At 36.4% G+C, this 72,089-nt stretch overlaps 4 protein-coding genes and 2 pseudogenes across 4 annotated transcripts; 3 read left to right on the forward strand and 3 right to left on the reverse strand.

The window, feature by feature from the left end:
• Positions 1 to 25,723: 25,723 nt before the first annotated feature.
• On the reverse strand, positions 25,724 to 27,401 carry LOC137717393 (protein ECERIFERUM 26-like). The gene is made up of 2 exons (XM_068456758.1): positions 26,979 to 27,401; positions 25,724 to 26,647 (listed from the first exon to the last, which is right to left on the reverse strand). Exons 1-2 carry the CDS (start codon positions 27,399 to 27,401, stop codon positions 25,724 to 25,726), a joined length of 1,347 nt encoding a protein of 448 aa, XP_068312859.1.
• A 1,851-nt stretch (positions 27,402 to 29,252) lies between these two features.
• On the forward strand, positions 29,253 to 31,194 carry LOC137717537 (V-type proton ATPase subunit c''2). The gene is made up of 4 exons (XM_068456933.1): positions 29,253 to 29,569; positions 29,664 to 29,741; positions 30,445 to 30,615; positions 30,716 to 31,194. Exons 1-4 carry the CDS (start codon positions 29,439 to 29,441, stop codon positions 30,879 to 30,881), a joined length of 546 nt encoding a protein of 181 aa, XP_068313034.1. The 5' UTR covers positions 29,253 to 29,438; the 3' UTR covers positions 30,882 to 31,194.
• A 145-nt stretch (positions 31,195 to 31,339) lies between these two features.
• On the reverse strand, positions 31,340 to 34,680 carry LOC137717536 (uncharacterized; annotated as a pseudogene).
• Positions 34,681 to 34,988: 308 nt separating this feature from the next.
• Positions 34,989 to 37,108, forward strand: LOC137717480 (uncharacterized). Its single transcript, XM_068456863.1, has 7 exons — positions 34,989 to 35,246; positions 35,334 to 35,376; positions 35,470 to 35,562; positions 35,676 to 35,738; positions 35,955 to 36,050; positions 36,212 to 36,289; positions 36,725 to 37,108. The coding sequence occupies exons 1-7, from the start codon at positions 35,125 to 35,127 to the stop codon at positions 36,809 to 36,811; spliced, it is 582 nt and encodes a 193-aa protein (XP_068312964.1). The 5' UTR covers positions 34,989 to 35,124; the 3' UTR covers positions 36,812 to 37,108.
• Positions 37,109 to 37,334: 226 nt separating this feature from the next.
• LOC137718452 (uncharacterized) lies at positions 37,335 to 39,193 on the reverse strand. The gene is made up of 3 exons (XM_068458006.1): positions 38,973 to 39,193; positions 37,939 to 38,061; positions 37,335 to 37,723 (listed from the first exon to the last, which is right to left on the reverse strand). Exons 1-3 carry the CDS (start codon positions 39,124 to 39,126, stop codon positions 37,512 to 37,514), a joined length of 489 nt encoding a protein of 162 aa, XP_068314107.1. The 5' UTR covers positions 39,127 to 39,193; the 3' UTR covers positions 37,335 to 37,511.
• A 9,055-nt stretch (positions 39,194 to 48,248) lies between these two features.
• Positions 48,249 to 51,221, forward strand: LOC137716869 (beta-glucosidase 12-like; annotated as a pseudogene).
• The last annotated feature ends 20,868 nt before the right edge of the window (positions 51,222 to 72,089 follow it).

Consider the following 72,089-nt stretch of genomic DNA (forward strand, 5'->3'; position numbering starts at 1 on the left):
AAGTTAGATTCATGAGACCATTCTTTCGTTGACACATCCTAAACGTTCCTGATCATAGGATTGTCAATTGGGCATTGACAGTCCGTTAAGATCAGTACGTGCTATGTCTTCTCTCAGGGAGAGTGACTAGTCTCGAGTCATTGGTGTGTGTGACATCAAGACAAGTACGTAGGTGCTCAATAGAGAATGAGTTCACTGAACACGATCAACGAAGAGTTCTCATATTCATGTCACATGAGAACTCATGGTTGGGATAATGCAAATTAGTCTTTTGACCTGAGGCATCACAGTTGTCTTGTGGTTAGATCCTTAATCTTTGATTATGTCAAAGTCACTCCATCAGGAGGGTGTCCACGGCATCGTTGGGGTTAAGCCACTTAGCCATGGAGGCAAGTGAATGCGCAACAAGGGATCTCTAACCTTCAAACTGTTTGAGGGAGAATACTCTATGATATGATTAAGAATCTTTGGCCAAAGTATGAATGAGATTTAGGAATGTGTTCCAAATCACATTCAAGGTAATCATATAAGCACAAGACTCACATTGGATAGTAGACATGAATAAACTATCAAACCAAACAATGTGGTCAAGAGTATTGTATTAGAGAAAGACCGTATTGCATTTGTAATCCTAAAACTGAATAGGTTCTCCACCTCTTCTGATTAGCTTGGGTAACCATGACATGCTGCTAGGCGTCAACCATGGTTTGTGGAAGCCCTAAAAGTGTATTATCACTAACGGGAGAATTGAAAGTAAGTTTTAATTCACAATCGATTTGAAAGAGTTTGAATCGCCCACTGCCTCACTAAAAGGAACCTAATGGATCGTACACCGTGTAAGGTAGAGATTGAAGATTCAACGAAGATGAGTAAGAATAATTAAATGGTTTAATTATTTATGGCAAGGATTAATTAATCAAACGAATAAGTTCGTTAAAGACCTCGGGATAGTTTTGGACCTTAAGGCCCAATGGGCTTCGAACGTCAAGTCCATTGACTTAAGTTGTATGACAACTTAATGAATAATGATTCACAAAGGCCCAAATAGCCCAATAAATCCCCTTAGGCCGGCCATTTAGAGGAGGGTAGTGAACTTGGCTTAATTGCAAGTTTGCCACTCCATTGTGAGGTGGTATAAAGACATCTTTATAGCCATTTCATCCTAAGGGTTTTCTTAGGAGTAAAGATGAGAACACAAACCTCCCTTTGCTCTCAAAGAGGCCGGCCACCTTGGAGGGATCATCTAGCAATCAAACTCCTCCAAGGTCACTCATTTCTTCTACAATATGCCTTGGTGTGGAGACTTAGAGGTTCTCAATTTTGGGAACTTGGAGAAACCTTTTCATCCATCCAAATCCATGGATCTAAGATGCAAGGAATGAAGGCCCTCTCTTTGGGTGATTAGCCTTTGCTTATGCAAAGAGGAATCTACAAAGGTATTGATTTCTCAACTCACTTTGTTTTGAGTTGAGTCTTGGTTCACCTATCTACTAGGCTTTGAAGTTCATGGGTTAAGTTTTGTTTTTGAGTGCATATAAACATGATTCCGTCTTTTAATTGTTAATTGCATGTTGTTGATGTTGCTCAAATGAACTTGTTTTTCACAAATCTTCCTTCAAGTTTCTCCAAATTTGTAGCCGAATTTTCTCAATTTCAGATCTAAGAAACGGTGACCATGGGTATTCCGGCCAATTTCCGGCGAAGTCTGCCTAAATTAGACCTCAACCAAGAGGTAAAAATGATCCTCTCCTCATGGCTGTTCCCTAGTGTAAGTAATTTCTCAAAATAAAAACTTTCAGTTTTTGGATCGATTCTAGATTTCAAATTTTAATTCCATTTTCTGTATGCATGTCGAAGATTGGGGACAAGGAAGGTGAATCAAGGTAGTTTCCAACCTGGGCCGAGAAGAATGGAAGCCTTGGAAGGTAGTGGGTGAAACTAAGGTGAAGAGGGTTCTTCTAAAAAAATTAAGGTGAACAGGGTGATTTTCTCCTTAACCACAACTATCACATTTTATCTCTTGCTTGGAAATTTTTTTAAAATTCCCAGGATCCGCAGTTGCAATACTTTTGATGGACAAATTAAAAAAGAAGCAACTGCTTTTATAAAGCTTTTGTAGTCTCAAGCACGGTAAATATATTAGCACTAGAAAGTGAGGAAATCCACTTTCTTTGGTCAAGTTGGATTCTCTACTATGACTACCATTCTTATCTCTAAACAAATTTTTAGTGGTATGTATGATATAAAAGGGTAACTTTAACTATTTTGGTTTCATTTTCTCACTCTTTGGTGCCTCGAGTTTTAATTTTTCATAGCTGTGTTGAGTTTTTTCCAGTTACAATTCGGGAGCCATTGGGAACTTCTAGGGGACCAAAATTGTTTTCAAGTCAAAATACAGGAACCAAATTGTAACTAGACTAGGAGATTACATTACCAAAGTAGGAAAGTTCTGTCTTGATTCATAGTTTGGCAACATAATATGTATGTAGGATGTTGTTTTAGAACCGCTTGGTAAGTGTTAAATACATCCTATAACATGACTAACTAACAAGCATGGTCATTCAGATATACATGCAATTGAGATCACTGACTAAATCAGATTTCTTTTATATTGAAGCAAATCTTGCCTATTGGGTGTTTGTGAAAATTCCCCAGAGAGTTAGAAACAAGGATATGATGCAAATCTGAATGTAGGTTGTTTTGGTATGTGTGTGTACGTATAGGGGTGTTATATTGATATGGCATGCTGCGTAATTTATCTATTTTTGGATTGCTAGATCAAAGAAGGAAGTTCAATTTATCAAGGATCAAGGTTTGGACTGCTAGACAGCACGTTGCCTTCGGTTTGAGGTATGGAAGTCTCGTGCTTGCAATCTGGCCGCTTACGTGTTTAAATTTCTGGTTTATCAATATGCTCAGGATTTGGTTAGCAGGTAGTTATGCTAACAAATTAAAGTTCCGTTAAGCATATGGTTGGTAGTCTTGGTGCCCTCCAGATTTGTGTAAAAATCTAGTGCCATCTACATGGTCCTATGCTAATGAGCTGCAAGTAAAACTTCAGTCAATGTGTTTTTGTATTTCTTTCTAGCGATCAGCTCTTTGTGCTTGAAATTTGACGATCAGGACTTGCCTTTGATTTTATTCAGTGCAGCAGAGTTTTGCATCGATTTGTTCATCTTCTTCCAGATTTCTGTTCCATTTTTTTTGTTTTATATTGTTTTGGGATATGTGAATGTAATTTTTTGGGTATTTCTTTGCTTCAATTCTCTCTAATTTTTTGCTGATTAGTTTGAACTCTCATCGCAGCATCAACATCTGCTCTTGCTGCTGCTGCCTTTGACTGGTATTTCCCTATTTGCTGCCCAAACAACAATCCTCTCAGATACTACTTGCTTGGAGTACCATATACCTATATAGTAGTTTGAAAGCTGACCTGGTTTGAAGAAACCCAGCTCAAACATCCCACCTAGAGAGACAATGGTTTGATCGCCAAAGAGAGATTGGCATGACATGATTAAGCTCTTTGGAAACAGAGTGTTCAAACACTTTTCAAAGTTTGAGTCCCAACATTTGTTCAAAATTGTATTAAAGATCAGTTATGCAAATTTGTAGTATATTCTTATATCAAAGATCTTACAATTTGTTTCCTCACCGAAAAAAGAAAAAAGAAAAAGGGAAATATTCCCATTCAAATCTGGGTGCCCATACAGGGCGTCCGTTTTTTTTAATATTATTTTGCAACTTTGCCACCGATGTGAATAAGGTTGGCACTGCAGGAAAGGCACCAATGCAATATTGGTAGCCATTGTTACAATAGAGTCCTCTACATAGGCCACACTCTCTAGTTTAGTGGGTGCTTGGTGGCCATAGAGGTTTGCCACCAATGTGAGTGGCAACAATTGACAATAGCCACCAAATGAAAAGGGTGGCGTATAGCCAAATTTCTAGTAGTGATAGATCATCCTTACAAAAATTCAATTCAATCCAAAACCATTTGTTTATTTAATTATCAAGATAAAATTTCATTGTTTCTTATATAACAAAGTATTCGTTAATTTTTTTTTTAATCAATTAGATGTCTTAAATATTTCTGATTTGGTTAATATTTTGTAAGGATGATCTATGAGGTGCAACTTAAAAAATAAACGGTTCAGATCAATCCCCATTTTTATAAAAAAAAAAATGTCGATCCCTTCCCTTAAAGGCATGTATACACACAAGATATTTAGGGTTTTAGTGTTCCTACATGGCACATTTAAATCATCTTCCTTATGTTTAAACATTTATTATTATCAAATTAGCTGACCGTTCACTTGGTTTTTTATATGATTATAATTTTATAAATATTTTGATAGACTCAAACTTTTTTTTGTTATAAAGTCAACACAAAATATAAATAGTGATTCCAACTAACAGTATACAATTTGATTTCCTTTGGGTGGTTTTTTTTTTTTTTTTGTTCGTCAGATGATAGATTTTGTTAGATTAGATGTTAGATTAGTTCGACTGAGTTCAAATCCATGCCACCATGTAAGGGCTCAACTCCTTTCCACCATTGTGCATTGTAGTAAAAGGCCACTTGCGATACTAGGGCAACGATGTTCGGAGGGTTTTTTATTTTATTTTTTTTTATTTTTATTTTTTTAAACAAGCGATATTATCTACACTAAGAGGGTGGGGGAGTGGGTTAAGCCTCACAATGGGTTAGCAAGAATGTGGTTTAATCTTGTGTTTGGCAAAAATCGAACCTAAGACCTCTTACTTACAAGTGAAGAGGAATACTACTATATCGTAGTACTAAGTGATCACAATGTTTAGAATTCTATTAGTCTAAGTAAAAAGATAAAAGTATTTTGGGGTTGTCATGTGCTTCAAGATTTTATTCATATTTTTGCTTTCATGAATATTGTAGTATAACTGTACTTCAGGCACGAATAGAAAATTGTGATCATGAGATGTAGTAATATTTATTGGTAACCCATTCCTTCAAAATTAGCATGCATGTGAACCGTATTTTACAAATACGAGTAAGGCCAGTTGGTTAGGTAGTTTGTCTATTGTCGCGGTTAGGTAGTCTGTCTATTGTCGCGCACTCAAATTTGAACCTCCTTTCCTGTAAACTAGAGCATTAATGAATTAAAAATACTGTTTTGTCCAAAGAAAAGAAAATGAACGATCTTGTTATATTACAGTTTCTCTCTAGTCGATCAATGTTAGTTTAAAATTATTATTTTAGTGTGCAACCCTAAAAAAGGTTTAGAAAAAACCTTGAAATAAAAAACAAAAAATAAAAAAGATAAAATACCTAAGCTAAACATAAACTTAAAATGACTATATGCAGCTCTTGTTAAAGATCCGACCAAACTCAGCATCAGCTCTTGTTAAAATGACTATATATGCAGCTCTTGTTATTTTCTTTACAGTAAGCATCAAGATTCGTACGTACCATGTGTACAAAATCCCCACACATCCGGATAAGATATGTTGGTCTATATGGTCAACTGTTTACCATTTATTTATTTTGTCTCCTCTTCTTATTAATCTGCATTAATATATGTTATATATAGTAATGATATTTTCATTTAGCAATTTCTTGGTCCATGCACCTAAGTGGAAGATGCGTGAGGCACAAAATTTACTGGTAATAAATTCTTTAGTTTTATTAAACCAACTCAAAATCTCATACCACCTTGTCATCATCTACTCTCTCTCTCTCTCTCTCTCTCTCTCTCTCTCTCTCAGTTGCCAGTCCTCTTCGTGTCATAATCTGCAAGTTATGATCATATATACACTGTTCTTCTCGAATCTTTTCTTGGCATTGTTATTTTAAACCAGTTTAAAACTCATAAGCTGCATAGGAGTTCTCAATTATTTGATCAGTTGTATCTTTTACTTCATATTTGGTGTGAGGATAATGAGAACTAAAAATTGATCTAGTTTCCTGTGTTTATTATGTTATTGAATAGACATAATACATCGTTGCAGAGTTTTACAGCTTAGTTTATTAAATTTTCAATTATTTATGTAGCTAGGCATCTTATATACTGATCTATTTGCTAAGCTTGTTACATAAAATGGATCGTCTTGGGTGGCAGCGATCAAATATTTTTCTTTTATTATCAAATCACAACTTTCATTCCACCGTGAAAGGCCCAATAGAAGATTTGGAAAAAAATAGTAAAGAAGGGTTCTTAGTCGAGCAAATACATGGCACAGATACATCATCAATGTGGCGTATTTTGCCAATTATACAAATGAAATTTAGAGAGAACTTACATATGATATTATATGGTTGGCATGGGATGTCATAATGACAGTGTACCCATTGTGGAGCTAAAAATGATCATAAGGCGACACGTGGATCTTTGGATAAAAATGATAAAAATACCCTTGAAGCATATCGGGATTCCTACGCGCGAGTAGCGGGCAATCATCCCTCAATCAAGTCAAAAGTGTCCAAAATAGGTAACAATTCAAAACCTATTTCATCCATCCTCATCAAATCCTCTCCACAAGGTAACTTCCAAATCTTTCCCTTTTTATTATATTAATTAGCTAATCAATTAGGCAATTATTCTATTAATTGGCTAATTAATTAGTTAATTATTCAATTATACCCAATTAAACAAAAATCAAGAACCTAGCCCACAAAGAGAGCCAAGTGGCCGGTCCTCTCTCACCCAAGGAGGCCAGCCACACCCCTATAAAGGGCCTCACATTCTCTCCAAAACTCACTTGCAATTCTCTTGCTAAAATTTTCTAAATTCTCCAAACATTTTTCCCTCAAAATTTTAACTTTGGCATCGGAGGTTCTTCGGCCAAAGCCCCCCTCCCCCCATTCATCGTGGGCACGTGAGGCTTTTGGCCTTGACCTAGAGTGTTACTTGTTTTGTAGGTGCAATTTTGTCCAAGATCAAGGAGGAAGAAATTTGCACCCACACCCATGTCATGTAAGTCATTTTCTTTCCACATTGAATCAAATGAGTTTCATTATTACATATCCAAAACTAAAACCTTGAGATTTCTCTAAGAATATTGCCATGGTGGTGTGAATCTAATTTAAGTCGCCACTTAGTACTACTATGGTTTAGTGGCATTCTCCGCCTCTTGTAACTTGGTGGTCCTAAGTTCGAATCTCATGCATAACAAATTTCATGTTAAATTGTTATCCCGATTTTATAATTGGTATTCTCTTTTCTCTTGCTCAAATGGTTGGCCATTTATCTTTTAGGAGTCAAGCTCATACATTGACTCAAAATTTTCAACCAATTGTATTTGATATTTCCTATATAAATTGAAAGATATCTTTTAGAGGTTCTTGAGGTTAAGGTACTGGAAGATATTTTATGCCTAGTGGCTAGGAACCAAAAGTGGTGCCAACTGAAAGCCTATGGCTTTACCGTATTCAAACAAAGGGCAGTCTAGCCGAATTGGCATGAAATAAGCCTAGAGCCGTAATTGAAAAACCAAGAGTAGTCCATGTTGATGAGGCTTCATCCCTTCGATGGTGATGTCAAAGAGGCACTAGAAAGAGACAGGTGAAAATAGAAAGGTTGAGAGCCAGTACCTAAGTGCTTGCTAATGCCTCGGCCACTGGCATATTCTCGATCAGACACTTATTGGATTTGGAGCAAAAGATGAATTCGTTGTACCAATAAAAATGGAAGACCTCGTGCTCCCCTAGCCAGATGGGTTCGTTGTCCTAGGCGATAAAGTTGTAGTTGAGGAAATTCTTTGCCAGTTTAGTGATGCCCTCTTTCGAGCAAGCTTTATTGCCATCCTTTAACTTCAAGACCTCTAAGGTTTTCTCGTCGAAGACGGTCTTCAATTCCATGCCATATTTGTACGTTAACAGAGAGACATCAACAGAGAGGCTGGATGAGGACGTTCTAAAGACAACAATGATGTTAAGCATGGTGAGGCCCCTTTGGACTGAGTAGCAGGAACATCATATTGATGGTTGGACACTAGAAGTTTTGGGCCACCACTAATAGCTCTCGATCTATATTTATTTTCATGGTGGAGATCTTGATGGAGTTAAAATGCCCAATCTTCTCCAAACCTTGTCAAATAATGGCTCTATTCAATTTACCTATGAAGCCCCAAGCAATTGGGGTGAAAAGGCAGGCCACTTAGGGTTTGGCAACTCCCCATTTTGACCAGTCACCTCCTTTGAAGAATGGGTAACATATTACTCTTCATCAACGAAAGGATGGAGTCTAGAACGGTGTTCTAAATTTTTTAATTTTAAAACCAAGAAGATCTTCGGAGATACTCTCAATCACGAAGATTTTGTAAACAAGGAGGTTTGGCAGCAAATTTTATGTTGTCCAATAGAAATGACAGTTGACGACTTGGGTTTTGAGAAACCTCATTAAGGTGGGCCGTTTCGACGGCCAGGTTGTTTGGAAGAACGTGTCGTGTGGGAGAATGAACGGTTGAATTTTGAGGGTCTCTATGAAAGCTTGATGCGTGGAAAATTGGATAGAGCCACGAGTAGAAAAAATCATTTGCGCGACAAAACTTCATGAGACCAAGGAAAATTCGTTGCGTAAAATAGGTTAGCGCGAATAATATAACACTCTATCACACAAGTTCGTCAGATAGAATTTAATGGGACAAACAACTTGTGCGACGCCATGTTTCGTCGCGTAAAAACCGTTTGCGTGACGAAAAATGTGCTCCGTCATGCAAAGGTTCATAGAAAAACACGCGGATGCCTGTATTTTGGTGCCAAAAAAAGTACGGCATGCATTACGTTGCGCGAAAAATTATTCGTCGTGCAAAGGTTCCAACACTTATACTGTTAGTTGTTTAGTCAAAGTGTTGAATGCTGTATTTACTGCATGGTTTTGCACAACGAAGCTTTCGTTGCGCAAAGAAGCCAAATTTCCTTTAAATTGACAGTTTCGCTCTCTGACTCAATCTTAAAATCTTCACTTTTACCGAATTATTATTCCAATTTTTGTTTGTTTTCCCGTACGCGATGGCAGACTTTAGTGGTCCTTTGTAAAAAAACTTTCTGGGAAGGGTAATACGTACTAATTTTGTTGGTTGTGTAAATTAATTAAATATTTAAGTAGACTATTATAAGTGTTTATTTTGTTGGTAGTTAAGAAAAAAAAAGAGCTATGACATGTGTTCGATGCACTTATACTGCTAAGAGCCACTACTGAATCACTTATGCAGAATTAGTAGGATATGAGAAGTTAGATATGGTGAAAAAGTTTAGGGGCAATGTCAGGGTATTGGTGCGTGACTGATATGGAGTGAATTGGGAGTCTTGGAGAGACATCTTCGAGGAGATAAAGACGGTCATGATCGGTGCATTAGCAGTGCGTGTTAATTATTAATTATTTTAATAATAATTTAGTTTGTTATATAAAATATATTAGTGATATGTATAATATATTTATTTTTCCATAACAGCCTGATTGCAACATTGACAAAAGTGACGTAAATCTGATCAAGTGCATGGACATCATCTTCAAGTATCGTTTCCAGGAGTTGAAGTTTGATGTTGAACGTGACTCAGAGTTGCATCAAGTTGTTGGACAAGCGAATGATTAGAAAAGTTTTTTTTGTTTATTTATTTATGGTTTATTAAATAATAACACTTAATTATTTTTTGGAATAATAAATTTATATGAACTGTATTTATTTTGTTTCGTCTTGAGAACAGATTTTCAAAATACTAATGAGATTTTCAAAATACTATAATATAGACATTAGTATTTTGAAAAACTATTTTCGAGACAAAATAAAATAACTATGTACAATTCATCGCACAGGACTTTAAGCAACAAAAACTTTGTCGTTGTAACCTTTGCGAGGTGACAGTTCGTCAAGCAAAAAGACTATGAAACGGTCGATCAGTGTTCAAGTCGTCGTATTTACCGTGTTCATTGCGCAAAGAAAGCTTTGTTGCTCAAACCTTTTCAGGATGAGACTTCGTCGCGCAAAGCAATTGTCGGTGGTGTTGGAGTCGTTTCATTTACTATGTATGTACTACGTTTTTACTTCGTACATTGTGCGATGCATGTTTCGTCGTGCAAAGTGTCTAGTCATGAACGCACGACGAAATATTTGTCGCGTAAAGTGCTACATGTTCTTTATAAACACATATTGTTTTGCTGTTTTGTTACATTGTTATCTAGTCCTAATGGTAGATAATAAAGACAGTAGGAGAGCGACGGTCTAGGCTCGAATGGAGGAAAGACATTGTCTGCAAATCATTCCCCCCATGATATGACGAAATTTGTGGAGTTTACGCATTTGATTAAGGTTGCAATGCGGAACAATTGTTCTGCTGCGGAGTGACAGTCTTGGAAATATGTGCCCGAGAACATGAATAAGTCAGTGATTGATGAATTATTAGTAAGTGTGACAAATGTAAAAAATAATTAATTTTGTGAAATAGTTTATTATATGTTGTAATTAATTATTTGCATGTATGTGTAACAGTGTAAGTGTGTAACTATACTATTAATGATCTGAACGAAGAGTTGATGAAGTTGCTGAAGGAGGCGTTGAAAAGGGGTTATAAGCAGTGACGTTCTGACGTGTAGCGGAATGAAGGACTAACGGAGCAGTTGTTTTAAATTTATGTTTTTAAGGACAATAAAAACTAGTAGGATAAGCAGGGTATTGTAAGAGAAAAACAAAGGAGTATGGTGGCAACAAAAACCAACCGACTCCCTTAAATTAGTGGTAGTGGTATTATTATGTAATTGGATTTAATTAGCGTATAATTATTGTTTTGTTGTTTAAATTATTGAATTGATTAATTTAAGTTTTCAATAATAAGAATAAATATTATAATTGAATATTTGTTTGTAATTATGAAGTTTACATAAATATAAATAATAAAGATCTATGTTTACGTAAACTTCATATTATATTCAATTAAGTAAACGTTTGTCGCTAGAAATGTTGCGCGACAAATGTTTAGTAACATTGATTTGGTGTGACAAAGTTTCTTACGCAACAAACCATTCGTCACACAAAGGGGATAAATAACTCAGGTAAATTTGACGCCATATTTCGAACCTGTACTTTTTGTGAGACGACTGTTTTGTTGCGCAGAGTTTTCATCTTTATCATCAGATTCCCCAGGTGCAGAGGAAGTAATTGCAAATTTTAAGGCTTCTGCCTCTGCCATCCGTCCTCACTGCACAGTGCAATGCTGCCTACTACTCTAAAATACATTATCTTCTCATACTCCCTTGATTTCAATCTCCACCCTCACTCGGCAAATCAATCTCTCACGCGGTATTCGGTAAGTGTTTCCATTTTATATTTCAAAATTTTGTTGTGAATTCAAACTAAAGCCATTAACTTTGTTGTGTACAAGGTTGGTGTCCATGATTGTCGCTGGGTGAACGACAAAATTAGAGGTATATTATTTGGTTTTTTTAATAAGGAGTTATTTGAATTCACAACAAATTAGAGGTAAATTGTTTGTAAAATAGAATTGTTAATGAGGGTTGTTAATTTATTTGTTAATTATAGGTCTATTGTTCGTATTTGATTTTTCGATGAAAACCAAAAGTGTATGTCATGTACAAAATTGTTTTGTGTTGTACTGAGTTAATAGTAATTAACTCTGTACACGTATTTTCAATAAAAGCTTAGTCTCCCGTTCGAGGATTAGTTAGATTTCGCACACGGATGCGAAAGCATGACTGCGGTTCAATTGATTCTTGAATTGGCCCATTATTTAGACAGTTTGGGATTGCCCGGTTATAGGGCGTAGTTTATGGTTCAAGAATTAGGTTTCGATTGTGGGAATTTTGATCACATCTCTTTTCATTTTTTGAGTGCCGGATAGGTATTTCAATATCTACGTCGGGCACTTGAAGAACTATAGGGAAATTCTGCCGGAATTTTCATCGAAATCTAATCCGATGGAGCCGCAAACTGTGTCACATAATTGTGCACTCCTGATTGGGATTAGGGCCCTAACTGAAGGCATAAGGTGATAATATCTCGTTGGAGTTGCATATTGATTGGAATTTTATTGTGCTTGCAGACATTATGCACAAACAGTACATAATCCAAACAGAGGTGCACTCAAGTACTTGGATGGAATAAATGAGTTTATAAAGTTCACATCAAAACATAACTCGGGAGCAGTGTAAGAGGTGTACACACCTTAAAGGAGACTTTTGAAAAATGTTCGATTCCACTTATTAGGAAATGGGATGACAAACACATATACGACTTGGAATCATCATGGGGAACAATTAGACTATGCTTCGTCGTCAAACGTGACACAAGTGGAAAATGTTGAACCTAATGTGGATCCTAACAAACAAGTTTTTGATATATAAATGATGCTTTTCCATTTCCCTCAATTAATACCAACAAGGGAGGGGATGATGATGTGCCTGAACCATGGACAATGAAGCTTTCGAACAATACGAAAAACTATTAAAAAGTCCCAACCAAAAGTTATACTTGGAATGCGAAGACTATTCGATGCTCACGGCCATTGTGGAGTTGATGCATGGCAAAATAAAGTATCAAATTCCAAACTAGTGCTTAGACTATTTTTTGGGGGTTTTAAAGAGAATGCTGCCAAAGGATAATAGTTTGCTGAAAGATCATAAAAGTGTGCAGAAGGTTTGAATGGTCTGGGATTGGGTTATGAAAGAATTTATGCTTGCAAAAATAATTGTGTATTGTTCTATAAGGAGAATAAACTGTTGGAAAAATGCCAGGTATGTAACAAGTAGAGGTTCAAAATGACATCGCAGAATAGAGCGATGAAGATTTCATAGAAAGTTATGCATTATTTGCCACTAAAGCTGAGGTTGCAACGATTGTATATGTTAACTCATACTGTAAGCGACATGAAATGACATAAAGAAAGTTGGGTAGATGATGACGTGATGAGGCATCCTGCAGATGAAAAGGCATGGAAAGATTTCGATCGAATGTACCCCGATTTTGCAGCTGTCTCGTAACATTAGGTTGGGACTTGCCACTGACAGATTCAATCCTTTCGAGGTTCTAAATAAATACCACAACACTTAGTCGATATTCTTTTTTTCGTATAATTTGCCGCCTTGGAAAAGCATGAAGAAAGAATATATGATGATTACTTTTTTGATCACTAAGGATCCCAGTAAGGTGATGTTTATTTGCGGCCGTTGGTTGATGAGTTAAAAGATTTATCAGAAAATTCTATTTGTATGTATGATAAGTCTACTGAGAAAATGTTTACAATGCAGGCAATAGTGATGTCGATTGTCAACGATTTTTCGGCATATGCCATGGTTTCCAGGTGAAGCATTAAGGTTATATGGCATGTCCAATTTGCAAGGATGACGTCACATCTGGTTGGCATGCTGGAAAAGTTTGTTATCTTGGTCATTGAATATGGTTGTCTTAGGAGGACGAGTGGCGTGAGAAAGACAAAGAGTTCGACAGCAAAACAGAGCCTTGACTAAGACCCAGAGAGTGGTCTAGTAACCAAATTTTAGAACAACTTAACCATTTGGATATCGGTCCGTTCGAGAAAATTGTAACTAGACCCCGACCCACAACACATCTGAATTAGACCCACAAGTCTATTTTTTTTAAGCTCCCATACTGGTCCAAGCTAAAACTCAGACACCACCTCAATGTTATGCATGTTGAGAAAAATATGTTTGACACATTGGTGTGCTCAATTCTAGATATTGAGGGCAAGATGAAAGACACTATCAAAGCTCATCTCGATTTGGAGCGAATAAGAATACGGCCTCGTTTGTGGATGAATAAGGATGGCGACACAACCAAGAGGTTCCTTGCATTTTTCTTACTCAAACAAAAAGACTAAGGAGAATTTTTGAAGTTTCTATCTTCAATCAAGTTTCCAGATGGGTATGCTTTAAATATTAGGCGTAGAAAACTTTCAAGACTAAAAGTCATGATTGCCATGTCATTTTACAATGCCTATTTCGATTGGTATTCGACACCTATTGCCCAATGATGTCGTGAAGCCAATCATATTGTTGTTTGCATTTTTTTCCCAATTGACTGCAAGGTCGTTGCAAAAATCGGACATTAATCAATTGTGACACGACATTGTCCAGGCCATTTGCTAGTTCAAACAAATATTTCCTCCAGCTTTCTTCATAAGTATGATCCACATTATGGTTCGCTTGCCGAATGAGGCATTGCTTGTTGGACCAATTAATTATCGATGGATGTACCCAATAGAAAGGTATAAACTCGTTATTCAAATGTTTATTCATCGTCATACGATGTGTTTATCTCATTTCTTTGCTAACGGTGTTTGTATTTTTGGAGGTTTCTCGGCAACCTAAAACAAACTGTATGAAATACGGTGAAGCTCAAATGATCTATTATAGACGCTTGGGTCGCATACGAGTCCCTTATATCTTGTGGAATGTATCTAAAAGATGTCTAGACGGCTTTTAATCGTCCTCAGCACAATAATGACAAGAGTGCGAAAAAGAGACTTTATTTTTTTGCCCAAGTCACACGACCCTTTAGGGAGCCTGTTCGAGATGAGTCATTGACCAAAAAGGACATGGAGGTTGCACATTAGTTCATACCCAACAATTGCGATGAGATATTGATTTAACTGGATGAGCATGAACAGATGATGAAGAGGGATTATCCCTCAAATCTATATGCGAAGAAGCACTGTGAATTGTTTCCTCGGTCGTTTCTTGAATATGTAAGTTTTATGCTTTTGTATTGAACATGTTGTACTACTTTCATCAATATATTCGAAGTGGCTAAAAGAAAATGTTAATTTTTGCCATCGTCTCATGTAAATCAGTTAAAAGCATCCAATTTACCTGCTTACACTAAAAAGTTATATAACTTGGCATTCAGTCATATTCGAGCAAAATTGTACTCCGATTGCCATGTTAACGACGTCAAGTTTTTTGGGGGCTGAGTGTGATGACAAGTTGTGCACATAAAACAGCAATGTCCATGTCTTGGGTGGTGGGGAAAGTGCAGACATTGAGTTCTATGGTAAACTATCAAGTGTCGTACAAGTGCTGTACAAAGATCGTTACCAAGTGATCCTTTTTAAATGATGATGGTTTAACACAAACCCACATAGGCAAGGAAGTGTTAAGAGGAACAATGGCTTACTCTCAGTCAACACTACCAAAATTTGGTATGATAACGACCTTTACATGTTGGTAAATACGGCAAAACAGATTTTTTTTTTTTTTAATTTTTTTTTTATGTAGATGACCATAATGCCGGAAGGGGCTAGAAAGTTGTTTAAAGGATTAAGCATAGGAACGTGTATTTTATACTAGATCATAGTGCCTTTAGGGATGACGTCAACGTCGCGGACCAACATCTTGAGTTTTCGATAGAAATTGGTGGGGAAACAGTACGAGATAATAATCTTGTCCAAGAACGATTTTAGATACTAGGAGTTGCTAGAATTGAAATACTGATTGAGTCAATTTCAATTGACCTTGGTGATCTTCCCCAATACAATCCACCAGAGGTTGCAAACAACGACGGTGACATACCCATCGACGAGGAGGAATGGGACACTAAAGATGATGATAGCAATGACAGTGAAAGCTATTATAGTTTGGAGGAGGATTAATATTAATGTAATATAATTTTGAATTGCTTTGTAAATTAAATGCAATTGTATTTATCATGAAATAATTCTAATGAAATATATGTAATTTTATGTATTTATTTAATGCCGGGTTTTCCAAAAAATTTCAATTTTTTTTTTAAATCTAGGCCCTTGCACGACGAAATATATAAGTTCAGACACTCACGCAAGGGTTTTAATTTTATGCGGGGACACCATAACAAATTCATTTTTTTTCCAAAAAATTCAAATTTTTACGAAAAAGTTTGAATTTTTTTAATTAATACACATTCTTGCATTACGAATGCAAATAAATCGTCACGCAAAACCTACTGGTGCGACAAGTATCCCTGTTTCGTCGCATAATATCTAATATTTGGCGCATTGTTAAATTTTTCTTCAAAAGTTTAGATTTCTTCCAAAATTCAAAAAAGCTCGTGACAAATATATGGTTTGCATGACAAAGTTTTGATTCACGTGTAAGGAAAAGCGACGAGTGCGCGACGAAGACTGCGTCGCGCAAAGTTGTTCGTTTTAATTATTTTTTACAACCTTCCTCCTCTCCCCTCACTTTCTTCTTTCTCTCGCCCACTCTCTTCCTTTCTTAAATGCACTCTCACTCCCTCTTAGCCACGGTCCTCCTCTTTCCCAGCCACCACCCCCCTCTCTCATCTGCTCTCTCCCTCTCTCAGGCACACTATTCCTCTCTTTATCTTGCGCAACCCACGCCGTCTATCGCTCCCTCTCTCACCATCTGTCAATCCAGCCGCCGTCCTCCATTCACAGGTATATTCCTTTTATTTTATTTTTAATTTCATTTTAATAACTTATTTAGGCTTATTAGATTAATTAGGGGATTATGGTTTGCCGATTAGGATTTTGATTTGGGGATTAGGGTTTAGAATTTGGGATTAGGGTTCCACATTAGGGTTTCCAGATTTGGGAAATTTATTTAGGGCACATTTTTAATTAGGGGAATGTTATATAATAAGGGTTAATTTATAATTAGGGCTTAATTGTAGTTTTTAATTGGGGGAATTTAATTAGAGAATGTAATTTGGGGAATTTGGGTTAGGGGTAGGCACGGATTAGATTAGGGTTAGGGGAAATTTCTAATTTAGGGGAATGGTATATAATTAAATTATAGCTATATAATTAAAATTACCTTTAGTTTAATTTTCTAAATAATAGTTAGTGAATTTTAATTTTTAAATTAACACTTCTGGTTTTAATTACAGTTAGACAAAAGGAATTGTTATTGACACTTCAAAATTCTCATTTTGCACTCCAAACTTTCTATATTTAGAAAGAAAAATACACTTGTGGGAGTGTAGAATGAGATTGTTAATCTTACTTATTAAATTAAGGTTAGGGTTAGTTTTTGGTGGCCGGATTAGTTTAGGGTTCCAGGTTACGGTTCTAGTGGATTAGTTTCAATTTGTAAAAAATAGTTATGTAATTATTTTGTAATTACACTTTTAGTTTTAAATTTGTTTACCTATACAATTTAATTTTTAAATTATTATTTCAATTTTAATTTTATTTCATTTTTAATTTTGTAGATGTCTCGCCTTATATCTACCCGGAGGGCTACGAGTAGTGGGTCCCCCACACCTCTTCCACCACCTCCTACTGTGCGAAGTGCTCCACCGATAATGGACCTCTAGTTGTTGAGTTAGGAGGACCCAACGTGGCACAGGAGCTGGCATCATCGATGTCTTCGGTGGTGCTTCCACCTAGTGCACATCGTACTCACCAGCTTGCCCGGGCTCCCGACACATCCAAACAAAATGAAGCTTTTTGCTACTTTAACAAAAAAAAAAAAGGAGAAGAAAAATCTGAACCTAACTAAATGACTAGTTAAATATATTTACAAAACTTGATTTTTATCTTAAAAAAATGAGTTTTAGATTATAACCTTGTGTCAGATTTAAATCCAATTTTTGTCCCTTATAAAATTGTTCACAATGTTACTTGTCTGTGCTTTATTGTTTCTTACTGCTTGTAGGTTTAATTTGGGAATTGGTATAAATGTAGGGGAGCTTTTGCCAAAATTTTGTAAATTTTTAATTTTATGTTTAAAGTTTTTTTTTTTTTTTTTTTTTTTCCAGCTAAGAAAAACACCAGGGGACCCTGCCAACAACTGAAGATAGGGCAGGTCACCCAGGTGACAAACGATCGTATCATAACAGGATACGACAAAAGGCATCGGGCTACACCTACAACGAAGTAGCATAGTGCATTGGCGCACAATGTTGAACATGTTGTTAGGACCGAGTGCCCTATGCTGTAGAAATCGTGGCGCGAGATCCCAGTGGAAACGAAGACCCTGGTCCATAACTGTTTATTAGTAAGTTCCTAACTTTGTTTTATGCAATTATGTATCAAGTTCATATATATTTTTTTTCAACTTTAAATTTAATTTTAATTTTGGTTTTTTTATTATTTTACTTTAATACTCGGTAAATCGTAGACAAACTACAATTTTGATGACATAAACGAGTCGATGGACAGCTACCTGTACAGGTTATTTTACAAGTGGTACAAGCAGTGGAAGAACAACCTCCACAGACATTTTGAGTTGTTTGATGATCCTGAGGTCGCTCTAGAGGAAGGTTGCCCGCTGGAGTTGGAGGATCGGCTAGACGAGTGGGCGTGGCTCTGCGGCCATTTTCATGGGCCCGCCTATGTGGTACATTTTTATATATGTGTTAGTTTTTTAATTTTAATTTTTTTTTTAAATTATTCCTGCTTTGGATTATGCATTTGTTTCATTTTCCTTAAATATTACACTAATACGTTTATTTTATGTTCACAGAAGAAGGCGAATGAGATCAACCAGGAGAAGAAGACTCTTCTCCACCATTCTGGTTCGAGACCCTTCTTCTATAGGATGAAGGCGTGACGACAAGTAATGAGTGTTTAATATTCGCGCTTCCAAGTCCTTACAAATTTTTAATTTTATTTTCCTCACTAACATTGTCTTTATGTTTTTTTTTTTCCTTTTTTGTTTTCAGGGGGTTTTTAAATTCCTCAAGATAGACTTCTTTAAGTACATTTATGTTCACCCTAGGGATGAGCTTGTCGAGCAGCTACACATAAGTACAACTTCATTTGAATTACTATTTTATGCTTCCAAATGTTGCAAAATTTAATTTAATATTAATTCTACTTATACACTTCTTGTCTTATTGTCATAGGAGATGATGATGAAGAAGAGCCATACCATACTTCAGGAGTCTGCCTCCCAGTTTCCCCCAGACACTCCTATCAAGTCCGTGGCTCTGCCCGAGGATGTGGGGTTTTAGATCTTGACTGAGACCTTGGATGCGACCCTTGAGCGGAGGCCGGAGAAGTATTGTTGGGGGATAGGGCAGACTTTTTAGCACGCTACTAGGGCCTCATCATCATCGCAACCACGACATCACTGAATTGAAACGTGAGGTGGCCGACCTGAGGAGTAAGCTCACATTGATCACCCTCAGCTCGAATGGCATCCGTCTCCCACCCGACGTTGTTGTCCCCTTCACCTTAGAGCCACAGAACCCATCTACCTTCGAGCATATCCACCATCATTCCCAACACACCGACTCGCTGCCCAACTCGCAACCTATCCAACAGCCTGACTTTCGGACAGACGTCCAGCCTGACCCGTACCTTGACCTGTAGACGACCCCATTTAATGACCAAATAGATTATAGGTTTCTTTTTCCTTAGTTTTAAACTTTTTACTTGAATGTACATTTATCTTTGATATATAAATGTTTTTTTTTTCCTCCATTCATTATAATTGCAATTTTAATTAAAAATTAATTAATTATTATTTAAATAAATTATGTAACCAAAACCAAAAAAATAATAAATGGAAAAAAAATAATTAAAAATTGATCCTTACACGACGAAATTTTCGTCGCATAAAGTAATATCAACAATTTCTTAATATTTTTATGCAATAATTAATTTAAAAAAATTGACCTCACGCAACGAAACTTTCTTCGCGCAAAGTTTACGTCAACTAGTGTCCTATGCCACATGTTCATTGTACAGACTTAATGGCCACAAATGTCAACCGTCCCATGTATTGTATCATGTTGAGCTCACTTTGTTGCATCAGTTTACGCTCAATAAACTATTTTTGTTCCTTTAAATTTTGTCCGATGACGTCTTTTTCGTCGCGCAGGTTCAATAATTCGCGACGAAATTTTTGTTGTCGTCGTGTAAAGTCTGTTTTCACAACGAATTGCCCTTCGTCACGAAATGTGTTAAATGTAGTAGTGAATATGTAGTGTTAGAGTTAGTAGTGTGTATACATGAATCAAGACATTTATTGCATCAATGTGTGGTTGAGGATAATCCACTTTTTCAAAAGCCTCTGGCTAGGTGTTCATGGCCGAGCATTACAGAAAGGAAGGGGTAATGTTAGGCCTAAAATCTGGGATTTGGGCTTAGGTGAAATAAACCAAGAAATAAAGGCTGGGAGCCTTGGCCCAATAATTAATATTTAGTCCAAGTAACAACCTCATCTAGCTATTATACTTTTTACACACCCCTTGTTAATTTCTATCTGTTGATTTTCTTCGATTCATCCGATCCGACTGCCAAAAATTAAAAGGGTGTGTGAAAAGTAAAATGGGATGTGTGAATATCACACCCCTTAACAGAGTCCAAATGGAATTGGGATTGTTAAAGGATCATATTGTGATAATGGTTCGGTCGAGTCATGGTTGGGTTAGGAATGTTGAAGGATCAGAATGGGTTTTGAATAAGAATCGAATTATTGCAAGATCAAAACCTGTTATTTATTAAAGAAGGAAGGAATTAAGCACTTAACGAGGACTAGGATCAAAATCCTAGTTCAAGTCAACGAGGTTGATATCTAGTAGGGATAGACTTTCAGTAGAAAATGGGATTTGATGAGATAATGTAAAGAATATCCAGATGCATGCTTAAGTGTCACAATTATATTGAGACTATACTTCGGTAGACTTGGTTGTCACGAAACTCACCCCTATAAATCTAACTGGTTTTACATCGTAAGGAGACCTTCAACTGAACACATAAACAAACCCTTTATGTGAAACCCTCTCATACTTTGTAAAAATATTAACTGCTTCATTAATTCCTTTGTCAACACATATTCAATTTGGCTAAAAATCACTAGGTTGACAAACTGGTAACATATTCAGTTTGAGTGAACGTCACTGGAACCGTATAATCACTTAGCTTGGAATACCTTCAATTTGGTTAAACAACCTTAGTTCTAGTTTGGTTGGTTATATGTCCCAATTCTCAGCCGGCAAAGAGTCTTCGATTCTTTTGCCGAAAGAGGTCACTTCATTAGCCTCCCCAATTAAGTGAGGTGTTCTATGATCGATTACTCACAAGTTCATTCCAGAGTTCGGCATTTAGATGGCCGAACCACTTTTACTGTAGAGCAACTCATTTCTTTTGAGTATATATGTCCCTTTAGTTTGATTATTGATTAGCGCACTTATAATATTTTCACAAATATAGTTGAAACAGCCAAATTCAGTGCAGAATATTGAACTTCACAACTGAAGGCATAACATTATCTTCAAGTACCAGAATCCTAGGCCGAGAGTATTCCTTCCTCGGCCAAAGTCTCTCGGTGTAGAAGTCAGCATCGCGTCTTATCACCACACTACCACATCTATCTCATTTACCCAACCAAGCTCGAAGGCAAATTGGCACGCCCTCATCAACAACCATCCATAGAAGAACGTAGTGAGCTCGATGGCCAATTTCTTGATAGAGATTTTATCACCTGCAAAAGTAGGGATAAAAACACACAAAAATACTTGCAAGAAAATAAGGTAGTTGTAGTATAAACGGCTCAAGCAATGTCGTTTTCCGCAGCGATTGAATGAATAATTTGTATTTAAACTAATTCTTAATAAACTATTTGAAAACAAAGTTTAGAAGAGGTTGATTTAATGACCTAAAATATTAAAAACGAATTTAATTAAAAACAATTAAATAAATTGATAAAGTAAGGAAAACAAAAGAAAATAGTTTTGAAAACCAAATTTTAAAAGCCTAGGGTTATGCCGTCCCTTAACAATTCTATGTAAATTTACCAATTACTTATGAATTACCCATGCAACTTTGAACGTTAGGTTTTCCTCATGCATATTCTACTCGTGGTATTCAAGCTAGAACGTATATCAAACATGCAATCCGTCTGTGGTATTCAGATCAAATATAAGCATGCACGACTCATTACGCTTTGTGAAAACCCTTTGAAAAACCATGCAACCCTCAAGACGTGGTATTCATCCTAGGTGAAATTACAACTATCAATCACAAGAAGCAATACTCAATTCTTCGATGGTATTCCGATCGAATTGCATCTGATTACTTATCTAAACATCTCAATGGTAACTAAGCAGTAAGATATAGAGACAATTTAAGCATAGTGACTAATAATTCAAAACATGCATACGTAATATCATAAGCACTTAAATAAAGACTACATATTCATGCTAAGGCTCAAGGCATCGCCCTAACAAAAGAAAATTAGTTACGAACAACCATAAAACAAAAGAATTTTATTGAATTAGAAAAATGATAGAAAACACCTAGAAAATAAACTTCAAAAACTCTATAGAGTAGTGCGTGCGTTTCCCCTCACCCTATGTTGCGTTCTCCCCCTTCTTCTAATGGCTAAAAAGTCTTATTTATACTACTAGAAAATAAAACCCTACCTTGAAAAGGTCTTAGAATAAAACTAGCAAACATAATTAAATGATAAAATAGAAAATAAAAGGTTTCCTATTTGAACTAGAATTCGGAGTTGTCAGAAAATTAGTCTTTTGACCGGCCAAATCAACTCCAATTTGGTCCCAAAAGGTCCCTTTTAAAAAGCTTGAGACGTCCCAAACAAATGCTCAGAAAGACGTCCCAAACAAATCCTCAGAAGGACCTCCAAAATACCCAAAACGTCCAGAAATGTCAATCTGAGAAAGTTGCGCGCTGGGCCTTAATTTCATTGCCACGGTCAAACGGCCTGGTAGAAAAATCTGGAATTGTGGTACAATCATCATACACAAACATCCTCCAATTGGAATCACTCCAAAATTCATTTGTTTGAATACTTTTTGCTCCGGAGGAAATCGAATGTCCTACATTGAAAATATATAACAAAGTATCAAAATTCTACCAAAATAATTACCAAATTAATACTAAGATTAGGGTAAAATATGTGGTATAATATTGACTCATCAGAGCCACTCATTTCTTTTGAGTATATATGTTCCTTTAGTTTGATTATTGTTCAGCACACTTAAAATATTTTCACAAATGTAGTTGAAGCGGTCAAATTTAGTGTAGAATATTGAACTTCGCAACCGAAGGCATAATGTTATCTTCAAGTTCCAGAACCCTAGGCCGAGAGTATTCCTTCCTTTACCAAAGTCTCTCAGTGTAGAAGTCAGCATCGCGTCTTATCACCACACTACCACATCCATCTCATTTACCCAACCGAGCTCGATGGCAAATTGGCACGCCCTCATCAACAACTATTCATATAAGAACATAGTTAGCTCATTGATTACTCGGCCTATTCGCCACGTAAGTCTTGTAATTTTTAGAGTCTACACTTGCGTACAGTTCATGCTTCTTCAATTTAAAATTATCGTTAACTACAACTTGTGTGATTAATTTGCTCATTGTATACAGCTGCAAACTTATATACACGACAAACCATGGAATCTTCTTGTCGTGGGAAAGTTAGTTGTTTTACAGAACCTACATTATGCTCATGAGTTATCATGGATGACACAATACTACGGAAATCAAGACTTTAATATAGATATTGAATTCGTTATTCATTAGCCGGACGATAATTTATCATTGTTGTCATAGGCGTGGTCGCTTTGTTCGCGATTAGAGACATTGTTTAAGGTTCAATTAGTGCCTAATTAAGTAAGTTTTCGAATAATATAGAGCTCAATTATTCTTACTGGCTACAGGATTGACCAACTTGATACTCAGCCAGTTGGCTGTTTGTATTACAAACGGAATTTGATTGATTCAATATAACTGCCATTTAATATGAGGTAATCGGGATGATTAAGTGTTCAGTCAAGTTTTGTTAGCAGTAGAAATAGACTGTTCATCACCAGAATGACGTCGCTTCTAAACAAAAGTGGTCACCATTAAACGTTGTTATTGATGGGTACACAGAAAGCAGCTATTAGAGTAATCTACTAGTTACACCTCATCTTATCGCTATGATCATTTAGGTTATTAAACTCTGCAATCGGTGCTCGAAGATGCAGTTGCGTCAGTAGCCCAACGGTTGATGTCATTTTTTCATTTAACATTTGATATATTTTAAATTGCTTACTCTTTGCCAGGCCACTATATGTGGAGCTGGTTGATGAACCCAGAAAATATAACAAATTAGTAAATAAGCAATTTCTTAGCGAGCTGCCGACTAATGACTATACCTTTCTGGTTCATATATAGTTAAAGTTCTTTCAATTAGATTTAGCAAGATGTTTTGATTAAAACAAGAGATTATGTAAAATGTAAGATAAATAAAAAGAGTAATGTCTGCAAATTTGTGTTAGCTAGGTCAAATGAGTTTGTACGCCTTCTATGCACGAGTTTAATGACTCCCTTCATAGATATATTAAAGTAGTTTAAAATATAACTTTCATCCATAGAAATTCAAAGTAAGTGGTCCTAGCTAGTACTCCTGAAGATACGGCTCATCAAGTTTGCGGCTTTAAAGTTTTTCCACCTCTAGTTATATAAATATCATAAGATCAGCCTTCTTTTTTAAACTTTTTTTAGGCCAATATATATAGGTCAGTCTGTTTAACACTTAGCTTCATGTCTTGTTCATTTGTCTTTGGATTTGGAAGGCGTAAATTAAGCTCAGGATTTGGTGAGAAGATGGCATATTCAAAACTCCTAATTTCCAAACAAGTAGATGCTCCTTCAACTGCAACACCAACAAGATTATTTAAGCTGTGTTTGGAGAAGTGGCACATCATAGTTGCAGTTGCAGGTGCTGTCTGCATGTCTCATTCAAAATATTTGTAATTTCAGGAAACTCTGTCTTAATGTGGTATTATATAATCAGTTTTCCTTTTGAATGAGGGGCATTAATTAACTCATAATTAAGTTTAATTCTTTTGTATGGGCTTTTGCTTTCTATGAACTATTCTCTTCTAGTTCTAAAGGTAAATGAGTATGGCCCGATGATTGGTGAACCGAATGCCTCAATACTTAGATTTATTCTTGTTTAATAATATGCGCACATGAGATTTGAACTTTAAACATCCCTTAAAATAGTGGGACTAAATGTTATTAGATTGATTACTTTGACCAAATGATCACAGTCAGTTTAGCATAAGGTATATAGTTTAGTCGCCATACAGAATAAAATAAAGAGAAAAATAAAAACAACTAACAGAAATACTAGAAAACCAGCATTCGAAACCTTTCTTTATAACAAAAAATATAAATAAATACCAGTTTAATTTACAAATACATTGCATGTAGCCTGCTGTGGTAGAAATGTATAACACGTCATGCTGTGGAAATGTGGAATAGAACGATGAATTGTGAGGTGGTATATATTCTAAGGAGAAATTACTCAATATGTTACAAGAAAAATAACGAAATTGGTGGGCGGATTTAATAAAATATTGCATGCTTTCCATTCTACGACTATCCTTTAATTAATTGTGAGGAGCAGGTAAAACAATATATCCCAATTCCACTAATTTAGTAGCAGCATGAAATGTGTCATTTTCATGGGTTAATTTATACTGCTTGTCACAATCTTTATGGTCATAAGCATCTTATGGAGAGGAATTTTTGGGTGGTGTACCTGAAATATAGTCTCTTGGTGTGTATTATACTTCAGTTTTTTTAGTTTGTTTAAATTTATACAAAATTTAAAATAAATAAATAAAAAAGTTTAAAGGTCTGTCACAAATGTGTATTATTTGAGACTCAGATAAATTGTACTGACTACTAAATCAAATTATGACCATGGATTATCATTTTTGCTACATTATGTATTGGGATTCTACTTAAAGATTAGCAATTGTCAATGTTTATTGGGAAACAGTGCGACCCTTGTACTAAACCCACCTAGGGTTTATTCACATCCATCAAGATGGTCGGAGAGAGGCGTAAAATAAGATCGTGTTCACACATTTTTATGGCCTCATCACGTGGAAGCGTAACCATTACCACCCTACTTAGCTCACCATCGCCTGGCTTCGCCGGAAGGATCAAAACTTGCCCTAATGCGGACACCGGCTCAACATAACACGACACACGAATGGGTACTATCACATCTTCAAAAATAATCGAGAATGGGTCTACACCCTCTAAGCTAGCACAAATGAGATCACAACTGTTCATCAAAGACCGAGATCGATCATCCTTACATACAAGCCACTCGATCAAATCCATGATTCCCTCACGGTCCATTTTTGCCACTACTTCACCTATAGAACTTGCAGCTTGTGACAAATTATCTTCTTGGAAACCCTCCAGATGAACCTTATTATAAACCATGCAATTTCCAAAGAAGCCCTTATCTAACCCCAAAACTTTTCTCATATCCATGCGTATAGACATGTCAACAAGCCCATTTCTCATTCCTTTTACCTTGCTAATACAAACCCAAAAGAGCCCAGAAAGGGCCTCAAACGGTGTTGGGCTTGATTTGTCAGTTCCATCAATGGGCTGGGCCATGGCAATGCAAGCCCGAACCATGTCGTCTGAAAAAACGAGAGTAACAGTCGTGTGTTTTGCATCGACGATGTCAATTGACTTGCTGATGGAGGTTTTGTAATGGTTGATCAAGGCAGTGTAGGGCGTTTGGTTCAGCTTTCCGTTTCCTGGCCTCTGCGAAGGCAACGGGTAGAAAAATGGAGGGTGCATCATTTTGCTGAAGACTGTCGTGTCGGCCCAAGCTTTGATGAACATGGTTGCACAAGTTTGATCTGCAAGGAGATGAGTGCAACTCAGCCCAATTGCTAGTCCACCATCCTCAAATTCAGTAAGCTTCACACAAGAAAACACACGAAAAAGAGACAATGCTTCTACATGTTATTATGAAGAAAATGATATATTGTCTGACTATCAATCTGAACACTATGTAGCAAGAAACCAATCCTACTAATGTTCAATTAGACTACATAGCATTTCAAACTATTGACTACGAGAATATTTTTCTGTTACAAGAAGAAAATTTTAAGTGTAATCAATTATACACAACTACGTATCTATCTCATCACGTGATTAATCTACATGCTGAAAGAGAAATACACATAATTGTGTACAAATGGAGATAGAGAAGCAATTCTCAATTGCAAAGGAGTACTAAGATGATTACCTGAACATAAAATGTAGACCAAAAATAAGGCTTATGGTACATTTCCTCCCAATAAACAAGCATAAGCTCCTTCTCCCTATCCACATTTCTTAACCACTCCTCCAAACTCCCTCTGGCCTTAGCCTCAATCATTCTCAAGCCCGCATCATTGCACTTTATCATCCACTGCTCTTCGTCATTCTTCTGCAACCGGCCTGTAATTATCGGATAATTAGTAAGTGTTACTGCAAGGGACTCTCTAAGCTTCGTTGTGATTTCACCAGGCTTTGTTGGCACTCCAGTTGATGGATAGTACAACACCATCCTAAGGTGGTTCTCTTCCATGTGGCGGTCAAGAACGGATAGGGGGTAGGTTTTTCCGGCTTGGACAGGCTTCGTGCTCACCACGGTTCGTTTGCAGATGAATGTGATAAGCTCGGCCATATTGTTAGGATGTAAGATTACAGAAATTGGGATGTTTGATGACGATGAGTACTATTATTTATTGGTTGGTTTTGTGTTACGTGTGTTCCTTGTAGTAAGTAAGAGAAAGGGTGTCCATGTTTACAGGCACCAGAAAAACTAATTCTTGTATATTGAGGAAAATGAAAATCTCATGATCCATTAAATTATTCTTATGGTTTCTACAATCTGTTCGTTTGAAATTGTTTCCCCCTTGATTTACAAGGTTAATAGATTAGGGTTACCTTAGCATAAATAGAAAACTCTTATGCTGCTAAACCTAGCAGCTATTTGTTCTTGAGAGAGATTTCAGTCACTAACTAATGATTAATTTGTCATTCATGTTTAAAAATTAATAGTTTGTCATTAAGTAAACTTGTATTAATGTTCACGAAAATGATGTATTTAGACTTCAGTTAACAAAAGTTAGCTTCTATTGAATGTAGACTTTTTATGACTTCTAAAAAGTACATGAAAATCTTGTGGTATTCAATTATGACACTTTGTAAGTCTACAAAAATGCAAGTGTATCCAAAATTCGGTACTTTATATGATTTTAAAAGTCATGGATTTTGATAGACTTTTAGTGGCTTTATAGTAAGTTTTTTGTCCTAGCAAATCCAATCTCTCCCCAAAATTTTGGTGGATTTCATTTTTTCTAAATTCTCTAATGATACTCCACCATCCAGCGTAATATAATGGTTGTTACTATCACCACTTCTACCACCATGTCACAGCAATCATCACCACCCCCATCCCTACTCTTCCACCACCCCGACACTCACACAATCACCACCCCTAATATTATTGCCGCCACCAAAGACACCATTTTTACTACTACCATCTTGCCAAAAATCACCACGTGACACTTCCACCACCATCATAGCCACACTATCACCTCATAGGACTACTTTGTCATGGTCATGATCACTACTTCAATAATAAAAACTCGAAAAAAAAAATGATATTTACAACAAATGATCATTAAAAATTCCATAAAAATCCACAAAGTTCAAAAAAAATTATCTCTTTAGAGTTCTGCAGAAGTCATTCATTTAACTCGTTTTTACCTTAAAAGTCTATTTATAAAAGTCTACAAAATTTTATAGAGTTTATAATAGTCAATAAAAGCCTACTAAATCCGCGAAAGTGTATGAATTTAATTAAAAACTCAACAAAACTCCATATAAACTTTAACACTCCTATACTTATGCTCCAAAGTGCAAATGCAAAATCGCAATGTTCACTTATGTTTTAAGTGGTCTACGACTACCCTTTAGCTTAAGATATAGGGCAAGGGAAGGGACATAAATTAGCGATAGACTGACACCTAAATGCAGTGGAAGTCATCACTTCGAGCTTGATTATGCTTAATTCAACCTGAGTTTTTGTTAAGTATTGCTATTTAAACACATAAAACTAATCATGCTATAGGAAGTCTCATCTCTATTGAAATTTGTCAGTTAATGTATCGATTTTGTTTGTTTGAACAACGATATTGTTTTCTATTTCTCTTTTCACTTGCTTCCCATTCTTAGTTTTCAATTTGTCTTCTACCCAGGTGAAATATGAATGACTTGTCCTATCAAAACTTTCAAGATTTACATAGATGTTGGTAAGGGATTAGGATTCTTTCTTCCTCTATTGCCATCCCATTTCCTCTGCTCCTCTCATACTCTTCATTTTGTCTTTCTTTATATAAAGAAATTAATACAAAATATTGACGTGATTTAATTGTGACTCTTCAAATAGAAAAAAAGAAATGAGAGAAAAAAAAAGTGGAGAGAATCCTAAACGGTTGGTAGGTCCATTCAGCTAGCAGACCCAGACACCCAAAAATACAGCCCAAAGATAAGCGGCTGGAGAAAACACGCGCGCATCGAGCACTTGCCAAGCAGCAATCTCCATCCTCCACATCTCATCACATCACACGAATCAGATCAGATACCCTCCCGACTCTCTCCTACCCTCCCCAAATCTTCCCCCACAATTTCACGTCTACGATTAGGGTTTCTGAAAATGTCAGGTGCAGCAGTAGTGGTGGGTTACTCGAGCTCCTGGGCACGCGCCCTCGTCCAGATCTCTCCCTACACTTTCTCCGCTATCGGCATCGCCGTCGCCATCGGCGTTTCTGTCCTCGGCGCCGCCTGGTTTTCCCTTTTCCTTGTTTCCTCTCCATTTCTTAATTAAAGTTCTAATGTTTGGATTAATTACTGATGATGAATATAATTGGATGGAAATTAGGGGGATATATATAACTGGGAGCAGTTTGATCGGTGCAGCAATCAAGGCTCCTCGAATCACTTCTAAGAATCTCATTAGGTGATGAAATTTTCGGAATTTACTGCAATTTTGCTTGCATTTTCGTTTAATTTTAGCTTCTGCTAGTAGATTTGGAGTAATATAGCAAACTTATAGTAAATGTGAACCCCGGACAATTAGGATTATCTCGATGGTCTGGAGTAGCATCCCAGTAAATGAAATCGATAGTTGATTAAAAATCTTAATTGAAAAATGGGTCGTGTTTTTATTCGCAAATGCACTTATAACTAGCTTGTTTAATTGATTGATGATGGAGAATTGTGCTATCTACTCGAACACGCCCAAAACTGTTTCTTAACAGTTAACACCAATGTGGGATTTTTGCTTGTCTCAACGATGCACCTTGAATATTTGAACTTTTACGTAACTCTGCTGATTGTGAATTACTTAGTGTGAGATCAAGATGATGATGTTTCGCGACTGACTTGGACTGGATGTATTGGTTGTCTCAGTTTTATCTTTTGTGAACGGAAATTCTTAAAACTAGCTGTGTTAATTGATTGATGGATGGAGAATTATGCTATTTATTTAAACCCTCGTAAAACCTGTTTCTTAACACAAATGTAGGAAATTTGCTTATTGTTAACGATGGACCTTGAATTTCTCTACTTTAATGTAGCACTGCTGGTTGTAAATTTTGAAGTGTGACATTAAGATGATCCAATTTGGGACTGACTTGGAATGGATGCATTTTCTGTCGCAGTGTTATTTTTTGTGAAGCTGTTGCTATATATGGTGTTATTGTTGCAATTATTCTACAAACAAAGTTGGAGAGTGTTCCAACGTCAAAGATATATGCGCCCGAGTCTCTTAGAGCTGGATATGCAATCTTCGCCTCTGGGATTATCGTGGGCTTTGCCAACCTAGTCTGCGGGTTAATATCTTTATCCTTCTCTATCACGTTCCTGTATATGGAGTTTTGAAAATTTTCAATGACTATACAATATGATGATTTTGTTGTGATTTTGTGACAGGTTATGTGTGGGAATTATTGGAAGCAGCTGTGCATTGTCTGATGCCCAAAACTCCTCACTTTTTGTGAAGATCCTTGTGATTGAGATCTTCGGCAGCGCACTTGGATTGTTCGGAGTCATTGTGGGAATCATAATGTCAGCTCAAGCAACATGGCCTTCGAAATGATGATTCCGTTGCTCGGTAAAACTTGGCATCACATTACAACAGTGTTACGTGCATGCGCGAATGAATTCTGTAATTTGTTCTTTTCATCATTAGTGATAGGAATGTTAAAACTGCTTGGAGATACCATCTTGCCCTATTGTATCAATCTTAGGCTGTATTTAATCTGTTGGGAATGAGTTATGGGAGAATGAGTTAGGCATTTCCTCATTCATGGTGGTAAACAATTTTATCTTAGTTTTGAACGAATAACAGAATGATCTTTGTATGCATCGATTAAGGTCGTTTTCTATACAGCTTTGTTTCGAATGCTCAATATTGTGTTCAAATAGTTTCAGGTTCAAACTCTAACACGTGCATATACAAAGATCGAACAATACTCAGAACGGATATCATGCTTTATTGGCTACAGAGCAACGGAATCGGAATCAGGACGATCTGTCTTGACGATTATCCGGTGCATAACATTTGAATTAAAGTAGTATGGATGGAACATCGGTGAAAAAGGGCATGAGTTTCTGCTGAAGCTTGTGACACTCTTCTGGGTTAGCGGTCTCGGGGTTGAAAAGTTGGCGATCAGGAAGAACAAGGCCTTGTTTAATCCGACCCATTCGCTTTGCATGCAAGACTTGTTTACGCACGACTGGTAATCGAATTGATTCATATTCTTCAAGAGCAAATTGCAAATCTTCTGCTCCCCACTTCTTCAAGCAGTGACCTAGCACCACAGCATCTAGCACCGACATGTTCGTGCTTCTTAAGGCATGAGGAGTTGTGGGGTGAGCTGCATCTCCAACTAGTACCACATTGTCCCAGTAAATTTGTTCCAAGGGATCGCTGTCGTATATGGCATTGATGAAAGGCTCTTTTGTTTCTCTGATCACTCTCACAAACTCCGGAAGCCACATTTTCTCTGCTTCTTTGTGCATACTCTGGATCATGTCGCGGCTCGCCTTCATGGTCATCGAGTTAGGCTTCAGACCAGGTTCGGGTTGATGGACGTACCAAATCCAATTCAGCCTTCGGTTTGGAAGCTCATACAGCATAGTGTGAGTCCCAGAACCTAAGCCAAAGTACAAGCATTTTCCAAGCTCAGGGTATTCCCTTCGGATGCCGGTTATGGTTTCTGAATTCTCATTTCCTGCAAAATCAAGCACCCCTCTCCATGTGCAATAACCCGAATACCTAAAGCAGCACACACAAGATCACTACACACCACAAGCTCAAAATATGAAAGTTTTCATGAAAATGGTTGACACTTGACAGTAACAAACCTCAGTTTATGGTCAGGAACAAAACTTTGGCGGATGGAAGAGAGACATCCATCTGCTGCAACGAGCAAATCACTGATGATTTCGATGACTTCATTGGTTTCATGGGATGAAGCCTTCACTATAACTAAAAACTTGTCACTAGATATGGAGAAAGATAGGAAACGGTGACCCCAAAGAAATAGGTTTGGTGGAAATGCATTGTATAGAAGAGCATGTAGGTCACCCCAATGTCCTGCTCAACAGTTCAACTCCTCATCTCTAGTTAGTGTCCATTTCAACTTTTTCTCACCATCTATGGCATCATTCTAGCAATAAAAAATTTCGAGCTTGTTAGAAAACTAACAAATCACAGTTTAACACATGTGAACAAATTTTTTTACTTTTACGAGTTACTTTTGCATAAGTGTCATCAGCATTCAAATTACAGACCAACAAAATAGAATTGAGGAATTGTGTTTTGTACTTGATCAATTGTAAAGGGCAGAGTGGTCTGGCAAAGAAGCTCAAGCCATCTCCAATCGAGGGCCAAAGGGCCAAATGACTCGTTTTAGCCCTATCACAAAAAACCGTCTCCAACCGAGGGCCAAAGGGCTATAGGCTCAAACATAATTTATTATTTAAATTTAAAAACTACAATAACTTAAATTTAAAAATAGCAACTTAAATTTAAAAACTACAACTTATATTTAAAAACTACAAATTAAATTTTAAAACGACAAATTAAATTTTAAAACAACATTAATTTAAATTTAAAAACTACAACTACTTAAATTTAATATCCATAATCAACATCATCTTCATCATCTATCATTATAGGAGTATAGTTAGAGGTAAATAACTGTTGTTGGGTCATAATTTCTTCTTTTTTTCCTATGAAAATAGGCCTGACTCATTAGAGTGTAATTCAAAGTGTTCATTTCCATATTCTTATCATCCATCTCTTCTTGTATTTGTTTGGCCCGTTCTTCATGCCTGCGGTTCCTTTCTTCCGCCTTAAGGGCAGTTTGCTCCACCATTAATCACAATGAGGCCACCACTTCTTGTTAAGCGACGTAATCATCATTTGCTTTGCCCTTTTCCTTCAACTTTCATGCCTTGTTTCGTCCCATAGCCCTAGGTATGGAATCTTCACCCGAAGACGGATTTTCTACCCTTATTTGTTGAATTGTAGGAGATCCATCTTCATCCATATCTACAGCTGAGGATGCAATTCCAAACACCGATGTAGGACTTACTCTATGTTGAGGTGGACCTTCAAATAACACCTACCCTTTACAAATTTCCCACTGTGAAACTGAAGGGGTTCGAGCTACCCTCCATATACAATTCCTCCGCTTGGCGTACCTAGAAAATATAATTACAAAAATTAAAGGAAATTAATTTATGAAATTAAATGTAATATAATTAAATGTATTTACAAAAATTAAAGGAAAGTAATTGATGAAATTAAATGTAATATAATTAAATATTTAAAATAAATTGTGAAAACACTTACTTCGTCGTAGTAGTTAGTGTCGCTTTCATGTCTACTACTGCGGCTGCTAACAGTGCTTGATGCCATTTGTTCAAACTTGGGTGAAGATGTTTCTTCCATCTTGAAGAACAACTCTCATGGTTTCGGACATTCAGTAGAGTAGTGTCTTCATAGAACTCTAAGTATTTTTTGGATACACGAGTCCAAACACCTTCACTTGTTTAAGAACTCCCCCTCACACTATCTTTCGACACCTATCTATAAGCCTTGCAAAGAGCTTCATCTTCTTTTCGGGTCCAAGTCCTACCTTTTATTGCAGATGAGGCCTTTTGCAAATTATTGAAATAATTGAAGGAAATATTTTTGAAAGATGTAAGAAAATATGAGAATTGAAATGGTGTAGGAATGGTGAAAATTTTGTGAGGAATGTGAATGAATGGTTTAGGTATTTATAGGAAAAAAATTAAAATTTTTAAGAATTTGAAAAAAAAAAAAAAAAAAAACAATTGGCCCAAAAACCAAAAATAAAAAAATAAAAAAATAAATTTTGAATCCAACTGTAACTGACATCAGCTAGCAGTTGGATTTCAAAATTTGTTAAAGAATTCCTGTTGGATATAACTGATAGGATTAATAACAATGATGTAAGTTATATCCGACAGCAATTCTTAAATTCCTGGCCCAGCTTGGGGCTGACTCCTTTGGGCTAGCAGATTGGCCCTTTGGCACTTTCAGATTCCGTGGGCTCACGAGTCCTCTGCCCTAACCCTTGGTTAGAGACGGTTTTCGGATTATTTTCGGCCCTCTAACCCTCTGGATCCTTCGATTGGAGATGGCCTCAGGGTCTTGAATCCATGACTGGATGAGTCTGAGAGAGAGAGGGTCAAGGCCAAGTCCTGCCCCAGTTTGGCTTCCTGTTGGGGGAGCATGTGATTTCTCCACCACCAAAACGTTCCACCCTGCTAATACGAGCGTATGGGCGCATGATACCCCTGCGATGCTCCCTCCCACTGTTACTGCCTTGGGTTTTTTCTTCAGACTCATCTCTCTCTCTCTCTCTATAGAGGTGAAGAGAGTTCTCTTTTTTCTTGTTTTGCTTGTGAACTGAAGAAGGATGGGCAGTCAGTAGAAGACGATAAGAGTTTTACAGCACAGAGACATTGAATATCGTTTTGGACTCTTGATTGTGGAGTTATATAAAGTATGAAGACAAATAACGGGTACGCCAGCAAACATTATATTTTTTAATCTGGAATTTTGCTTTAATTTGTCAAATTTAAAAGTATTGTGGTCAATCCAACGGTGGACATCAAATCAGCGGCTGCAAACATCCTACATCCTCATCCTCAGACACTGAATATTCTCCCTCTTCATTGGAGTCTCCAACCTCTCTCCGCTTTCCCAAATTTCCACCATTCTCGTTACTACTGTAGAGATTAGACTCTGAGAGAGAGAGAGAGAGAGAGAGAGAGATAGAGTAGCTATCTCGGCTTAAAGCATGTCGTTTTGCTCCTCCCTGCCATCTCCCCACTCTCTGTTTCTCCTTTCCAAAACCAAATCTCCAAGCTCTCGATTCAGAGCTTGCGCTGCTGACGTTCCTGATTTCCTCTCAGCCGATTGGTTCGCTCTCTCTCTCTCTCTCTCTCTCTCTCTCTCTCTCACTCCTATTGATTGATATATAACTGATGACGATCTTGAAATTTGCAGGCTGGAATCCCGGAAGAAGAGGCCCTTTGGCCCCAGATTAAACGTAATCATCTCACCATATGGAAAAATAAATGATTTCATTCGTTGAAGTTCCTCTCTCTGTTTATGTGATATAATTTGTTGACTTGTGTTCTAGTTTAGCGCAGAAGAAGCTGTTCAGCATCAGCTGGATGCCCTCAAGTACAACGATCAACCCCGCCCCGATTATGGCATCGAGGTCATGTACAGGGTAAACTTTCTCATTTTCTTCTTCTTTTTTGGGTTGGATTTATTTTTGACACGAAGAAATAGGGTTGGCTTTGGATTCTTAATGTTTTGTTTCCTGGTTTCCTCTGTTCATAGTTTGCTGGGTTTGATCCTTTTGAGAGGTCCACCTATTTCGGCCCATTCTTTGATTTGGGGCAGGTTGGTGCAATGCTGTATTTTTCAAATGATTTCCGCACGCCTTTTTTCTCCTTCTGCATAACCCTGTTAATTCTTGCTTCTCCTTGGATTTATTCATTCCAAAGTCCAAGTAAACAGGGGTGTGCATGGGAAGGAAAAATCTGCGGAAATTACTCCCCCTAGTGATATTTGTAGCTCATGGTTTTCTCTTGGTTGGGTGATTCGCTATGTGTGCAGTTTGAACGATTTAGGCGAATTTTTCACCATTCAACATATAGAGTGTTGTTATGTCATAAAGAGAGGAAGATGTTGAGCAGTTTATTTGTGGAGGAGGTATGAGTACGTTGATTGATTCCGCTAACAAACTTATATGTGATGTAACTTTGAGCTAACTTAGAGTTGCCATACTAGACTCGAGTCCTCTGGTGTTGTTACACGTTTAATTGCATTTCTAATTCGATATCTTTGTTGAATGAATTGCGACTGCGAACTAGAACCTATTCAAGCAGCGGGTTTGGATAAGAGGATGTCGGCCAGAGGAAGAAGAAATATTTCAATTCACAATGGTTCAGGTTAGTGAAGATGTTTTCGCTTTGCAAAGTTTCTTAAGGGGAATAGATGAATGATGAACATGTCATATTTACGAGGCAACAAAACATGCATATAAGTTGTGTTGTAAAACCTGTGGACATATTCTGAATACTGGATTTCACACCCCACCAAAACGGAAAAAGTATAGGAATCCACTGGTTGCTGTATCCAACCAAAAAATAATGTCTGCCGTCTGCAATGCTTCACGGCAGGCATGGTCTGTAAAGCGTAATATGGAACTGGATAGTCGGTAGAGTGCTAGTCAAGGAACTATTATTGAATCCGAAAGTACGACTGTGATTTTGATTTTGTAAACTAGGTTACCCTTATATCGATATGGATCATATGCGTTTTATACGATTGAACTATGGAAACTGTAGTTATACCTGTATTGATCTGTAGCTTCTTGTTGGCAGAGGGTTGGAGGGTCATGGGATGGTTATTGGCTGACGGAGAGTGTACTTCACGACGGAGATGCTTTTGCCGGTGGTTTGGCTTATTGAACATTCAAGGCAGCTATCGATCGACGATCACTCTAACAGAGACATTTGCTCACGCACTGCCAACCTTCCAATTTGTACATATGGAAAAATAAGCAAAGTTGTTGTAATGTCTAATACGATGTAGTTCGTATATCAAGTATTGTAAACTCCGGAAGCAGCATGTATCTTTCCTCCTCGTACGTCTGGTCTGCCCCAACTCTTGAGAAATAGTTGGAGGAAAGGAACTTCAGATGATTCATAGTAATACATTGTAACCGAAGAGATTTTACGTTATTCATTCAGTTTCCGTTTCTTCCACCTGTTGTACCGAGTGCGAAAATACAGAGAACAAAGCAGAAAATAAATCATCAAAAGAGTGATGTCCATTCATCCCTGCATGCGTGGTGCCTGCTTACAGAATTGCATTTCCAAAATAACAACACACTTCATAAAGAAAAGCCAGAAAGGGTTTTGTTAACGTGCCGGAAACCCTTACTTGGCCGTGAAATTATGAAATTTTCCATATGATCGTGAGCTAATCCGATAAAAAACCAACAATCATTTCACCGGAAACATCGCAGATGAACCGTTACATAACTCAGCTTCCAATAAATTTTAGCTAGTTCATAACTCTTAACAACTAGACAACATCCAGCATAATTGAGGAATAAAACAGACCAAAATTTAATGGAACAGCACCCCATTTGATGGCTTTGACATGTTATTTCTTTGTCTGAGTAATATACTTGGTGAGCACATAGCAGTCTGGAGGGGTAATGTTCGTGTAATAATTCTGGATGGTTTCCGTGATTTCGAACCCAAATTTCTTATAGAAGTTTATGGCGTCCTCATTGTTTGTCTGAACATGCAAGTAAATTTCGGAAATATTTTGCTTGGCGCACAGATCAAGAGAATGGTTCAACAGTTGTTTACCTGCAAAAATCCCAGAACTTAGATCAGAAAATTTGCACAGTTGTAAATATCCAGATTAAGCCAACATTTACCAGTCGACAGAACCACCACAAAGCAGGAGACTTCTTGACAACTCAAGTTTGTATTCAGAAGGCAAACTTAATCAAAGCATGGATCATGTATTTCGACCACAATGCCACACCAAAGTTATAATATGAAGAACATTGCTTGCTTACCAATGCCTAGTCCACGGTACGGTGCTAAAACTCCCAATGTCATGATGTACACGCGGACAGCTCCATTTTCCTTTTTCTCAAGCCGGCATGCAATTGCACCAACGCATATATCACTGAAATATGCTGTATACAAATAATAGCAGGAATTAAACTTTAAACTTTCATACTGTTTGTCACTTTGGCAAGTAGTCAACTCCAGCATAGTCACGAGTGCTAAAGAAGGAAAAAAAAATCTGAAGGATGATAAATCAAGGGTATAGCTACACAATAAGTTTGTAATCGTGTTTACATATGATTATCAATCTATTTTTAGACCATATATGCAGATTCATTGAGAAATCATAAGAAATGGACTTCGATGGCTCAGCGAATAAGCTTGTTAAATAATAGTCTCAGCACATACAATTCATAACAGGATACCTTCAAAAATGCCCAAGCCACTGTCCCACCCACTTCTTCATTCATAATGACCCTCTTTGCATGCATAATAGAACATAACTCATCAAAGAAGACATATAATTTTGTTGTTGAAGAACTGATAAAAATCCAGGGGATAGCTAATCACTTAAGTACCTCACCGATGCTGCATCCCTGACATACCAATAAGTTTTCATCCTCAATTTACTTGTACAATTGTGTTGTCGACATTCTTCAAAAGTGTATCCAAATCCAAGTGACCAAACCCAGCATTTCCAAATGCAATGAGCTAAAGCCCAATATTTCCCAGCACGACCCGTAAACAAATTCCATTTCGGATGACCCGAAGCAAACAAACAACAAGGAAGACTATGAAATACGCAGAACGAACAGAAACCACGAAATACACAAAGATTTTACAAAATAAGCAAGAACCACAAGACATTTCAGGGAATTTGCATAAAATCTACATTAGTAACACAAAACAAGCAAACCCAGAAAATGTTATGCAAAATTAGACAAAACCCAGAACATGTTATGCAAAATTAAACAAAAACCCTAAACAAAACCCAGAAATATTATGCACAAATAAGGAAGACCCAGAATCGAAGCTTAACCTAGCTTGGTGAAATCGCCGGAAGCAAGGGCATCGGCGTAGTACTTGTCGTTGTAGCGAACTGGGAAGAGGGCAGTGTTGAGCTTCTTCAGCTGCATCACGTTCTTGTCTCTCAGCCCGTCCAGCGAGCTTTGGACCTCGCGCCCGGCCCCCATTTCTCCACCGAGAGTTTTGCTTGCAGGGACGACGAGCAGAGAGAGAGAGAGGGGGGGAAGGGTTGGGATTGTAATTTTGTACCGACCTAGCGTCTTTGGTTTACGCGGGGGGTCGTCGGAACGATTCGGGTCGGGTCATGAAATTAAAAGTGTTGATGGTTTGGCCCAAGCTTGTAAAAGTTTGAGATTAGACCCAGTAATAGTAAATGTCGTTAATTAGAGTGAACTATTAAAACGTTTATAAAGTTCTAGTGGTATTCAACAATTTTTCAGCAATAGGCCGAACCAATTAGTGGTTGAGAAATGGAGGGTCATGATTGAATTGATGAAATGTTATTTTTTTTAACTTGTCAATCTAATAGATAAAAAGTCGGACTACTAATAGTTTAGACTATTGAAGACAAATCCGATATTTAGTTATGATTTTTATAAAATTATTAAAGGGGGTGTTTGATGGATGAGATAGTTTTGTCTTCGACCAATTGCAAGGAGTAGAGCATTGTTTGGTATACAAGTCCACCAATTGAACGACACCCAAAATGTGTTACGCTGCTTTAATGAGGATAAAGCAAAGCTTTTGAGTACTCACATGGTTGTTCGAACTCTGCAAAATGAGACCTATTTTGTTCTAAAGACGAGGATAAAGAGATACTGGAACCTATAGCTCCATACTTATCGGTACTTTATTGTACTTGGCACTTGACCTACACAAGGTGTGTTCTTAAACTGGTTATGTCTGTACCATTGAAGATATTACAATATCTTGAGATCAATCAAATAAGAGTTGATTGCTATGTCTTCAAATAACATTGGTATTCTAGCCCTACATGAAGCATCGCGCAAATATTTTGGTTGAGGGACGTGATTGATCACATAAGAAACACATGTGGCTTTTCTACTATCGTTGACGTTTTATTCATGAAGGCAACGATGCATGTATCGAAAAATTAAAGAAATGATACATCAAAGATGACAACGCCAAACTTATTGCTTTGAAGTTTTTTTTTTTCATTCATCAGCAATAACAAGTTCAGAAGATTGAAGTCAAGCATATCCAGTCCCAGGAATGTTTCCTACCTATTCACAAAGTCACTGCCGAAGTCAACCTTTAGAAGGTTGTTCATGAAATTGGATTCCACAAACTTTTAGATTTGCATCACCGGTATTCTCTTGCGGAGTTTTGCTGAACTCAGGGGGAGTATCCTAATGAATACTCACATGATCTTAACATACTATATCCCTACGATTAGGAGCACTTTCCTAACTGGATTTTTGGTAATTTGCTGAGGTTTTGACGAGACACCTACTATGGGTTGGTTATACCCTTTTGTATGTTAATGATCATCTTGGAGATGTGAAACAATATCGAGATCCTGCATTAACTTAGTTTTCTCCTTAGACTATGGGTTTGTCTCATTGGGTTTACCATAGTCAGGTTTTGTGAGATTTTCTTTTGATATGTGCCACTAATAAGAGACTCTTGTTAGCAACTATTTGTACCTAATGAGAAGTAATGACAACAACCGCCATCTTCTAATCATGAAGACTTGATGCGGCTACTTCTTAAGTTGTACACATTCAAAGAAGAAACTCTAAGAAAAGATTTAGAGTACTTGGATCTAACGGAAGACGTGACACAGAACCGAGCGCAATGGTGTTCTAGGATTCATATTGCCGACCCCACTTAGTGGGAAAAGACTTTGTTGTTGTTGTTGTTGTTGTATCAAGAAGTTTAACTAGAACTAGTGGTTTATGTTGTTTAAATTTAACAAGGAGGTCCTGGGTTCAAATCGCTATAGGTTTATTTACTTTCTAATGTTTACTATTTTTTTTATAAGGGTATAAATTTATAAAATTTGATCAAATGATTAAAAAGTTTAACTAGAAGTGGTGGTTCATTATGTTTGAAATTAACAAAGAGGTCTTAGATTCATAACATTATGTGTGTTTTTTTATTTTCCATTTTTTATGAATTTCTTTTCATAAGAGTATAAAATTTTTAAAATTTTGGAATTTCTTTTCATAAGAGTATAAATTTTTAAAATTTTGGTTAAATGATTAAGAAGTTTAATCAGAAGCAATGATTTTTGTTGTTTAAAATAAACGAAGGGTCTTAAGTTTGAAATGATATGTGCTTTTTTTTTTATTTTTTTTATTTATTGTTATGGTAACGGTAGAACCCTAGGCTTTTACAATTTGATTTTCAAAACGTTTCTTTTTGTTTTCTTTATTTTGCTAATTTCTTTAATTGTTTTAATTTAATAGTATTTTTATTATTTTAAATTCCAAAATCAACATTTTCCCAACTTCGTTTTAGATAATTAATTAAGAGTTGGTTTTAAATACAATTTATTCATTCAATCCTTGTGGAAAATAACCTTGCTTGAGCCGTTTATACTACAATTACCATGTTCTCCTGAAAGTATTTTTAATTGTTTTTATCACTAATTTTGCAAGTGGTAAAAATCCTATCAAGTAATTGGTGTCATTGCGGGTGATTGTTTGGATTAATTTGTGTTTATCATATTCTTAGTTAATTATTTTTGTACATATTTTTTATTTATGTGTTGATTTTATTCTATTTTTTTTTTTTGCAGGTTATAGTTTGTTGATTTTGAAAGCCATCCGTTTTTTAGAGTTAAGCCGAATGGGAAGAAAGAGTTTTTCAACTTGTGGATGAAGAAAGTCGGTGGTACACTGAAGAATGGGCATTAGGTCAGAAACGAAGGACACGATTGAAGCTCACCTCAATTTGGAACAAATGGGCATTAGATCATTCTTATGGATGAAGAGAGTCGGTGGTACATTGAAGAAAGGCCATCCGTTTTTTACAATTAAACCGAATAGGAAGAAAGAGTTTTTCAACTTTGTTTCTTCTATAAAGTTTCTAGATGGGTATGCTTCCAATATCTCGCATTGCGTGAACGTGAAAGGGTGTAAATTTTCTAGAATGAAGAGTCATGATTGTCATGTGATACTCCAAGGCTTTCTTCTGGCCAAGGTTTCGCCCAAAATTTAGATGCACTGCCAAATCTAGTGGAATTGAACATTGATATGAAGTTTAAGCAGTTCATCCCAGGTGGTCATCCTCAATGATAGTGAGCAATCATGTCTCAGACTTTTATGTTCGGAATTGGGATTTGAATCAGACATTAAATTACAAAAGATGTTCAACTTTGGTATTGCCTTTGTTCCCTAAATCTGTATATTGCCTTTGTTTCCTATATCTTCTCTGCAACTGATTGGAGTCTAAGTGAGAAATGGTTCATTTCTTACATTTTATCACATGGTAGCTCATTTAGAAAGGACCAGCTATATATCTTAAACGTATCTAATTATGATAATCCCATTGGCTTTGGCAGCTCATTGGAGTCTGTATATTGCCTTTGGTTCGGTTCATCAACTACTAATCACCGTCAAATGCTCTATGCATAATAGCTAGTATATATTCGTATTTCTTAGTATATATGTGTGGATATATATAAGGAAACTAAATGAACCTAGCTTTCATGGCATGAAACTATACACACGTGTGTATATTTTTATATTTATTGTTTTAGCTAGTTCAAGTAAACATGTGTTTGGAGTTGATAAACCAAAACTACTTTTGAATTAGAATTGTTTCTACTTTTGGGAAATGATATACTATTAGGGGAAGTTTTGCCAAATTTTTTGTAGAAATTTAAGATTAGGGTTTTCACCATTTAAGTTATTTTGGGCAACTAAAAAATACACCAGGGGGCCTAATCGAATGCTGAAGCTGGCACACAATGTACGCGTGTCCAACGAATTGATCAAGATTACGTATGACTCGCAACATCGTGGAGCGGCTACCTCACAGCAGCATAGCAACATCTCTACCAGCTATGGTTTTCTTATTCGGTGGCATTGTCCTATGCAGTGGGAGTCTTGGGCATAAATTCCCAAGAGGACAAAGAAACTAGTGCAGCATGAGTTGTCGGTTAGTGCATTAATTTTTAGCATTTATAATTTTTTAATTTTGTTTACAAATATTATAAACCAAAGTATATTATCTTAATATTATTAAATTTTTTACTATTATTTTACTATTTTCATATTTGTAGGTCAATAATAATCTTGAGGACATATTATGAAATGGGATGATCTGGAGATTGCTCACCTAGAGGGTTGCCCAATCAGGTTGTAGGAGCGGCCGGAGGATTGGGAGTGGCTTTACAAACATTTTACGAACACAAAATTTATGGTATGTACATAATACTTTTAATAATAATTTATTATTGTTTTTGTTATTTTTTTTAAGCTTTTTTAATAATTTCTTTCAAATAGTCACACTAACATGTATATTGTATGTTTAACAAGAGAAAGCTGTTGCTGGCAAGAAAGCTCGAGAGTCAAAGAAACTTCTCCACCTTTCTGGTTCGATACCCTTCTCGTATAGGGTTAAGGTGCGATGTCAGGTAAAAGTATATTAATTTTTTAATTTTATACAATTTATTTTTTATTATTGATTAATAAAATGTTCTTAATGTTTTTTTTTTCTTTAGGAGGGTTCTAAGTTCCTAGAGCTCGACATGTTCAAGGATGTCTACGTTCGACCTGGCGATGAGACCACTGAGTAGCTCCATGTAAGTATATGTAATTGTTATTGTTCTTATATTTATGAGTCATTCAAAAATTAATTACATTTGTTATTAAATCTTAAATAATTTTTCTTTATTATTACAAGTTTCTATGGTGGAGAAGGGCACTACTGTTCTCTAAGAAGCAGCATCGCTGCTTCCCTTGGAGACCCCGACCGAGGACGTCATTGTACTCGAGGATGCAGGTCTTCAGATCCTGACTGAAGTCCTGGATCAGACTTTCAGTTCTTGTCATGGCAAGGTTGTTCGGGGTATGAGGAAGGCGCAGGTTCATGAGACGGGTGCCTCCTCTTTTAGACCGACCACAAGATAGGTCATCGCCCTGACGGAGGAAGTAGAAACCCTAAAAGATAAGATTACGGCTCAAGAAGCAGCTCGGGATGCTCGGGAAGCCCAGATTGCAGCCCAGTTTTTGGCCCAGGACGAGAAGATGAGCATGATTTTATGAGCCTTACAGATGTCGAGCCTCCAAATCCCGATGCCAGCAACTAATCTTGCTCCACCTTCGACCTCCCAGCCACTTCGCCCAACCAATACCTAGTAGCTTGATGCATCAAACCCAGATGACTACTTGTTGTAGTTTTTTCTCTTATGTTCGGAAAGCTTGTATGTACATTTTCATATATATTATAATAATTACTTTTTCTTGGTTTATTAATTATTGTTTATAATTTAATTAAAATATTTATAAACAATTAAATAAAAAAATTTTGTCAAAAAAAAGGAAGAAAAAAGGTTTGCCCGACGACGACAATACCTGCGTCGCGCAAAAGGTCTTTGCGTGATGATAATACCTGCGTCGCACCTATCTTTGCACGGCAACAAGAACAAGATGCATCGCATGAAAACTTTTGCGTGACGCATGTATTGTCGTCAATCAAAGACCTTTTGTGCGATGCTTGTATTTTCGTCGCGCAAAGACCTTTTGTGCAACGCAGGTTTCGCCCTCGTCACGCAAACCTTGCTTTCACGACCTTTGCGCAACGGTTTGCACGTGACAAAGTTGTTTGTTCGAAATTACTTTTATGCCCCATTTTTTTCTTTTCTCACATTTTTTGAGTTTTGTATTAAAGGTCATAATTGTAATTTCGTTGATTTTTGGTTGACAAATTGATTCTATTACTATGTAGTTTAGATCGTTTGTTAAAAAAAATAAAAAAAAATAAAAAAAAAGAGTGAAAGAATGATACTAAAAATTATATATAAATAGATTGTCAAAAGTAAAAATATTTGAAAGAATGATACTGAAATTATATAAAAATATATTATCTCTTATAATTTATATGGGTGATTCTATGTAAACCTAAATTGTAAGAATAAACCTCGAGTATTATTGTAAGCCTATCTTGTGTTCCAAGACGTTTAAATTTCCTTTTAATCCATTATTACTCTAAATTATGTTAAAGGAACGAGAAAAAGTTTAAACCCGGTATGCAGTAGTTTGAACCCAGAAAAAGGTTGTGCTTAATTTCTCTTCCTCTGCCTACTTCTAAATGAAATTGCTTCATCAGGAACAATAATTGCTTCTAGATGAATTTGATCTGAATTAAGGTCATACGAACATCTACATAGATTCACATCAGAGGTTTAATGCTCATGTATAATTAAAAAATACCGCTGAGGCGTGGGAGCTCATATGGATACATTACTTTATTGTTCTATGGAGCATTGTGAGGAGTTGATTTTATACTATATATTTTACTCTATTCTTAGTTATAATTTATTGGTTATTTTTGTGAGAATTTTGATACTTTGATTTATATTCTTAATGTAGGACATTCGATGTCCTCTGGAGCAAAACATGACCAAAGGATGAATTTTAGAGTGATTCTAATTGGAGGATGTTCAGGAGTCTGTTGACTTGTTCGTATCAAAGTTTCATAATTTTCTACCAAGCGGTTTATTTATCACGATGAAATAAAGGAGAAGCGCGCAGTGCTGTCAAAGACACATTTTGGGCTTATGTGGGCTTTTTGGCGTTCAAGATGATGTCTTTTGGGTTTGAGGCCTTTTACAATTATGTTCAGGACATTTTAAGCTTTAATTCAAGTTGTTTTGGCCCTATATTGGAGCCCTGAAGATCCAAAAACGTGGCTGTTTTGAGGTTGTGTAGAGTTTGGGCGAATTTTACTAGTCAATTTAGGATTATGTTTCTTAATTTATTTGGTTTCCTAGTATTATTCTAAGACCTTTTTTAGGTAGGATTTTATTTTCTAGTGGTATAAATAAGGTTTTTTAGCCATTAGGGTTGAAAAGAGGAGAGAGAGGAGGAGAGAACGCATAAAATTTAGGATGCACTACTTTAGAGAGCTTTTGGATTGAAGTTTATTTTGAAGGTGTTTTATAATTGTTTTATAATTGTTCATAACTAGTTTCGTTTGCTAGGGTGAGGCCACGAGCCTTAGTAAGAATGTGTAATTTCTTTTCAATTTGTTTATGATATTATGCATGCAGACTTTGAATTATTAATCACCGGTTTATACTATCTAATTGCCTTAGCAAGAAAAGTAATTTGATGCAATTTTGGTCAGAGGTCGGTCCTGAAATTGATGAAGGCTTCTTGTGGTTAATATGTGCAAGTTCACTTAGGACGAGTATCACGTCTTAAGGGTTGTATGGTTTTTCAAAAGGTTTCACAAAGCTTAATGAGTTATGCAAGTTTAGATTTGATCTGAATACCATAGACGGGATGCAGGTTTGATATACGCTCTAATGCTCATAAGTCTAATGCTCATCCAAGAGTACAAATATACGGTGTATATTGAACAACAAAATAAAAGGAAGAGTGGTAGATTGGATTTTTGAGATACGATGTCTTGGCAGTGTAAAATTGAACAACAAAATAAAACACCGGGAAAGAAAGAGAACACCAGACGATGGAAGAGCAATGGATGCGAAAGCACCATGATTGGCAATTCGTAGTGTTTAGGGTAATAAACTACAACTGAACCATGCTCGGATCAATTATCTTTGTTGAATTTATGCACTTGTTCTTGGCGTTTTGTAATTATCTGGGATAGCTGGTCCTTGTCAAACCATTGGTGTAAAATTACCTTAACCTAAATGAAGTAGCTAGGGCTACAATTCTGGGAACTCCATTAAATCATAATCTTACTTGCAGCAATATTTTGGGTTAAAAAACAAATCCATTGGTTAAAACCTAAAACAAATCACATGCACATTGTCTTCCGTAGGTTGCTAGAGCTTAAGCTTTGTTACTCAACTATATATAGCTTGTAATATTTACTGATTTTGTCAAGTAAAAATAAATTGCTTAAAGAAACTTGAAAACAAATAACGAAAGAATGATACTAAAAATTATATAAAAATGTATTGTCTATTATAATTTATATGGGTGATTCTATGTAAACTTAAGTATTTACACTGTAAGAATATATCTTGTGTTTTATTTGTAAGCCTATCTTGCGTTTCAAAACGTTTAGGGTACCTTCTATTAATCCATTATTACTCTAAATTATTTCAAGAGAACGAGAAAAGGTTTGAACCGGATGCGCAGTAATTTAAACCCAAAATACAAGAGATATTGTGTACTTGCTTATTGAAGGACCAGCTTACAGTGGCTCGATTCATGTTTTAAGAGAAGATTTACAAAACCTACTTCCAGATGAATTAAATGCCTGGTCACGAACAATACCCTATTTCTAGATGGCAATACTTTATCAGCATCAATACTTGCTCCGAGATGAATTTGATGTGAATCAGGTTATATGCAGATTCTCATCATAGCTCTAATGCTCATATAGTTAACATATATATATATATATATATATATATATATTGAACAACAAAATAAGATAAGATATACAGTATATGTAGATTCACATCATAAATCTAATGCTTATGTATAATTAAAATATATGCGGTGTGTATTGGACAAGAAAATAAAATAACCGGTGGTAGATTGGATATTTGAATTACGATGTCTTGATGTAATATTGAACAACAAAATAAAATAGCGGGAATGAAAGAAAACACCAGACGATGGAAGAGCGGTGGATGCGAGCGCACCACGATTGGCAATTCCTAGTGCTTAGAGTAATTAACTACAACCGAACCGCCCTCTTTAATTATCTTTGTTGACTTTTATGCAGTTGTTCTTGGCGTTTTGTAATTACTGGGAGAGCTGGTCCTTGTCAAACCATTGGTGTAAAATTCCCTTGGCCTCAATGAAGTAGCTAGGGCTACAATTCTGGGAACTCCATTAAATCATAACTTAATTGCAGCAATATTGTGGGTTAAAAAGCAAATCCAAAAGTTAAAACCTAAAACAAATCACATGCACACTGTCTTGTGTAGTCGGTTAGGTTGCTAGAGCCAAAGCTTTGTTTTTCAACTATATACAGCTTGTAATATTCACTGACTTTCTCAAGTAATCAGAAGCTATTATTCTTCATCTCTTTCTGTTTATTCTCTTCATTTCTTCTGCATATCAGTTCCTTTAGTTGCTTAGTTTCCTCCGTTCAACCACAGCCATCAACTATGGGATCCCGAACAAACGTGTTTACCACTTTAGTAATTTTATGTGTCATTGCCTCTTTCTCAGCTGAATCATCCACCGTTGATGTAACCAGGTCCGACTTTCCAGCTGATTTTGTTTTTGGAGTCACGACTGATGCTCCGCAGGTTTTTTTTTTGTGAAACTGTAGTTAACTAGCTGCACACTTTTTCCTTGTATATGTATTTTAATTTCTCTTTGCAAAATTTGATAATGTAATAATATGTATACTCCATGATGAGTTGGGTGTAGTACGAAGGAGCAACAGATGTCGCACGTAAAGGACCAAGTGTGTGGGATAACTACAACGAGAAGTTTCCAGGTTCGTCACATATACTCACTATTAGTTTGTTCTAGTTTCTTTGACATACCCTTATTTCTATGTGTCATAGTTTACCACCTATTTATTTTGTGATTTTCCTTCATTTCAGAGAGGATTCAGGACCATTCCAATCTGTCTATTGCCACCGATTCGTATAGGCGATACAAGGTGAGTGAAGACATATTAATCATCAAGTTCTATTCACTACTAGCTCCGAAGAAAAGTTAAAAGTGTTTTTTTCTTCTCTATTTGGCATATAGCTTACAACCAGCAATTGTAACTGTAGGAAGATGTGGTGGCTATGAAGAACCTTGGAGTCGATGCCAACAGATTTTCTACTGCCTGGACCAGGATTCTTCCTAGTAAGAACTTTAACGAAAATAATGGCTTTAAGTTTTAATAGCAAACACGACTATGTACATGTTGATGTGTGCTACTTGAGCTCTAATGCATTTTGTTTGCAATTCTGGACATGTAGACGGAAGCTTGAATGGTGGAATAAATCAAGAGGGCCTTGATCACTACAACAACGTGATCGATGAATTACTGAAGAATGGTAAGACACTTAATTTTACAAAGAACAGTGACAGTATATCTTCATAGTTTGTGTTAATTACCAGTGATATGCCTTCAGTTTTCAATAAGTTTTAGGAAGCCTAAGCTTGAAGAAACAATATTTGATATAATATATATGCTTTGTGGAGAATATACACATGATGAAAGATGTTCATCAAGTTTTCTAGCGCTCTGTAAATTGTAGTTATAACAAAGCAATGATCAATAACTGACCACATGCCATTAGCAATTGTCATTCTCCTATATGTTGATCGTTTGATTAAGTCAATTCTATATTGTAATACAGGCATCCAACCCTTTGTGACCCTCTTGCACTTTGACCCACCACAAGCCTTGACGGACAAGTAAGGAGGAGTCCTGAGCCGCACTTTTGTGTAAGCACCTTTTGATGCTAAATACTTTTCATCTCTCAAAGTTGTGACACTCATGTTTACCATATCACATATTTTCAGGGCTGATTTCAAGGACTACTGCGAGCTATGCTTTAAAACGTACGGTGATAGGGTAAAAAATTGGATCACAATCAACGAGCCACTGATTATGGCCAAGCTGGGTTATGACTTTGGAGTTGGTCCACCAGCCAGGTGCTCGGTTCCTGTGAAAGAACATGCTCCTCCATGTACAGGCGGAAATTCCGGCACTGAGCCATACACTGTGAGCCATAACCTTCTCCTTGCCCATGCTACCGTTGTCAACCTCTACAGAGATAAGTTTCTCGTGAGTCACACTCTGATTCATTTACCGTCAACTTCTGGAATTAACATCAAATCCATGAGACTCTTCTCTTGACTAATGTTTATTTATTATTTTGCTTATTTGAAGGGAGATCAAGGTGGTCAAATCGGAATCAGTCTGGTCGGGCAGTATGTTGAGCCATTTTCTAATTCAATAGAAGACAAGGCAGCGGCAAAGAGACTAATGGACTTTGAAATTGGGTGGTTAGTAAGAAGTAGTATATATTGCTGGAACAAGTACCGCTTCTACAGTGATTCTTGCCTATTGTTTTCTTTTGAAATCAACAAAATGTATTTTCCATAAAATGATTTTGTACTCCTACTTATCAGGTATATGGAACCGTTAGTATACGGAGCCTATCCGAAAATTATGAGACTCTTAGCCAAGCAAAGGATACCGACTTTCACAGTGGAAGAGAAAAAACTTATGAAGGGATCCTTCGATTTCATTGGGGTCAATTACTATACTTCAAGATTTGGTCGCTACCTACCAAGAAAACCTGGTGCACCAATCGCCTACCGCAGTGATACTTTTGCTAGAGCTGTGACTGAAAGTAAGCTTATACATGACCTTATTGCTAAGGCTGGTCTGTATGTGCTTTTGTGCGTCTCTGTGCGTGTGTCCATGTGTTTGTGTGTACATGTATAAATGATCGATAGGTTGAAAGTGGTACTGATATTGTTGCCCATGTTTTTATTGTTGCAGATAAAGATCGAGTCCTTATTGGCCCTAAAGTAAGAAAAGTGAGACTGTCAAAATATATTTCTCTAGTTTACTATTTTGCGGGACTGTAGCAAATATATCTGGAAAACTAAATTTGCATCCCTTGCAGGCTCAAGGAATCGACTTTATATACTCTTATCCACAAGGATTACAGAAACTTTTGGAGTTCATGAACCAAAACTACCAGAGCCCAACAGTTTATATTACGGAGAATGGAATTACCGAAGCCAAGCTTGATAAATCATTGAAGGATCCACATAGAATCCAATATATTCTTCAGCATCTGTACCGGATCAAGATGGCAATGAAGTACGTAATCTATTACATGACAAAAAATTACTAATCTAGATCAACTTCATGAGTTGAGTGCATGTTTACTAGTTTGAGGAAAGAGTATCTATTTACTTGTCACTGATGTTTTTGCAGGAATGGTGTGAATGTGAAGGGATACTTTCATTGGTCCCTACTCGATAATTTTGAGTTTCGGCAAGGGTTTGTTCCAAAATTCGGTCTTTACTACGTGGACCGTAACAACAACCTTACTCGAATTCCCAAAGAGTCGGCAAAGTGGCTCCCGAAATTCCTGAATGATAATGCCTAGGAATAAATTGAAAGCCCAATATAAAAATAATCATTATCTGATCATTGGACTCTAATAGCATATATATATAGGCGTTTTTATGTTGAAACTGCTTAAGAACTTACGGTTTATTATTTACAAACAATTGCAGTGTTTCATCCATTCTATTCATGCTACTTTCTTTTTTAAAGTCTTATAAACGCAGCATTACTTTATATGAAGTAACTTTTGGATTGAATTGTTAAGATATTTATAGCAAGAATATTCCAGTCAAGTTTGGTGTATGTGAGGCCATTTAATTTGTTGAGCAGCCATTGATGCTAACTCGTTTCTGTAATATTTCAATTAATATTCTATGAAAAGTTACGAAAGCAAATAGATTCAATCGTCCAACAAGAGGAAGAAGGTATATTTCTTTTGCAACCATGAAAATCAAGATCGTAACTAGAGTTGAATAACTACTGAATTTGATTATAGCATTATTCTGTTGGAATCTAGAATAATCAAGTGCGGTTCCTTGATTCTTTTAGTTTTCTTGTTTTATTAATTTTTAATGAGAATTAAAAAAAAAATACAAAAAAGGCTAAAGAACCTTGAATACGTTGGATTTGATGGCTCAATTCTATTGTGTCTAGACCCTTTTTATATCGACATAATCCCAAACTGATGTGCCTCCTTAGTTGGCGTATGTGGAGCATATGCTAGGTCTTTTATGGTGCTCATATTTAAAGCCGCTCTTTGTGCAAATGAAATGTGGGTGTGAGAATAGTAGCTGACACTCCTATTTATTACTAAAGGTTGCTGCACCATTTGGAGAAAGAAGGCAACCTTTCTTTGGTTTTGTGTTGTTTCACTTTTTTGTAAAAGCTTTTGTATGTTTGTATCTTTGTGAGCAAGAATCTGATATTTGTTCTTGGCTCGCTGTACTTTGAAGTCCCTCTGCTCAGTGAATGTATTTCGCTCACTGTACTTTAAAGTCCCTTTGCATAGTATCTTTTGACTTTGTAAGTCTTGAAGCATGGTTCATGAACTTATGATTTGAAGCCACCCTCAAAGTAAGTTAGCAAGCGATTTTGTGCTTGCTTAGGGCACCACCATTAATGTAAAATGATTGAAATGCATACTTCCACTCATACGAGGACCATCTAATCTTCAAAATATGTCCTTGGCGTCTCCATATCCTGCAAATGAAACTGTTCAAACTGCCAATCGTGAAGGTTTGAAAGTGTCTCACATTGGTAGCAACATTATCAAACCTTCAGTTCATCCAATTAGATAGAATTCAATTTTATATGTCCCACAATTACCTTATAACTTGCTGTCAGTTCACAAGATTTGTCTTGACAATAACTATTAGCTTATTTTGTATGCCAATTGTTTTTGGATCCAGGACAAAGTCACAGGGAGGATCTTGTACAAAGGACTATGCAATAATGGTCTCTATCCTATCCATTCACTTGCTCGACCACAAATAAACGTTCAACAAGAATAACATGATGTTTGGCATCATTCATCTAACCCTTCTGTCTCTTTAATGCTTTGGAATGCTGCTATATCTTGTGCTAAAGATGTTAATCTTGCACTGTGTAATAGTTGTTTAGAGGGAAAGTTCACTAAGCTACCATTTCAAACTAGGTCTCATCAATCCATTGTTCCTTTTGAAATAGCCCACAGTGACCTCTGAGATCCTACACCATTTAATTCAATGGATGGTTTTAAATACTATGTCACTTTTATTGATGAGTGTACTAGATTTTGTTGGTTATTCCCTCTTGTTGATAATTCAGACTTCTTTTCTTCATTTGTTTCATTATGTGCATTTGTGCAAACTCAATTCTCAACTTTTGTGAAAAGTTTACAAACTAATGGAGGTGGAGAATATGCCAATCATAAATTACACTTTCTTGCAAGACAAGGAAGTTATACATCACAAGTGATGTCCCTATATCCCTGAACAAAATGGCCTAATTAAGAGAAAACATAGGCACATCATTAAGACTGCCGTTACCTTGCTGAATATGCTCAACGTCCTTCCCAATTTTGGTCTTTTGCATGTCAAACAGTTGTGTATCTCATAAATAGAATGCCATCCTCACTTTTACAACACAAATCTCCATTTCAACTCTTGTTTGGAAAATTACCTGTTATATCACATCTAAAGGTATTTGGTTGCCCATGTTTTCTATTATTGAGACCATACAATAGTTCTAAACTGGAAGCTAAAGCAACTAGATGTGTGTTTCTTGGCTATGCATCTCAATACAAAGAGTATATTTTTTTTTGATGTCTCTAAACACCAGGTGTACATTTCTAGACATGTGTTTTTCAATGAACTAGAGTTTACTTATTCTAGTCTAATAAAACAGTCAACATAACTCTATGCTCACTCTATTCCTAGTGTTGTATTACCACCACCATTAGTCACAACTCTTGACAATTTGCTAGTGTCTCCATCATTACCATATGTGTCCTAACAACTCTTACATTCTTCATCAAGTTCACCATCTATCATTAGTTTACAACCTATACATGCTGCTTCACCCTCTAGTAATTCATCACATAGTCTAATACCTCATTTTGCTTCTAAGTCTATTACTGGCACTGCAAGTGACTCCTCCTTACTCCCTGTGGATCTTTTGTTTGATCTTGAAAATCTTCAAGTGGGTCTTCCCTTTGCTCCACTTAACATGCATCTAATGCAGACTAGAAGCCAGACAAGTATAAATAAGAAAAATGCCTTATTGACAGTTTTAGTTGATTCTGATACTATGGATTTGTCATTGGTTGAACCTACTTCATACAAGAGTGTACTTAAGGTTCTAGTTTGACTTAAACCAATGCAAAAGGAAATTGGGGCTTTACATTCTCAGGGTACATGGTCTTTGGTTTCTCTTCCTTCACAGAAGAATTTAGTTGGATGTAAGTGGATCTATAAAATTAAGAAGAACTCAGATGGTATTATTGTCAGGCCTAGGCTTTGTTGGTGGCAATAGGCTTCAATCAAGAACCAGGGTTTGATTATGGAGAGACATTCAGTCCAGTGGTTAAACCTACTACTGTTAGGTTGGTTTTGGCTTTAGTGCACATCATGGATGAAAATTGAGGCAACTTGATGTTAAAAATACATTCTTTCATGGCTTGTTGTAGGATGAAGTGTACATGTCTCAACCTCCTCTTAGTTTTGTAGATGCACATAATGCATAGAATCCACATTTGGTTTGCTAACTTCATGAGTCTTTATATGGCTTGAAACAAGCCCTAAGAGTATGGAACCGCGTTTCTACCTAACATTGGTTTTCAATCCACTTATTTAGATTCTTCTTTATTTCTGAAGAAGATTGGTAGTGATATTGTGATTTTGGTTCCCTATGTGGATGACATTATAATCACAATGAGCTATTCATCTGTCATTCATCATGTTATTAACTCTCTCACCTCTGAGGTTGATATAAAGGACTTAGGTGACTTGCACTATTTTCTTGGCATTCAGATCACCTCAATCAAATATGGGTTGTTTTTATCTAGTCAAAGTTTGTGCAGGATTTGCTGCACAAAATTGAGATGTTTGATTCTAAAAGTTATGATACACCTCATTTACCATACAATAAGCTTCTCAAGAATGATGGGGCTCTCTACGACAATCCTACTGCATCTTGCAGCATTATAGGTGCCCTTCAATATTCTCACATTTTCAAGGTCGTATATTGCTTTTTCAATGCACCAAATATGCAATTTATGCAAAATCCTATGGCTTCACACTATATTGTTGTCAAGCGCAAACTTAGGTACTTGAAGGGTACAATGCATCATGGTATTATTTATTCAAAAAGAGGTTTGGTATTAAAAGCTTTCAGTGATGCTGACTCGGCCGGGATCCAATTGATCGTAGGTCAACTATAGGTTTAGTTGTGTTTTTGGGATCCAATCCTATTTCCTGGTCATCCAAGAAGCAACAAATGGTATCATGATCTTCCACAAAGGCAGAATATCGTGCAATGCCATTACTTCAACTAAACTAGTTGAATTCAACAGTTGCTTTCATTTATGCAGATCACAATCATTGCTTATCCTGTGTTATTTTGTGATAAATTGTCTTCGATTACCCTATATTTTAATCCTGTTTAGCACCAAAAAACAAAGCATACCGAAGCTGATGTTCATTTATCCGTGAAAGGATTTCCAAGAAGCAACTTGAAGTGCAGCTTATGTCTTCTCAAGAGCAGTTTATAGATATACTTACAAAGGTCCTCAGTGCACCCTTGTTTCGAACACACTGCAACAATCTCATGCTTGGATTACTCAACCAGGATCCTGAGAGGGGATGTTAGAGTATATTTAATGGTTAGAGATTGTGATACTTGTCATTCATATGTAGAGTTGGGTAGTGAAGGTTGTTAGATTCCATTGCTTAGAAATACAAGTGTGATGTAATAACTTCTTCATTAAGAAATATCAAAGATAATAGATTTTCCTCTTCTCTCTCCATTTTCGAATCCTTTATTTCTCTCTATAAGAATCATATTCAAGAACTATCAAATTGATCACTTATGGTTAACATATACAACTTGATTAAGGGGAACCACTTCATATGAAACATGTTTCTTCAATTTAAATTGATATTCATACTGGTATTGTCCACACACTTAATGTAACGTCCCGAAAATTCTTATTTGGAAGCTAAATCCGATGATAGGCCAAATTAAAATCTTGTTTACTTACTACCATTAATCACAATCTCTTTAATAAATTCTTAATTCCTCACAAATTTTATCGCTAAACTTATTTAACAAAAACATAACGTCCGGTCCATCTTTGAACTAAACACCCAATCTCTTTTCTTCTTTCTAATTTTCGTTAAAGATTAATCTCAGTTATTTTATGGCTGCATCTAACCTTCTTGTTAGACTACCTACGTACCCTATGAAGGAATCAAGCTAATCGTAGTTCACATTTCCAATGTCTAAATCCATTTCCGATAATACTCAATTAACCGAAATATCTAACATTCATGTTAATAATCGAAGTACCTCAAATGTATACCAAATACGTAATTGGAATATCGAAATACGCATAAAATGGTAACGTCGGCTTATTGGCCACGCGCCATCGCGCGTGATGATTTCCTGCGAAAGGAAACCTAAAATTTCGACGAACTCTAAAAATTACCAAATTTTACAGGGTTGTAGAACACAACAAGGGGAGAACTTTTATACCTAGGCCGAAGCCCAGTTTAGCTGGGAAGTGGTCGGAAAACCACTCGAACCATCGGAACCCTCGATTTGGGTAGTTGTTGATTCGCCACCAAAACGAACTTTGCCGCCTCATCCAAGTCTTGGGTGTTGCTCCTGGGGTTGAGAGGAGTCTTTTGGTGGTGGTCATCGACAAGGAAGCTTGCCGGCGCCACCGAAAAAAGGTTAAAGCTACCAGAATCACCCGTGGGTTTGTGGCTTCGATTTGTAAGTTTGGGTGAGAAATTTGAAATGTAACACCATAGGGACGTTGGGCTCGATGAGAGCTTTCCATAAACACCAAGTCCACCTTGAACGGAGGTTGGACAGAGAAGATAGGATCGGGTCAAGGAACCGGGTCGGGTGGAGAAACCGGGTTGGCCGGTTCTCTCATTCTCCCTTCCCTCATTTCCCTCCTTTTCTTTTCTTCCCATTTGTCCTCCCTTTTGCCCCTCTTTTTCCTGATTGGCAGCTCCCTCTCCTTTTTCTCCCCTTCTTTCCATCTCAGCTACACACGTGGCACCATATCCATACTCCAACAAATTTGGAGCCTTCCAGATAAATAATTAAAGTACCGTTTTTGCCCCTAATTTCGTTCGTTAATAACTCATTCGTTATAACTCTGTTTCACAAACGGTTTGCACCTACGCATTCATGAGATCGAGCTCTATCCAAATATGCCAAGAAATATGATAAAATATATGAGGATAAAATATGTCCTCATATAATTATGTTTAGTCAACGAGGGACATTTTCGTCATTTCACTTTCCGAAAAAAAAATTTCCACAATCATTTATTTTAAATTTTTTAGGGTATTACACTTAATTACAAGTGTAATTAAGTAGGTGGGGGTATTATTCAAAAGGCTTTGGTAAAATATGATAAACTTTTTAGGCTTAGCGTAGTTCATGTCTCAACTTACCATCTATTGCTAGATAAGTTTTCAACACACCTCCTCATGAATGGCTTCATGGAGTTACAAGGAAAATCGATTCCCACAACTAAAACCTATCCAACCATTATTCTGAAAAAAAAACTCCCACTATTAAGCATACATTATTGTGTGAGTAAATTGTAGCGATGGTCCCTTAACTTTAACCAAATTGCAGCAATGGTCCCTGGTCTCTCAATTAAAAATTTATTACCATTAGTCCCTCAACTCATCAAAACGTATAGCTATAGTCTTTTTCATCAACTCAGTCATAATTCTGTCAAAATGAGTTATGTTGAAATGACCCTTACTCCAATTGGGTTAAATTAAAGTTGAGGGACCATTTCTCCAGTTGGATTAAAGTTGAGGGACTATTGATACAGTTTTTCTTATTTGATTTTTCATATTTGCCCCTTGATTCAACCTCACGTGCATGGCACGTGACTCATTTTGATGGAAGTTCTAACAGAGTTAATGAATAGGACCATAGTTGAATGTTTTGATGAGTTAAGTGACCAATGATAATGGATTTATAGTTGAAGGACCATTGCTCCAATTGGGTTAAAGTTGAGGGATCATTGTTACATTAATTTACTCATCCTGTCATATGATCGATATAAGATCTTATTCTCCAATAAAATAGTATTGGAACCATTCAATATGAGAAAGATTCACTTCATAAGATTTTAACATGTGTTTCAGCATGTATATTTGAGTGATACAATGGATAGGTGTTTGAAAGAATGTGAAAGAAAACACGAAACACAGAGAGGGCGCAATGAAAATGGAACGAAAGTTAGAATTTTAAATAACGAGAATAAGATCTTGGTGAGTGCTCACCATGGTAAAGAAGCAAGTGAAATATACAGTAAAGAGAAAGATATATGTTTGGATTAAATTGTAGTCCTTAGGCCAAAATCTTACATTTCATCATTAATTTCAAAGTATTTCCTTCTTCATACAAAATGTAGTACATAATTAATTCGTAATTAATTATTCTTAAAGGATAATATACCATTGCAAGATTCTTATTATATATGCCATGATCGAATTAGTGGTAACCCAAGTAAGCATCTGTATCGTTAACACAACCATCCCACATTTCTCTACTTAATTTCGAAGCATAATCGTTGTTGACTTTGACATGAATTTTGCGAAATGCTTCATTCACTAATGCTTTTTGACAAGATTGACCAAGGTCAATGAGATCAAAGCAACACTCTAGATCCACAGGCACTGGCTTAACGAGTACATAATCAAATACTTCTTTTTCACAACTGGGAGAAAAACGTCTCCTGCATTCCTCCAAAAACTCAGAACTAGACGGAGAAGATGCTAAGATTGCAAATCCTGGAATGAACATTGCTTGTTCAATCACAAAAATGAGGATCAAAACAATAGTTGAACTATTTAATCTTCCCATTTTTCCTTCTTCTTTTGGTGTATATGTGAATGCTTTTATTTTGCTTGAATAAAAGCTGTGGGATGACTGAGGTTAAAAAACAAGTATTTATTTATATGTTGAACACTCTTGAGGATGATAAAATAAATAAAACTGTTTTTGAATTGTAACTCGTAAATTGAATGCTAAATTAACTCAATGCTTCATTGAGAAGAGTTTTTTAGGGTGACGGGTACGTACTCATAAGCATAACTGGTGGTGTTGCCCACTAATTACTCATTGACACGTGTAAATAACGAAAAAAATGGAAATAACTCTTTAAAAGATTAATTGTTGTTGTAGGTCTATTTGACTGATGAATTATAGAGATTGAGAAAGAGGGTGCGGTAAGCATGGAGACAATTAGGTGAATTCTAAAGTGTGATTTCTCATCCCATTGTGTCTTTGTTTATAGTAGTAGGGAATATAAATTTCGTACCCCAATAAGATTACAACTATAATAGGATAATATATAAAGAAAATATATGGTAAAATCCCACAATTATGGTAAAATCTCACAAAGATATCCCAAGATAATATAGGATTTACATGATTACATTTCTAAACTATTAGGACTGCAACACTCCCTCTTTAGTGTGTAAATACTCAAATAAATGGCACATCAGGTCTTCAACGATGAAGTAATTTCAGTTGATGAAGTTGTTGGTACAATGAGCGAATGTGAATCTCAAATTAAGTGAAGAACGCATAAAAAGGTAAAACTCACAAAACCTCGCTATGGTAAAACCTAAGGTTGGATAAAACCCCTTAGACCAAGGAGAAACGTGAGAAGTTGCATTAAGTCAAAACTATCATCTTTTAGATGCAAGTAGCAAGCTCCCAATGGTATGATCAGCCTAGGATGGGTGTCCAGTCAAAACCTAGTTAGGTAATAAAAAACAATGGGAAAATGCTCCTAATCGTGAGAAAAAGAATACATTAAGATCAAGTGAGTATGTATACTTCTGGATACTCCCCATGAGTTTGACGAAACTTTCAAATGAGAAGTACAAGCATTGCATATAAGATAATTACGTATATCAATTCCTCGAACAAGCTTTTAGAAGGTAGACTTATGCAGTGATGTGTGAATAGGTTAGCAATGTTGCCTGGGATTAGATTGCTCGACTTTAATCTCCTGATGCTTTGTTGATGTAGATGTAGACTCAATGTTCCTTGGCTTCATTTTTTCGATGTATCATGACTTGGTCGAGTGGATAAACGCGGCATAGTCCTTATGCTTCGTAGTTGGGACGCAATGATGGATGAAAACAGTAGGTACTTTGAATATGCTTAACAAGAGCTCCTATTCATATCTCATGTGTGGCGTAGTAAAGTGAGGTGAGCCTTGGAACGATTCGAAGATTTCACAACTAATGTCTATATAGTGGACCACCAAGATATTGCATTATCCTTAACGGTAAGGACTTAACCATTTGGAGATGTCCTTGTGCAGGTTTTATAAGTAACTAGTGTCATTAATTAGTTGATATTTTACTATATATTTTACCCTATTCTTAGTAATAATTTATTGGTCATTTTGGTAGAATTTTGATACTTTATTATATATTTCCAATGTAGGACTTTTGATTTGCTTTGGGGTAAAACGTGACCAAATGGATAAATTTTGGAGTGATTTTAATTGGAGGACATTTATGAGTCTATCATGTTGTTACCAAAGTTTCATATTTTTTCATCAAGTGGTTATTTTCTGGCAATGAAATAAAGAAGCAGTGCGCATTACTGGAAGGTGACTTTTTGGGCTTAATTGCGGTTTTTGGAGCCCAAGATGACATATGATGGGTTCATGGCCTTCTGGAGAAGTGTTCAGATTATTCCAAGCTTTAGATCTATCCATTTTGGGCCATTTTTGGAGTAGATATTGGTCCAAAACGTGACTATGCAGATTTTGGACGAATTTTACTAGTTAATTTATAATTTTGTTTCCTAGTTTATTTTAATTTATTTTGTTTCCTAGTTTTATCCGAAGACCTTCTCTAGGGTTTTATTTTGTAGTAATAAAAATAAGGCTGTTTAGCCATTGGAGGAGAACTTAGGCATGCGCTAATTTGGAGAATCGCTTTTGACAATTCAAGTTTATTTTTAAGGTGTTTTCTATCCTTGTTTTTAATAATATTTTGTTTATGGTTGTTCGTAACTAGTTTTGTTTGTTAGGGCGAGGCCCCGAGCCTTAGCATAATTATGTAGTCTTTATTCAATTGCTTATGATATTATGCATGCTTGCTTTGAATTATTGATCATTGTGTTTAAACTGTCTCTATATTTTAATGCTTAACTACCATTAGGATGTTTAGATAAGTAATCCGATGTAATTTGGTTGGTATATCACCGGAGGATTGAGTATTGTTTCTAGTGGTTAATGATTGTAATTTCACTTAGGATGAATATCACATCTTAGGGGTTGCATGGTTTTTTCAAGGGGTTTTCACAAAACTTAATGAGCCTTGCATGTCCATATTTGTTCTGAATATCACAGACGGTCGCATGTTAGATATACATTCTTGAGGGAATATCACGAGGAAAATATCCATTAGGAAAACCTAACCTTCAAAGTTGCATGTGTAATTCATAAGTAATTGGTAAAATTACATAAGATTGTTATGGTGATGGTCGAACCCTAGGCTTTTACAATTTGATTTTCAAAACGTTTCTTTTTGTTTAAATTGGGTTATTATACAAAATGGTCCCTGAGATTTGCATGATCAATAGAAATGGTCCATGAGATTGAAAATCAATAGAAATGGTCCCTGAGATTGTCCACCATCTATGATTTTGGTCATTCCGTTAAAAACTCATTGGGCAATTTTCAAAGTTTCATAACTCAATCGATTCTTAACCAAATTCAACCCATAATATATCAAAATGAAGATAAGAAAGTTTAAAACATGATTATACCTATTTGGAAGCCCAATGATTGCCGGAGATGGCTGAAAAATAGTCTGGAAGGTGACTGGTCCGCGGGAAAACTGAAAAACTCGCCGGAAACTGGGTAAACTTTAAATGTTCATAACTTATTCAATACTCAACAAAATCGAGTGATTCAAAAACAAAAATATACTCATCGACGAGACGAAGAGAATGGTATCTTTATTTACTGCTAACTCGCTGTGGTTTGGCCGGAAACTGCTTGAAAGTGGCTAACTCGAAAATGGTTAGCCACTTTTGAGCCGTTGTCCAACCAAACCAAGGTGAGTTAGCCTTCGAAAAAGTACAATTCTCTTTGTCTCATCAAGAAGTATTAGTTTCTTTTTTCAATCATTCGATTTTGTTCAGTATTGAAGAAGTTATGGAAAAGTTTACCTAGTTTCCAGCGAGTTTTCCAGTTTTCCCGCAGACCAGTCACCTTCCAAGCTATTTTCCGGTCATCTTCGGAAGCCACTGAGCTTCCAAATAGGTATAATCTTTTTCTACACTTTCCTATCTTCATATGGGTCGAATTTGGTTAAGAAACGAGTGAGTTATAAAGCTTTGAAAATTGCCCAAAATCGTTTTTAATAGAAAGACCAAAATCAAGGATGGTGGACAATACCAGGGACCATTTCTATTGATTTTCAATCTCGGGGACCATTTCTATTGTTCATTCAAATCTCAGGGAACATTTTGTATAATAACCCTTTTCTTTATTTTGCTAATTTCTTTAATTGTTTTAATTTAAAATTCATTTTTATTATTTTAAATTCCAAAATCAACATTTTCCCAACTTTGTTTTAGATAATTAATTAGGAGTTAGTTTTAAATACAAATTATTCATTCAATCCTTATGAAAAACGACCTTGCTTTAGCCGTTTATACTACAACACCTGGCTCTCTTGCAAGTATTTTTAATTATTTTTATCCCTATTTTTATCCTATCAGTCACCATAACAAACAAGACAAGTATCATTCCGAGAACCAAGGGGGTTGGATCCACTCGGTATGCATAGGGATAAGACTAAATCTGTAGTACCTTCAGAGTAATGGGAATATGTCTTTAATAGGAAGGTTGAATGTAGGCGCAGTGCTGCATCTTTAACAATAGATCAACAACGAATGTCCTCTTTAATGTAATGAGCTATGTACAACAAAGTGTAAAGTTGAGCTTAGATATAGAACTTTGGATTTCATAACTTCTTCAAGGGTCTCATTTACATATAGCGTATGGAAGATCATAGGTATACTCAAAGGTAACACCTTTGGGATGCAGTCCGACTGGTGGACCAAGATACCATCAGAACAGCGCTTGAACTTCAAGTCAAGGCATAAACGAGCTTTTCCAAGATCTTTCTCAAATTTCATCTTCAAGTATGAGGCAGCTTTCTCAAGCTATTCTAGAGTATTAGTGAGATTCATGTCATCAACATAAAATCTTTAACTCTAACAATTTGAAATGAGACTTCATAGTTTAAGAGCATAATTTCATATTCTTGAAGCATAAGAGTCGAGAAGAGGAAAAGTTGAAGCAAAAGGTGCATCGATGATGGACACGTGGGCTAGGAGGGCAAAGTTGTCTTTTTGTTATGTAAGAATGGGAAAATGGCTGATAACAAAGGAATTGGAGGGCACTTTAGTCCATTCACTATTGGTGAACAATGTTTTTTACTTAGATTTTTAGTATAAGTATAATGTGTTCTCGTTATTTGTGTGAAAGGAAAAATCGAAATATGTCTTGTGAATATAATAAAGTCTGGATTTATTCTGTTGTTCAACATGTTATGCACTATCAAAGTTGAACCAAACGCAAAAAAAACGATTGATAAGGAAGAGACTAAAGCTACAAAAGTTTTCTAGAAGCTAATAACGGTGCAGAATTTGACTTCTAGAGTTTTAATGTCTTTCGAAAATAAATGGAGGATGCAGAAATCGAATAAGTTAAAAGAACTTGTTACAATCCGTATTTTCATATGATCCATTATTCTAGTGTATATGGTTCTTAAAATTAGTTTAACAATTTTGAATCCCCCTGGATATATATTTATTATATATAAATATTGTTATATCCTGCAGAATTCGTCCTTATATATAGAGAGGATTACATATCGTTTTCGAATTGGTAATGAAACCATTCAAAACCAGGTATGACTTGGTTTATACAACTTGATTAAGAGGAACCGCTTCATATGAAACCTGTCTCTTTATTTTGAATTGATATTCAAACTTCTATAATATATATGTTTCTCAAGCCTTTAATGAGTTACATACGGAGTATAAAAGTTTAAAACCAAAAGGACACAACTCCACCTTTGAAAAGGTGTGAAAATTTGAGTACTGTAGAAGTAGCCAGCTGGTCACTAAGTCACAACATCGTGCATGTGGATCACTACTGATCATCTTCATACCGGTATTGTCCTCCATTTAATCACATGTGCAATTCAGTAGGTGGGGTATTATTCAAAAGCCTTCTGTAAAATATGATGAACTTTTTAGGCCCCAGACGGTCCACCACTAACATCATCATTAATTATATATATTATTGTCGATACTGTCAACTTACCACCTATTACTAGATATTGTCCCGGCGCACCTTAGCACCAGCAGCTCCATGGAGTCACAAGGGAAACAAATTTCCACATCAAGAACTAGTCAAATTATTGTGCTGAAAAACTTCCATATATTAATTGTATATTTTTTTTTTCATATGACCGATGTAGAATCCTATTCTCTAACGCAATAAGTATTGGAACTATTTAATATAAAGAAGATTTCACTTCATAAAAATTTCAATGTGTGACATATTGAATATGTGTATGAAAGAGTGTTAAAGAAAACACGAAACACCAATAGAGGGTGCAATGAAAATGGAACGAAAGTTAGGATCTAATGAAAGAGCATAACCTGTGAGCTTACCATATATAAAACCCAAAACCCTAACTTAGTGGGTGCTCACCATCTAAAAGAAGCAAGTGAAATATACAGTAAGCATAGAGTTAGATGTTTGGATTAAATTTTAGTCCTCAGGCCAAAATCTTACATTAATTTCATCACTAATTTCAAATGGGGTGTGATATCCACACACCCATTTTACTTCTCACACACCTTTTTAAATTTCGGCCGTCGGATCAGATGAATTGAAGAAGATCAATAGACATAAATTATCAAAGAGTGTGTGAGAAGTAAAATAGGATATGTGGATAACACACCCCTTTCAAATTATTTCCTTCTTCATACAGAATGCAGTACATAATTAATTCACAATTAATTATTCTTCGCCAAAGAATAATATGTCATTGCAAGATTCTTATTATATAGGCAATGATAGAATTAGTGGTAACCCAGGTAAGCATCTGTTTTTTCAACACAATCATCCCACATTTCGTTACTTAATTTCAAAGCATAATCTTTGTTTACTTTGGCATGAAATTTGTGAAGAGCTTCATTCACTAATGCTTTCTGGCAAGATTGACCAAGGTCAATGAGATCGAAGCAACACCATAGATCCACACCCCATGACGTTTTAATGTGTGTGTGTGTGTGTGTGTGTTGATTCTTTTCTTTTGTTAAGATAAAAGCTTCGGAATGATCTTTATATATGTTAAGCACTATTAATAATGACAAATAAATCAAACAGTTTTGGCAGCGTAACTCCTAAATTGAATGCAAAATTAACTCAATATTTTTTAGATAGTAAAAGTGCGGTTCCTTGACCTTTTCGGTTTTCTCAATTTATGACATACTAGCCTCTTGGCGTGTGGGCAATTTGTTTATTTGTTTATTTTATTTTATTATTATTGTGTCGATTAAATTAATTATGTGGAAAGAGAAATGCTAGTTACTTTCTTTACTTACTTTCTCATATTTGTATTTCTTTACTTACTTTCTCATATTTGTATTTCCCACTCAATAGATGTCATGTGGACTTATCTTGCACCATAACTTATGCATTATTTGTGTTTTAAATTTCTTTAATCTCTTTCCACCAATGCCCCTATTTAAAACTCATTTATCAATTAAATCATTAAATAATCCATCTAATTTGACAAATCTGTTGCAGTCATATTTAACATGGGAATATGATTGTTTAAATCCTAGTATATTTCAGATATCTTTAGAAGATTCTCTAGGGTTAGATATTATCCTATTAGAGTTATAATCCTATTAGGGTAAGGAATTAACCCTCCATATTGCTATAAAGAAATGCACAATGTGGTGGAATACAACACGTTAGAAGCTAAGGAACTGAAGGATTGTGGATAAGGCTCTTCTCCAAAAAATTAAAGGGTTTTATTTGTTTTCTTCCAATCAGATACGCTTAAATAAAGTAAGATATTTGAAACGATCGTGAAGCATGAAAACATTATCCATGATGCATGAATACCATTTATATTTACCTTCCGATATATATTGTATATGTTTCATATATTTGTCAACTTATATATACATTCCATGCATTGCGCAATTATTTATGCTATGCGGAATTTGTGAGTCAAAGCATCATAATAAATTAGAAGCAATTGAGGTTTTAACCCCAGAAGTCAAAAAGAAAAAAAAGGATTTTTTTTTTTTTTTTTTTTTGTGGCATAAGCCGCAGCGATGCTGGCACCACTAAGCCAAGCCCTTTTGTTGGCCTGTAGCCCAGCTGCGTCGAGCATGCATTGGGACAACATCATTTGACTTTTGGACTACCAAGGCAACAACCTTTTAGGTTTGCTGTGCATCCATGGACACCCTAGGTTCATCCTGGTAGGGTTTAACACGGGTTTGCAGCCCCCAGCCCACTTCAGCAGCCATGCTGGGTCCTACCCCTTGCGCATCTGGCCCAAAACAAGCAACCCTTTACTGCTGGGCCTTGTCTTTTCGTGCCCCAATCCGCTTACAAGAAGTTTTTGCTTGTTGGGCCTTGCCCGCGTGTGACCCAGCCTGTCTCCAGCAAGCTCGTCTGCTTGCTAAGCTTGCATCGTGCCTTCGACCTGCTTGCCAGCAGCCCTTGCACTGCTAGGCTTGCTTTGCCCTAGCCCAAAACCGAAGCCAACCTTTGGCTGGACTTCGCTGCGTACACATTTAGTTCAGCCCTTTGCTGGGCCTGCTACCCATGCCCTCAAAAGGAACTGTTTTTGTTACTGGCTTACCTCAGACCCATGACCCAGAGGCTTACAACCCTTCCTATGGCTGCAGGGTCTGCTCGTGCACTTCAACCAGCCCAACGAGGCTGAGCTAAACGACGATGCAACAAAGCAGCCTAACGATACCCTGGATGTAGCCGAGCATGCCTTAGCAGCTCTTGCTCCACCCGATGGAGACTTCTGGCATTTGCATGTTGATGGCACATCTAACTACAAAGGCTCAGAAGCAGGTGTGGTCTTTATTACCCTAAACGGTTCAATGCTCGAGCAAGCAATCACTCTAGGCTTTAAAACATCCAACAACGAAGCAGAGTACGAGGACTTACTAGCAGGCATCCGAATGGCAAAAGACTTGGCAGTGAAAAAGCTCGTAATTCATTCTGATTCCCAGCAAATCACCAACAAGACTAGTGGGGAGTACACAGAAAAACATTCGAAGATGGAACAATACCTAGAGAATGTACGAAAGCAGCTAGAGGTGTTTCAAGCTTACACCTTCACTCAAGTTCGATGGGCAAATAACGCCCACACGGACGCGCTAGCCGGCCTTGACTCTGCCCTCAACCACCAACTCAAACGCTCTATACCGGTGGAGTATCTAGACAAGCTAAGCATAGAAGCGGAGCCAGCAGCTGAGGTGTCACAGGTTAGTACAACTTCGAACTGGCAAGATTCCATTATAGACTAATGGCACACCCCCCACGAAAAGATTGGAGCCTAGAAAACTCCAAATAAAGGTGGCACGTTACTACATATGGAACGGCATTCACATCCGAAGATCCTACAGTGCACCACATCTCCGTTGTATACCTCATCCCGACGACCTAAAAGTTCTAAGTTCAATCCACGAATGTGTTTGTGGAAATCACTCCGGAGGTCGATCCTTAGCACAAAAGGCTCTTAACGTAGGCTATTGCTGGCCTACCATGCATCAAGATGCTAAGGAGTTAGTACAAAAATGCGACTGTTGCCAATATTACACGACACGGAAGATGCCTTTCCATCTGATTTTACTTTTGCTACTCCCAACTCAACATTTTCGGCATCACCCAATGCGGAGAGAACCTATTATGATCCATCCGTATGGACTCCTATGGAAATAGAAACTGCCACAGGCAATGCGGAACACACTCTTTTAGAACATCCTCTAAAGTTTAAGAGCACATATACTGAAGTTGCGCTAGTCATATTGTCTAATATCCTTATCCAATGTAATCTAGAGCGTTGCTGTTTGATCTGCAATCTAAATAAAATTCACAGAGATAATATTCAGTGAGGATCTGAAAATTGGGCGTTTACTCTTTTTGGTTTCATCTTTGCAGGATGGTTCCGGCGCCAGAGAATCAAGTGGGGAGCCCCTGGTGACCAGTTATAATAAATTATTCCTGGGCAAGGTTGATTACATCTGGTAAATTTTCTATGGTTCTGATTTTCCTTGTGCATTTCCTGTCACCTTATTCTGCTTATCAGATTTTTAGAGTCGAGAACTCACTTTTGCATCTCTGTTTTAATAAAATTCGTGTACCACTCTCTTGTCTGATCATTTATTTTTCTTATTCTGAGCCTGCGGAATAGGTTGAGACCCATTATTGCTTCTTATAATTTTCTTTTTTAAATATCAGGCGTTCTGAAGGTCTGCACACTGTCAGGGTGCTTGCTCCTATTCCGAAGCAAGCTACGCAGTGGACTTCAGGGTTCCCAACCAAGGTACGGGTTTTCTACTGATATTAAACAGAGAACGGTATCTATTTACTATTTTCGGGAAAGTAAGGGAATGAATTAAATTATGATCTTAAGAATAGACTTTTCACTAAAGGAGTATATAATAAATGACATTGATTAATCCTCGTTCAATGAATGAACTTGAGAGACATTTCTGAGGTATTTTTTTTGGGGACGGTTTTGCAGAAATGGGGTAGTGATCATATTGCATTGGCTTCTGAGTTGGCATTCATTAACAATTCTGTCCAATCATGAGGGTAGCACAGATGTCCACAGCACTTAGTCATTGACATCTGAGGATTGTGATGGGACAAATTGCGGCAACAACTGTCAAATTCTTTGAGCTTCTAGTCACAGGTTCTGCAGCAACTCCTGTATATATTTTTTATCTTCATGGTATTCAGTTCTACAGTTGCTATCTAGAAAATTAGAATTGAACAGTCGTCACTTGTCACCTTTGGACCAACTCAAACAGTTCTGCTCTTGTGAGTATGCCCCTGTGACTTGACGGCCATTGATTCTTTTGAAATTCACAATAGATTCCTTTTTAATCGTTGACATGCCGGAGATGACTGACAACATTAAGCAGAAACCAACATCAGAAACTTAAGTATTTAGGTTGGATCGTTCACCTCTCGTTTGCCGGAGATAACAAGTCGTTAACGAATTCTGATTTTGTTGTGGAACCAATAATAGTAGTGATTATTTTCTTCCAGAAAATAGGCCATTTTGTTACAGATGAAATACGATTTTGTACATTGTTACACCGCACGCTCCATTAAATTAGTATATGGTACAAGCAAACTGTTTCTTTAGATACGGTTCGGATGAGAGAAGTTGAAATTTGGTGCTAATTGTTATGAAATTCACCTCACCTCGCCCTAAAATAAATTGCCGTATCATCTCCAAAGACAAAGTGAGTTTTAACTGTCCACTTTTGACATTTGGTTGTTGAAACTATTGAAATCAAATATTGACGACACATCGACTGAATGATGATTTAACGACATGTATAAAAATGATCATTTTCCACATTTTACCCAAAAAGCCTCGAGAGTATTCGAACTTTGAGCAAGTTTATATTTTCCCTTGTATATGTCCTTTCATGTTAGAGACTTGCATGTAACGGAACAACGCTTGCTATAGCGTTCTAAACTAATAATGCATGGCACTAAGCCTTGTATTATATTATTGGATTGAAATGCGAGGCGAGTAGTGTAACGTGTTCTTGAAACTGAGTTGATGAATAGTTTTAGCTCTTTTATTGTTGAAGACACCCCACCTTTTTAAAATAGGTAAGAAATGAAGAACTTCCAACACTCCATCTCAGCCGCTCTCCCCGCCATTTTCCTTCTCGGTGTCGTCGGCCCATGACAGCCACCCCTTTTCCGGCATTCGCTCTCTCTGGAGTTCTCACTTCTGTCAATGTTTTGCAGGACATGGAATCATTGTTCTAAAAATCACCGCTTAGCGCCGTCTAAACGCTAGGTGGCTGGCCACTGCCCCAATTAATGTCTGGGCATTTGAAAATTAAGAAATGGCGCCTAGACATGTTGAGACGCCTGCCTAGGCACCGACCTAGCCCACCCAAACATGGCTAGGTTGCAACTCATTTGAACAGAAAATAGATAACAATTCATTTTGCATTTAATTTTTTTTTTTTTTCAATAAATTGTAAGAAACTTGTTGAATATTTGTAATGAACACACATTATTTGCTTGTTCTCCATGTTTTCATTATGTTTCAATACTTCATAACATATATATATAGATATATTAAGTATAAACTGATACTTATTTACACAAAATATAATATATTTATTTAAATTCACCAAGTCTTATTAGGCGCCCTCTAGGCTCTAAGCACCTAAGTGCTAGGCCCTAACCCGCCGTCCGACTAGTGCTTAGCGTCTTTTAGAATCTTGCATGGAACACTAGAAAACTGCATTTTCTAATGTAGAGAAGCAATCCTTCCATAGTAAACGAGGAATTGACTTTCTGTTCTCTTTTCTTTTGAACAAAAACACAACCTGGAACCTCCTCATTAATTTTAAATGGTGGAAACCACCAATTTTGGTTAAACTTCTTAGAATTGACTTTCTATTAGATGATTGGCTAGGTTAATTGGAAGTCAACATATGTTTGTGTATATCCAACACTATCTTCTTGCGTACTTGAGATCATTTTGTTGATGCAGAAGCCATGGTGGGTGTCCGTCTAGAAGGAACAGGGTGATGTTGGTAGTGCTGGGTTTGTTTATTTATTTTTAATTTAATTGGTATTTTAAGCAAAATGGTATGTGAGGTTTGCATAACTCTTCATTTTGCTCCTTAAGATTTGAAATCAATAGAAGTAGTCCTTGAGTTTGTCTACCGTCCATCATTTAATCATTTCTTGAAAAATCTTCGTTAAATAAGAATCAAAATAACAATACTATCCTCAATTTAATGAATAATGTGTCAAAATAATTTAACAAAAATTAAAGGTATTTTGTCGTTTTATCTTATTTAATGGAGATTTTTCACGAAATGACCGAAGTGATTGATGGTGGACAAATTTAAGAACTAGATCCATTGATTTAAATTTTAATGACTAAGGTGATAAGTTATGCTAATCTTAGGGACCATTTTGCACCATTTCGACCTTGCCTATATTTTACTTGGGAATTAACAAAAAAAAAAAAAAAAAAAAAAGGGATCTGAGGCGATTACTTTTTCAATGTAACTATAGTATGTGGTCACGTGATGGCAAAAGGGGGATTGAGATTATCACGTGACGATTGAATTTTCAATATGATTGGAATCACAATTATATAATCCACTATTGTATCAACACGTACAGTTATTTATTAATATTATATTTATGTCATTGAAATGTCTGTTGTGCCGTTTTGTTATATTACAAAATAAATATATTAGTAATACCATGTTGCAGTGTGAGAAACATATCCAAAAACTTCTCATCAATGATTTTCTAGTACGTATCAATCTGTTGGTGCTTACAATCATTCAATACACCAGAATTCTTGATCATTGAATTCTAATTTATTAAATCATTCACCACACATCTAATTATGCTTCAACGTGTGTCATATACCAAAGCATAATAAAATTCACATCATGTGATGTGACCATGCTTGGGAGCAGCTCTAGCTCTTCTCAAATGCTAACAGGTCAAGGTAGTTTGTATTTTGCAACATATCTCATGAAACCACATATTGTTTGCTAATAAATCTTACTCTTTTTTGGGCTGATTTGACATTGTTGAAATCATTTTAAAACAAGTTTTTTTTTTTTTTTTTTTTTTTTAACTCGGGCTAAAACTGTAATTGGCAAGTGAGAAGAAAAAGTGTTTTTTTTGTCAAAATAATGAGTTTAAAACAGCAGAAGTCACTCTAACTCTAATTCTGAAAAATGTTTTTGTTTTTCAGCACAAAAACCCTAAACAAACCCTTGGTCTTTTTTCTTTTTTTTTCCTTTTTCTTTTATTTAAAAAATTCAGTTTCCAAGA

Source organism: Pyrus communis, chromosome 15, assembly GCF_963583255.1.
Source record: "Pyrus communis chromosome 15, drPyrComm1.1, whole genome shotgun sequence".
Classification (NCBI taxonomy): Eukaryota; Viridiplantae; Streptophyta; class Magnoliopsida; order Rosales; family Rosaceae; genus Pyrus; species Pyrus communis.

Bases quoted from the DNA above. Each gene is read 5' to 3' on its own strand.
- LOC137717393 (XM_068456758.1), bottom strand. From the start codon at position 27,401: ATGGCCGAGCTTATCACATTCATCTGCAAACGAACCGTGGTGAGCACG. The intron at 26,648-26,978 runs GTAATCATCTTA...TCTTGTGTGAAG, and splicing joins GGTCTACATTTTATGTTCAG to CTTACTGAATTTGAGGATGG.
- LOC137717537 (XM_068456933.1), top strand. From the start codon at position 29,439: ATGTCAGGTGCAGCAGTAGTGGTGGGTTACTCGAGCTCCTGGGCACGC. The intron at 29,570-29,663 runs GTTTTCCCTTTT...GATGGAAATTAG, and splicing joins TCTGTCCTCGGCGCCGCCTG to GGGGATATATATAACTGGGA. The intron at 30,616-30,715 runs GTTAATATCTTT...ATTTTGTGACAG, and splicing joins TTTGCCAACCTAGTCTGCGG to GTTATGTGTGGGAATTATTG.
- LOC137717480 (XM_068456863.1), top strand. From the start codon at position 35,125: ATGTCGTTTTGCTCCTCCCTGCCATCTCCCCACTCTCTGTTTCTCCTT. The intron at 35,247-35,333 runs GTTCGCTCTCTC...TGAAATTTGCAG, and splicing joins GATTTCCTCTCAGCCGATTG to GCTGGAATCCCGGAAGAAGA. The intron at 35,563-35,675 runs GTAAACTTTCTC...CTCTGTTCATAG, and splicing joins GCATCGAGGTCATGTACAGG to TTTGCTGGGTTTGATCCTTT.
- LOC137718452 (XM_068458006.1), bottom strand. From the start codon at position 39,126: ATGGGGGCCGGGCGCGAGGTCCAAAGCTCGCTGGACGGGCTGAGAGAC. The intron at 38,062-38,972 runs GTTAAGCTTCGA...ATTTGTATACAG, and splicing joins CGGCGATTTCACCAAGCTAG to CATATTTCAGTGATATATGC. The intron at 37,724-37,938 runs GTAAGCAAGCAA...GGATTTTTGCAG, and splicing joins GTACCGTGGACTAGGCATTG to GTAAACAACTGTTGAACCAT.